The sequence below is a fragment of the Castor canadensis genome, chromosome 16, assembly GCF_047511655.1.
Source record: "Castor canadensis chromosome 16, mCasCan1.hap1v2, whole genome shotgun sequence".
Classification (NCBI taxonomy): Eukaryota; Metazoa; Chordata; class Mammalia; order Rodentia; family Castoridae; genus Castor; species Castor canadensis.
This window is the reverse complement of record NC_133401.1, coordinates 29,799,612-29,859,799: the sequence shown is the minus strand read 5'-3', so window position 1 is coordinate 29,859,799 and position 60,188 is coordinate 29,799,612. Positions and strand designations below refer to the sequence as shown.

General features: G+C 46.2%; 2 protein-coding genes across 6 annotated transcripts; one reads left to right on the top strand and one right to left on the bottom strand.

Moving 5' to 3' along the window:
- Positions 1-34,123: 34,123 nt before the first annotated feature.
- On the top strand, positions 34,124-40,646 carry Znf835 (zinc finger protein 835). 4 transcript variants are annotated; one of them, XM_020187417.2, is made up of 3 exons: positions 34,124-34,304; positions 36,044-36,083; positions 37,440-40,646. In XM_020187417.2, exon 3 carries the CDS (start codon positions 37,486-37,488, stop codon positions 38,833-38,835), a length of 1,350 nt encoding a protein of 449 aa, XP_020043006.2. In that variant the 5' UTR covers positions 34,124-34,304; positions 36,044-36,083; positions 37,440-37,485; the 3' UTR covers positions 38,836-40,646. The 4 variants fall into 4 exon arrangements, with proteins under 4 accessions (XP_020043006.2, XP_020043005.2, XP_073914594.1 ...); XM_020187416.2 differs by having other exon boundaries at positions 36,044-36,128; XM_074058493.1 differs by lacking the exon at positions 34,124-34,304 and adding an exon at positions 34,311-34,512.
- Positions 40,647-42,909: 2,263 nt separating this feature from the next.
- Positions 42,910-59,871, bottom strand: Smim17 (small integral membrane protein 17). 2 transcript variants are annotated; one of them, XM_074058500.1, is made up of 4 exons: positions 59,757-59,871; positions 52,639-52,908; positions 49,643-49,719; positions 42,910-45,857 (listed from the first exon to the last, which is right to left on the bottom strand). In XM_074058500.1, the coding sequence occupies exons 2-4, from the start codon at positions 52,808-52,810 to the stop codon at positions 45,747-45,749; spliced, it is 360 nt and encodes a 119-aa protein (XP_073914601.1). In that variant the 5' UTR covers positions 52,811-52,908; positions 59,757-59,871; the 3' UTR covers positions 42,910-45,746. The 2 variants fall into 2 exon arrangements, with proteins under 2 accessions (XP_073914601.1, XP_020043022.1); XM_020187433.2 differs by having other exon boundaries at positions 52,639-52,901; positions 59,757-59,806.
- Positions 59,872-60,188: the final 317 nt, after the last annotated feature.

Sequence of the window (60,188 nt, the reverse complement as noted above, 5' to 3'; positions counted from 1 at the left end):
GGACTGCAAGATCACGTAGGAAGAGAGACTGTCAAGATACCAGCTGCAGCAGTTTCTTTGGAAATTATGGCACAAATTTAAAAGAACTAAGTTTGAAAAGCTCACATCCTTTCAATACAAGATACATGTTCTTGTTCAGCATAGACTAAGCAAATCATTTCATTCGAAGTCAATACCATTGAGGCACTGGATAAAAAGGTGGCTGCTGTTTCACTCACAACAATCCTGGAATCCCAGCTATTCAGGAGGCACAGTTCAGGAGGATCTCGGTTCGAGACCAGCATAAGCAAAAAGTTAGCAAGACCCCACCTCAACAAACAAGCTGGTTGTGGTGGTGCATACCCAGGGTCCCAGCTGCCTCAGAAGCCACAGGTAGGAGGATTGTAGTCCAAAGTCAGTCCAGGCATAAACTCTAGACCCTATCTGAAAAATAACTGAAGCAAAAAGGGTTGGAGGCATGACTCAAGTGTAAGGCCCTGAGTTCAAACCCCAGTGCCGGGGGGAGAAATGAACCAAGCCTTGTATGCACATATGAATAATAAAAGAAAAATGAAAAAAAAAAAGAAAGAAAAGAAATTGTTTTGTTTTCAATTCCTATCTACAGTAGGTCTAAGGGTATAACCGAATGGTGGAGCACATGGGTGGAGAGGCCCTAGGTTTGGCTCCCAGATCAAAAAGATATCTCTAAACTGCCCCCCACAAGTCATTTTAAGAAGGGGGACAGGAAAGAAGGAGAATGAGGAAGAAGAAAGAGAAGGAGGAGGAGGAGAAGGAAAAGGAGGAGGAGATGGAGGAGGAGGAGGAGGAGGAGGAGGAGGAGGAGGAAGAGAAGGAGAGATACAGAGAAGCAGGGAGATCATACCAGTAAGGAATGATGCCATATCAGTTTGTCATTGCAAACCTTTCTAAAATGCCAAAGACATTCATTCCTTTTCAAAAAATTGCTTTTATTAGCATGTATTAATTGTATGAAGGTGTTTCTTTGTCATTTTTCCATACACATATATAATGTAATTGATCAAATTCACCCCCTCTATTACTCCTTCTTGTTCCCCCTCACCTTTTAACCAATTTTTAACAGGTTTCATTGCTCTATTTTCATACACACACATGAACTAGACAGCCATATTTTAAACACATGTAAAACCACTGGCTGATTAATAGCAAATCAGTGATTTAGTCTAGTTTGAACAAAGCCTTAGCGTATTATTTCCAAGACATTGAATATGTAGAAAATAATTATTAATATGTAATGAATATTAGTGATATTTTAACTTTTTTGTTAAAACATTGCTCAAAATAGACTAAATCATTGTTTTGATATCAATCCACCCTTTCCTTAAAACAGTGGAAACCCGAGTTCCACTCTAGGTTTCTGGGGGTAATTTAGACATACACCGAGGCTCCACAGTGAACCCCAGTTCGTGGGCCCCAGAGTTAGGCCTCGCAAGTTGTGAAAACCCTTTATTATTTTCTTTTTAAAAGTGTTTTATTAATATATGATGGTTACAAAGGGAATTTCATTCTCACATTTCCTTAAATACAAATATTGTACCCTGGTTTTGATGGCTCCTCTCTTCCTTCCACCTCCTCCACCTCCTCCATCTCCTCCATCTCTGCCTCCTCCTCCTCCTCCATCTCCCACTCCTCCTCTTTCCTTTCTCATTTATTGCCTTAAAAAAGAACACCCTACCTTTACTGAGATATAATTAACAGACTAATAAATTCACCCTTCTAAACAGTTCAATTCACTGACTTTTGGTATGCAAGGATAAAGAAAAATGTCCAACCAAAGTGGACATTTTTTTTCTATCCTCAGCTCAGCACAACACAGATACCCTGCCACCCTGGTCATCCGATTGTGGTGGGGTTTATCGCCACCAGCCAGGCCTGCAGAGGACTTTAGCTGGGCCTCTGATTCAGTTCAGTTGTGACACTGCCCACCTGAGGTAGCAGTAGATCCCCAGAAGCTGATCCCCAGCACTGTCCCCCTTAGGGCCCATTGCACACCCAAGCCTTGGAAACTTCCAACCACACAGCTGCACACTAGGGTCCCCACCATCCCCACCCGGGGTCCATTACTTTGCTCAGTGCTCACAGTACTCAGGGAGACACTCACTACCATTAACTGGTGTATTGTGAGTGCAATAAAGAGACGGACAGGACACGATATGGGGTGCAGCCCCTCCCCACCCCTCTGTGCTCCAACCTTGTGTGGACACTGCCAGTCTCTGGTTTCCAAATGCCTTCTCAGAAACATGTTCTCACCCATTGCTTCGTGGGCTTACTTTTGGTGATATGGGGATTTGAACTCCCTAAGTAGTTTGCTAGGCAGGCACTCCACCACTTGAATCCTGCCCCCAGCTGTTTTGTCACTTTAATTAAATTATCTTAATTAAATATCATCAAATAATTAAAGCTGGCCTTGAACTCAAGATCCTCCTGCCTCAGCCTCCAGAGTACTGGGATTACAGGTGTGCACTACCACACCCAATTGTCAGTTTATTTTAAATAAAAGTTTTAAAGACACACAGTGTATGCATACATATATATGGCAAGGGAGCTGGAGGCATGACTCAAGAGGCCCTGAGTTCAAACCCCAGTACCGCCAAAAAGTTAAAAATGCAAAAATGCATGGGATCAAAACTGGCTGAAGTTTACAGATCTGTATTCAAGACTCTTGAACACTTTGAGCCTATGACGAATAATAGATGCAATATAGCTTTAAAGTAGGTGTGTTTAATCAATGAATTTCCTTTTGGCTGGGGTCTCACTAGGAATTCTAATTTAATCACCACGAACTAGTAGAATGAATCTGTGTCCTTAACTCAATCTCTGGGTGGAGAAGGCGACCGTAAGTGGGCGTGGCCTCTTCAGCATAAATACAGCTGTTTCAGCCCTGGGCCAGTTGTGAGCAGAGCCCACCGGAGGTGCGGGAAGGAGGCAAGGAAGGTAAGCAGCAATGCGTCCCACCTCTCGTCTTCCTCTTTGCATCTTTAAATTAGTGTCTCGGAATTTCAGGAAGGGATTGCATTGTAATATTTGATAATATCCACCCCCTGTTTTTCTTACCCCAAAGGCTGTTTTCTGGCAGTACTGGAGTTTGAACTCAGGGCCTTGTGCTTGCTAGGCAGGCTCTCTACCACTTGGGCCACTCCACCATTCCTTTTTTATGTTGGGTATTATTTGCCTGGCATGACTTCAAACCGCGATCCTCCCGATCTCTGCCTCCGGAGTAGCTAGGATTGCAGGCGTGAGCACATGCCCAAGTTTTTGTTCTTTGCAATCCTGGCCTGGTGCATCATAGACAAGGCCCCACAGAGGCCACCCCGGCCCTGTCCCACTGATGTCGGAGGGTTTGGGGAAGAGGGTGGGTGAGGTTGGCTTCAGAAAGATTTTGTGTTTCGCGGGGTGCGGAGGTGCACGACTGTAATCCCGGCACGCCTATAATCCCGGCACAGTATTCGGGAGGCTGAGGCAGGAGGATCACGAGTTTGAGACCAGCCTGGGTTACAGAGTGAACCCAAATCAAAATAAGGAAATAAAGAAGCAGCCGGATCTCTCGGAAGTGTTGTCCTATCTCTGCAATTTTATTTTCAATTAGCACGTTTAATTCGGAGGTGTGGGGTGTCAGTGAGGCTCACGCACACTAGACGTCGTGTGATGGGATTAACCCAGGACCCCGCTTGCTGGTGCATTAAAAGAGCTTTGGCTTTAAACCTATTTTCTAGCTGGGAGCGGTGGTTCACACCCTAAATCCTTAGCTACGCGAAAAGTGGAGTCTGGGAGGATCAGGTTTGGAGGCCAGCTTGGGCAAAAAGTTGTAGAGACCCCATCTCAACCAATGGCTGTGCAGTTGTGCACCAGCTACGGGGGTCACAAATAGTAGGGCTGTGGTCCAGGGGTCCTTGGCTTAGAGCGAGACCCTATCTCTAAAATAACCTAAATCAAAGGACTCGAGCTCCAGGTCATTAGCGCCCCGCCCTACCCAAAATCCATTTTCCGGAATGAGATTATGTTTTGTCCTTTGCTTTTTTTTTTTTTCCTTTTTTACTTTGTGCGTTCTTTTAAAGCAGTTAACTTTATTTTCATTTTATTTCTCTCCTGCTTTTTTTGGGTGCATGGTTCTGGGGCGGCACAGGGCCTTGCACATCAATACGAGCTCTACCACCTGAGCCACCCCTTCAGCCTTTTCTGTGATGGGATGTTTTGGGATCGGAGCTCGTGACCAAGTTGCCTGGGGCTGGCTTCGAACCATGATCCTCCTGATCTCTGCCTCCCGAGTAACTAGGCGCACCCTGTTCTAAGGCTCTTGATCCTCCTGCCCCCATCTTCTGAGGGCTGGGATTGCAGGAGGGAACCACCACACCCGGCTTTAAAAACACTTTGTGAGGCTGACCTTACTGTGTAACCCCGGCTGGCCTCAAGCTTTCGGTCCTCCTGCCTCAACATCCCTAACAGGTAGGATTACCAGCGGCGTCCCCACGCCCGGCTCTGGGTTGAGGTTAGTACAGGGAAATCCCTAGGCACAGAAGGCCGCTGATTGGCTGCCGGGCCGGGGGCGGGGCTGGGGCGGGGCCACGGAGCTCCTGCTGCGCAAGCGCAGTTTCCTTTTGGGAGGTCAAGCTCTGGACCGCGGTGACGTGTAAGTGAATGGACCGTGAGTGGGGTTCGTTCTTTCTGCGCTGGGAGTTGAACCCGGGGACTCACCCGTGCAGGTGTGCGCTACACTGAGCTGCGCCCATGCACGCAGAGGTTCTTACTCACAGAACGGGTTACTTTTAAAAGAGGTAAAGTGATGACTCTGAGTTTAGTACAACGAAGCACAATCGCACAATTCTCTTACAATTCTGTGCCGTCTGTTTCTGGAGCAAATAAACATTGGGTCAACAGAGATGTGTGGGGGACATTTTAGGTGACTGTCCAACGATGCTCACCACAAAGGGATTTCCAGGTTGTAAATATTTTCTTCCATCCTTCTGCATAATTGTCACTGACAGTGTTTTTATCATTCCTATCGATTTTTTGTTTTGTTTTGCTGAGATTACAGATGTGCTCCCACCAAACCCATCTTAGGTCTCTTCTAATTTTTTTTTTTATTTTTGGAGACAAGGTCTTAGTATGTAGCTCAGGCTGACTTCATACTTCCCATTGTCTTTCTTCAGCCTCCTGAGTTCTGGGATTATAGATATGGTTCACCATGCACAGCTTTTGTGTGTTGCTGAGGATTGAACCCATGTCCTCGTGCATGCTAGGCAATGCTCTACCACCGAGCTACAAGGCCAGCCCTGGGTCTCATCCTGATGGAAAGATAATAAGAACTGACATAATTATAGCAAAAGATTTTAGGAGCTTCATATAATTATCCTATTTGACTTACAGTCAAGAAAAGCACTGCCCCTATTTACAGATGGGAAAACTGATCCCACATTTGCATATTGAGGTCAATTCAGGGGCCATTCACACATTCAAATCAGTCTTTACAGTGACAGGGATGTTGGAAGAATGATGGAATGAATTAATGTCTGCTGCACTAAACACACTCAGTGTGTGAGTGTGGGGTGTCTGTTATCAGAAGTGAGGGAAGTTAGAAAGGAGTAAGAAATTAAACTTTTCTGCCTCATTCTTTCCCCCAGGCTTCGGAATAAAGAGCAAATATCCAAGACATTACTGCCTTGTTATGGTTTTGTTTTTCTGCAATACCAAGGGTTGAACCCAGGCCGTGTGCACACCAGACCCATACCCCCAGCCAAAGAGTGAATCTGTCACTGAGGAGGACAGGAGTCACTGTTTAGACAGGTGTCACTTAGTCACCGGCTTCTAGAAGGGATGGACCGTTCTCCACTGCCTATGGCTACAGATATGAGTTTTCCAACAGATGGACGACGGCCCCAGCATCGCCTCAGATTGGAGCAGCCACCATGGTCAACCTCTCAAGAAAGCCACTCAGGAATACAAGACTGTGACTGTGAATTTTGGCATGTGAACTTCAGGGGGTTCACTCCCTCAGAGGGGTCAGACCCCATCCAGAATCTGAGGACACTGTCATATTTGGGCCATATGTGGCTGAGGCCCGACAAGCACACGAAAGAAGAGATCATGGACCTGCTGGTGTTGGAGCAGTTCATGGTCTCCATGCCCGAGGACCTCCAGGCCTTGGTGAAGGAGAGTGGGGTGAGGAGTTGCCAGGCCCTGGAGGACATGCTGCGAAGGAACAGGAGGCCCCAGAAATGGGTGAGTGGGACTTGGCCCTGGGCGTAGGGAGGGAGTCCAGCGCGGGCTACCAGGTGCGATTGCACCGAAATGGAGAAAGGGGCTTGTCCTCTGCCACTGGCTCTTACCTGGAGGAGAGTTTGCCTTCAAGGCACACCTGGCAATGTTGAGGACAGTTTTTGGTCTTCACAATGGGGAAGAGGGAGGCCACCTGCATTTGATGGATGGAGACCAGAGGTACTCCAGACATCCTAAAATGCATGGGACAGCCCACAACAGAGCTGTCCAATCCCATGGAGCCAGTGTGTAAGGTTAAGAAACTCTAGTCTATGTCCATATATCAGGCAAAGTTGTCATGAGTCATGGTCTCCAACCATAATCCAACATTTCAGCCATCCCACCATGCTGGCTCCTAACCTCCACCAGATACCCAGCACCCTTGAGAAAATGTCCCTCCTGTGGACACAAGACACACATGTCCAGGCTTCCCTCTTTTCCTTGGTTCAAACAAGAGGTGGCTCTTAGGCTCACCTTTCTATGAGAGGGGGCCTTGCACCCTGTGACCCCAGTTTCTGTAGCGTTTGCCAGGGATAGGTGCGCTGGGGAGGGATCTCAAAGCACAAGTTGAAGGCAAATGTGTCTGGATATGTATGTGGTTATTATGCCTTGAGAGGGACATGAAGAGTGAGTTTAAATTAGAAATGGCGCTAGGCATCCTATAATGCACAGGGATCCCCCAACACCCCGCACCCAGAATTGTCTGGTCTAGAATATCAATTGTGCTGAGATGGAGAATCCCTGGTTTAGGGGCGGAGAGTCCAGAGGAACACAGAGACCCTTGAAGTGTGTACAGGCAGCATGGTGAGCGTGAGGCCTGGTGGGAGGTGGGGAGTGAACTGTAGGATGAATGGAAGGAGGCTCCAAGAGTCCCCACACAGGAGTTCAAACGGTTGGCACCTTAAATGCAATGGGCGCCTCCAAATTCTCACAGCCCAAGAGTGAGGCCAGCTGCCACTGACAAATTGTTAGGGATTTGCAAAAACATTTCTACCTTTTTCTTCTTGACATTGGGGAGCAACTCATCCAAATGATAACATGTTTCTGTAGCTGGTAAAATATTCCTGACCTTAAGTAGGCTCTGGAGATTATAGAGGGAAACAATTGAGATAGGATTGCTGTATGGCCAGAGCGAATTAGGATTGCTGCATGGTCAGCTAATTCTGTATCCAGGAAGACAGATTTTTGGCAAATAGCTACAGTAATGTTTGAGTATGGCACCAGGACGCAGAGTGGGGGGTGGGAGAGCCACAGTGAGGCTCTTCTGGGGTGTCTGATCATGTTCTCCACCCCCACAGTCTGTAATTGTCTCACAAGGGCAGACATTTCTTGTGCGCGATTCAGCTAGTCAGATGACCAGCGCCAAGGCCAGGGAGATGGATGATGTGATAGACTTGACCAACTCTGACAGCAAGAAACACCTCAAGAGAGGCCCGATCAGCCCACAGCTCCAGAACCTGCCAGGGAATGGGGAGACATCCAGCTACCAGGTGAGTGCCCACCGGGGCAGAGGTGAGAGAAGGTAGGACAGGAAACTGGAGCCCTTGAGGGATTTGACCTAGGATGGGATCAGAGCCATTGGCCATGGGTTCCATATTGCTAGACATGGTAGAGAAGAAAGACATCCCCAGCTTTATCCCTCTTCCCACTAATGCTCTTAGCATTGAGGGTGTGGAGAATGAAGCAGACTTAATGAAATAGAGTTGGGCGAATTTGCCACAGATGGATGAACCAGAAAGTATATTTCCCCATAGCCAGTTTCATCAAAGTCAATGTCATGATATCATTTGCCACAGGACCAATGTTCTGAAATTTGTGACTCCTTATTTGAAGGAATGGTTCTTACCTGGAGTGGTTTTACCTTCGTGGGGTCATTTGGCACTGTCTGGATGTTTTTGACTTTTCATTTTAGCAGGTGGTATTCATGGCCTGAGTGTTAATAGCATCCAGTAGGTGGAGGCCAGGGACATTGCCTCACATCCCAATGTGTAGCAGAGCAGAGCCCCAAATGTCACCCGGCCCAAAATGTCAGCAGTGCTACCATTGAGTCATTTTGCTTTTAGAGTCAGTGGAGAATTGTGCTTAGAGAATTAAAGAAGTAACAACTCACGTGGGGTGTGGGACTTGGTGTAGAGCTGGGCTGGCTACAGGTTAATGACAGGCTTGGACACTAGGTGAGGAGCTTATTTGGATGACAGAGTGGCCCATAGGAAGTCTGGACATCTCCACAAGACTTGGAAAAGTCCATACATCCTATCGGGAAGAGACCGATTTCCATAACCACCCAATGTAGACGTGTTCCTAATCCTGCTCGGTTGCTTTCTGTCAGGAAGAGGATGTCCTCCATGTGACTATTCCCGAAAAAGGAGACCTGGATTGTCTGAGACCCAAACAGAGCTCAGAGAAGAATCAGATGGAAGATGGGGAGGAGGAAAGAGCATTTCCATTTCCCGAGCCTCAGCGTCCTGAGCATCCTGGTAAGTCCCAGGCTGGGGACCCCAGGGGACGGTGTGACTCTTGTCCAGGGTCACTGGCTCTGTGGGGCGTTGGCTCCCATGGCCCAGAGTCTCCATCACCAGCTTCCCAGAGTGTCCTCCACGCCCGCCTCTCAGGCCTGTGGGGATGACGGGAGGTTCTCAGACCACAACAATGTGTAGATCACGAGTTTGACTCACTGAAATTCTCTTTGTTAAATGCTGTGTGTGGAATCCCTTCTTCCAGCAGGTTCTGTGGGAGAAGAGGAGGGGGAGATGTGCACTGGCATAACTTCCTCCCACGTCCTGGAGAAAGAAGATTCACCTGGGACCTGCAGATATCCTCAGAGATCCAAAAGAAGATCAGACAGCACCAACATGTCCCAGGAAGGGTCTCAAGGAGGGGCCAGGTATGTGGAGGTTGGAGAATTCTCACAAGTCAAGGTAGAGTCAGGAGACCCACCACGTACTGTGCAGCCAGTCGAGCGTCCTGGTGGCCAGGGAGCTGCAGGAGTGGCGTCATTTGGATGTGGCGTGTGCAACAAGCACTTTCAATACAAGTCTCAGTTCCTGGTGCACCAGAGGACACACACAGGAGAAAGACCCTTCAGATGCACCTCCTGTCAGAAGGGCTTCATGCAGCCCTCGGATCTCCGTGTCCACCAGCGCATCCACACTGGTGAGAAACCATACAAGTGCAGAGTCTGCCACAAAGCGTTCACCCACGAGTCCACCCTACTCGCCCACCGGAGGGTCCACACGCAGGAGAAGCCATATGAATGTGAAGACTGCAAGAAACGCTTCAGCCACAAGGGGAACCTGAATGTCCACCGTCGCATCCACACCAACTCGAGACCCTACGAGTGCCCCGAGTGTGGCCATGCCTTCCGTCAGCTGGGGACTTTCAAAAGGCACCTGAAGGTGCACTCAGGGAAGACGTCTGGGTGATCACTCGTCAGGCCCAAGGAAGAAATTGATGGTGCACAGTGCAATGACACAGCTGGAAAAGGACTCGTGGGGTTTCCAGAAGACACGGGAGTTCATTGCCAGAGTCTGTGGATAATGGCTTATCTTCTCAGACTTGTTTTCTCTGTCAGGGTCTCATGATTTGCAACAGGTTTTCTTACTTTTCATTTTTCTTTCCTTCCTTCCTTTTCCTCCCTTTCTCCCTCCCTCCCTTCTTCCCTCCCTGCCTTCCTTCCTTCCTTTTTGTGATGCCACTGCCAGGCTCACCTTGAGCTGGATGTGTGGCAAATTTAAACTGCATGTATGGCCCAGGCTGGCCTTGAACTCGGGATCCTCCTTCCTAACTCACTGGAGTACTGGGACTAAGGCACGTGCCCACATGCCTGGCTTCCCTTATTTCTTGGTTTGCATGGCTGTCCTCCCAGTTAACCTGAGCCTCAGGTTTTCAGTATTTCATAATGAAATGGAGACTGCTCGCAGGCCCGATTCCCCGTCTTGTCCTTACATGGGGACGGACATGAACAGAGCTGTAGCAATAGGCTGCGTGTCTCCCCTTAAGCCTAATGTCTCAATGAGCGTTGAGTATCAGGTAGAGTATGAATGATCCAGAGCATACTTCGTGCTAGACGTAATTGGAGCTGTTTGTAGTGGTAGACACCTGTAATCCCACTAGGTGGCAGGCAGAGGCAGGAGGACCTTGAGTTCAAAGTTAGACTGGGCTACACAGTAAGACCAGTCTTAAAAAAACCCCAAGAAAAAGAAATTGAAAAAAAAAAGTCCTCTACTCTCTCCAAAAACAACAAAACAAGAATAACCCAAAAAAGGTGAACTTGTTCACCTGGAATGTCAGTTACCCCCGGGAACACTGAAATCTTGGGAAGAGAACAGGATGAGGCCCCCAGGAAGAGTTACCTGGGGTCACAGACATTAACGAAAGCATTTTTCCCCTAGGACGACAGGAAAGGGAGCTGAGTTGAGAGAAATGGAGCTGAGAACTCGGGTTTTATTTGTAACAAATTCTAGGGTAAACTGTTAAGCCATTTTATTATTGCTCCCAATGACAGTATTTTAAGGCTCAGAAAGAGAAACTAAAAAAAATAGAGATGAAAATGGAAGAATTATCTGAATGATTAAATTGTTCAAAAAACAGGTAGAATATCAAAGAAGAAGAGACTCTGATGTTTCAGCAGATGTTAGCATGGATACGACATAGAGGGACAGGAATGTGTTCTATCAGTCCTCCATCCTCACGGCAGTCATGGCCAGGGAATGCCCAGAACAGCTGTGACAGGACAACAAGAAATTCAAATGAACATATTTTAAATCAAAGCAAGTATCTGGCCACATTTAAAACAACTCTCAATTGTCAAAACTGGGGTAAGAAATTTTAACTGTCTAACCACAGCCCACATAGGACATTTTGAGAGATTTTATTATTCACAAAGTATTATGTCAGAAAAGATTCTAGATGTTAGGTAATTTCCCTGAAACATTCACTATTTTGCCTACTGCAAATGACATCAATGTTCAATGTTTAATAATATCACCTTAGATGGTCGAAATTGAAAGATACCTTGGGGGAAAAATTGGATGATTCGGAAGAGACTATGAAAATGAGAGGAAAGATTTCTGTGCTATTGTGGTGTAATAGATTTTATTTTTGTCTAATCCATTCTGATTTTCAAAAGTGTTTAATAACATGAAAAAAAAACAGGTCAATGTTACAGGATTAACCACGGAAATTCTCTTCACTTGGCAAGAACGACAGCGACCAGTGTGGAATAAAATTTTCTTAGAATGTAAATTTTAGTGCCAGGTGGAAATTACTTGAGCTGAACCACAAACTTGTGTAGTTAAACTTGTAGTGTCTGCAGTGGAAGGAAACATATAGGACAAGGTGAGCTCTCCAGTAGCCAGGGCCACCTAAGAGCAGGTTTTGATAGTTTCTATGTTCTGGTTGACTTGTAGGAGCTCTTTACATGTTGTGAATATTAACACTTACCACAGGGCAAATATTTCCCCATCCCACAGGTTGCATTTCACTATTGATTAGATTCTTTGAAGCACCGATTCTTCTTAGTTTTATTTATGTTGAATTGAGCTGCAGTAAGTAATGTGTTTTGACACTGTGTAGATCTGAGAAGCCAATGTCATAATCAAAATAATAATTCCCACCCTTCTCAATGTCTCTGCTGTTCCCTCCTCAGCCAACCACTCACCTGCTCTCTGTCACTGCACTTTCCTTCACAGAGTTTTGACTTTGAGGTCTCACCACCTTCCCCTTTGCCAACACTATGTTATCTGATTGTACAGAGGTGACATGCTATCTCTATTTGCCAGTGGGCATTTGAGCTGTAAGGTGACTTTTTACAAAGCTGATGTAGCACTGCACCTTTGCTCAAATAAAATGTTTCAATCTCTGCAGTTTAAAGTGTTTTTATCCTGAGTCCTGTTTTTCTTTTTTTGTGGGCACTGTTTTCCCCCAAGGAACTTCAGAAACTACTTAACAATTTCCATTTGAATATCTCATTAAAACCCACTGAGAGATGTCTTTTATTACTTTTTTTGTGTGTGGTACTGTGGTTTGAATTAAGGGCCTTGCACTTGCTGGTGAGGTGCTCTACCACTTGAACCATGCCCTCAACCCTTCTTTTATTACAGTAAATTGTAAAAAGGGCTTCACTGGGCTATTTCCATGCATATAATGTATTTCCACTTGCAATAAATTTAAGCTTTGCTTGCTTCGTCTGTGTGGCTTCCCCAGTTTAGAGGCACCCAGACCCCCACCACACACACACACACACACACACACACACACACACACACACACACGGTACAGTAGGAGGCACATGTGGACTGGGCTTTGTGGCACCCTAAGACTGATGGTGTCCCCAGGGTGACAGCCAGAATCTCACCATCAGATGAGGCTATGAAAGAGAAGGGAACCGTGATGACCAGCATGCAGCCACCAACATGTGAGCCTCAAAACCTGGTGTTGGCACCCAACAGGCTCAGCAGAGGAGCTCAAGGTGCAAGGGTAAGTGAAGTCTCAGTGTGTCTACATACACACCCCTTTTCCTGTGTCTACACCCATTTCTATAACCACATTAAAATTAATGGCTGTATTATCTTTTTTTTTTGTGGTACTGGGATTTGAACTCAGGGCCTCCTGCTTGCCAAGCAGACACTCTACCAATTGAGCCACTTCACCAGCCCAGTATTATTATCTGTATCTATTTAGACATATATAGAAAGGGAGCCAGACAAGCGAGCTAAGGAGGATAGGAGAGAGAGGGAGGAAGGGGGCATTGGATGGAGGGGCAGGAAGAGATGAAGTTAACGGAGAGAGGAGAGGAAGAGAGAGAAAAGCATAGTGTCTGTGGCGTTAACTCATCCTTACTGGCTTTATTACCTAGCTTACTTTTGCCTTAATTTTGTGTGTGTGAAACGCAGGCTCCAGTCTACCACCTCATAATTTTGTCTTGTAGTTTGGGCTACAGTTCCTAAAGTCCTTATAGAGATGCTTAGCACAAAAAACTATGTGACACAGTGACAACAAAAACCAACGTCTCACATTGGGTTGGGGTCAAAACACCTTCAAATTCCATGGCAGACCCTCTTATTTATTTAATCCTCACAGTGATCATATTGGTTCCATATTTTGCCATATATCAGAGTTTGGCAAACCAAAGCGTGCTATCTAAAAAATAATTTTTACATTTTCACATCGTTTTTTAAAAATCAGAAGAAGAAGAATATTTTGTGACATAAGGACATCATGTAAAATTCAACATCAGTGTCCCTGGAGCATGGCCACCCCACTCCCTTCTTGTTTAACCTGTGGCTACTCTCTCGCAACAGTGGCAGAAGTAGAGGCTGAGCAGGAAATGGTCACCACCTGGTCCTTCAGAAAAAGTGCCGGCAGGGGGGGAGGAAAGGGAAGGGAGAGGGAGAGAAGGAAGAGGGGAGAGAGAGAAGGGAAGGGGGAAAGGGAGGAAGGGAGCAAGGGAGGAAGGAAGGAAGTGCGTGGCGGGGAGCGAGTTGGAGGCGCAGGGCGCGGGTACCTGGCGTTCACGGTGCCATAGAAGAGCCCTACGACGGCCAGGTGGGAGCCACAGGTGGACAGGGCCTTGAGAAGGCAGTTTGCGCACGGCCACCAGGATCCAGACGCAGGAGAGAGGATGAGGGCCATGTCGGGCGCAGGTGCCCACATACAGCTGTGCCGTCGCCCAGCACGGTGTCCAGGGAGGCCAGTAGGGGACGCGGCGCCCACAGCCCCAGCAGCACGAAGTCCCCGGTGTCCTACTCTTTGCGGCAGGCGGGCCCATCCTGGGGACAGGAGGGGACGGGGTCACTGCAGCCAGGAGCAGCTGACCCTTTCTCTCCATGCTTTTTTTGTTTTGCGTGGGGTTTTTTTGTTTTTGTTTTTGTTTTTGTTTTTTGTGGTGGCGGTTCTGGGGTTTGAACCCAGGGCCTTGCATTTGCTAGGAAGGCACTCTATTTTTTCAGATAGGGTCTTTCGTTTCTTGCAGAGGCTGGCCTTGGACTGCAATTTTCCTACCTCTGCCTCCTGCTGAGCTGGGTTAACAGGCATGAGCCACCTCCACCTCATCTGTCTTTTTTTTTTTTTTTTTTTTTTTTTGAGCCCGGGTCCCTTTTGCTATGTAGCCCAGGCTGGCCTGGAACTCATGATCCTCCTGCCTCCATCTCCTGGGTGCTGGGATTACCAGAAGACACCACCACATCTGGCTCCTCTCTGCTAGTTAATCACCTCTTCCCCTCCCTCCTTTTTTCTTTTTTTGTGGTACTAAGCTCGAATCAGAACTTACCTTAAGCGGCTCCACCAGCCCTTTTTCATGATGGTTTTTTCAATATAGGGGCTCACAAACTATTTGCCTGAGCTGATTTCTAACCAAGATTTTCCCAGTCTGTGCCTCCTGAGTAGCTGGGATTACAGATGTGAGCCACCAATGCCTGGGCTTGCTTTTATTTATTTATTTATTTATTTATTTATTTATTTATTTATTTATTTATTTTTGTGGGACTTAGGTTTGAACTCAGGGCTTCCTGCTTGCAAAGCAGGCCCTCTACTGCTTGAGGCACATCCCCAGTCCTTACTTTTACTTTTTTGAGACAGGATCTGCTATGTGGCCCAGGCTGGCCTCCAACTCATGATTCCCCTGCCTCAGCCTCCCGAGTGATGGAATTACAGGTGTGTTCTACTTCACCTGGCACTACTTTATTTCCTTTCTACTCCCTTAACCATCTCCCCTCCATGTCTGTCTGCTTTTTGTTCTTTCCTCGTGTCACTACTTTCCCTCCTTATTCCTGTCTTTCTCTGTCCTCCCCTACCTCTCCCTGTCTAAGTCATCCTGAGACACTGGGGCTGTAACTCCTCACCACTTGACATTCAGTCCTTTGGCTCAAAGTATCAGACCTTCCTTGGTGGAGGTGCCATATGGCAGGGGGGAGTGTGGACGTGGCGGGGTCACAAGAGAACAATCCGACTGCAGATCAGTGACCACAATCTGGAGTGTCGATGCACCAGAACAGCTTGGCAGTCTGCCACCTTCTCCTGCCCCTTCTTACTCCAGTCTCCTCTCTTCCTCCCTGCTTTTGAAATCACCATTTACCATTCTCTCTTCTTCTACTCTCTGGAAACACCCTTAACCTGAGGTCCAGGGTTGTTCTTGGAGTCTGTGAGCCCCAGGATGAGATCATGAGGAGCCCTTGTCCATTTTTCTAGAAGGAGGTGTTTTTCTCCAAGAGCTCCAGGGCCTGCACAGGAGTCAGAGTCTGCACTCAGCCCTCTCCTGTCCTCTCAGACTCCCCCTCCCTTTTCATCTCTGGAGTTGCCTTCTCCCATCATCTTTGCTCTCTCAAAGATGATTCATAGTCTCTCTCTTTTTCTCTAGAGTAAGCCTGCCTTATTCACAGATTTATTACACACAGTTTTGACCAAGCACTTTAAAAAAAATAGTAAATTGGCCAGGTGCCAGTGGTTCATGCCTGTAATCCTAGCTACTCAGGAGGCAGAGATCAGGAGGATTTTGGTTCAAAGCCAGCCCAGGCAAATAGTTCTGGAGACCCTAGCAAGCATGAAGTGCTTAGTTCAAGCCCCAGTGCCACCAAAAAAAGAAAAGAAAACTAGCAAGATGAAAGTGAATGCACTTAATTTAGTGATTGAGTGAAAATTTTGAGATCTGTTGAAAGATGGCATGTCTTTTGCAGAAGTTGGACAGTGTTATGGGGAAAAGGAATGAAGTATCTGCAGTACAGCCCTGACTCCATGCCTCCTGAGCATGATGGGTTTTCCTCGACTGTTGGTCTCTTTACTGGGAACCAACACCTACCGACACCAAGCATCTACTGACTTCTTTCTCTGCCCCTTCTTCCTGCCATTTGGGTTTTTCACTTTCTCTCCCTTGCTCCCTCTTCCCTCCTTCCTTCCCTCCCTCCCTCCCTTCTTCCTTCCTTCCTTCCTTCCTTCCTTTCTTCCTCCTTCCTTCCTCTCTCCCTCATGTTTCTTAGTTTCTCTGCTGCTCTCCCTTATCTTGCTTCTTTTACCATTCTGTCTCTGTGTTTCTCCTTCTTTCTTCTTATCTCTCTATGTAACTCTTTTGTCTTCTGTCTGTCTTCTTTATCTGTTCTTCCTTCCCTCCTTACAGGTCTCAATTTTTCACTGTTCCTACAGATGTCTCTGTCTCTGATGGTCTCTTTCTCTGTCTCTCCTCATTCTCTCTCTCTGTCTCACCGCTCCTTCCCCTCCTCTCCCTCATCATCTTCTCTCCCCTTCATCCCTCATCATCTATTCTCTCTCTCTCTCTCTCTCTCTCTCTCTCTCTCTCTCTCTCTCTCTCTCTCCCCCTCTCTCTCTGCTCCCTCTTTCTCACTTTCATTCTTCCTTCTTCTCTTCCTCCTCAGAAACAATAGCTGCAGTCAGTCCATCATGGGGGACAGCTGGTCTCAGGACCCCTGGGTTCAGCTCCTCCCCTCTCAGCAGCACGGTCTGGAATGAATGAGCACAAAGCAGACAATACATGATGGAATGACCTCACCAAGAAGATCATAGAAGGTGTTCACCCTCCAAAAACCATTCACAGCTGCATCCCAGGCTGGCCTCAGAGCCTGGCATTGGAGAAGTGCCCAGCAGACATTTGTTAAAAGAAATCGTGGCTGAAGAGGGGGTCTCTGAAGTTGGTCAGCTCCATAAAAATCCTGCCTGTCATAAAAGAAAAGAAAGTAACTTAGACTTTCTGTGCCTTTGATTATTCATCTGTAAGATGAACCTCTGTGCCTAATCTACAGACTTATTTGAGAATATAAGACTTCACACATGTGGAGCCCTTAGAAAAATGATTGAATTTGTAGCTATTGTTATCAGTGTTGTGATTATCAACACTTACTCCATGACTGTTACTGTTTCTCTGTTCATCAAGCTGATGACAATATGGGCCACTGTCTTTCATCCCTTTTGTATTGTGTCTTCCTTTTCAGAGTCTGCCCAAAGACAAAAACCTGTCCCCAGAAAATATCCTGTGCCTTAGAGTTTTGCATATGAACTCGGGGGTGATTAATGTTTGAACCAATCCTAGGAACCTCTGAGGAAAACAGAATGGACAGGATGAGATAGAACAAGCGTAGAAGGCATTAAACATAGTTCCATCGGTAGGAAGGTCCAAGGAAGCCGTTCATTAAAATACTCAGTGGGCTGGACACAGTGGATCATGCCTTTAATCCCAGCTACTAGGAAGGCAGAAATCTGAAGGATCACAGTCCAAGGCCAGTGATGGGGGGGGGCATAAATAGCAGTCCAGGCTAGCCCAGACAAAGATATTAGAGCCTATTTAAAAAATAACTGAAGAGGAAAGAGCCAGGGGTATAATTCAAGTGGTAGAGCACCTGTCAAGCAAGCATGAGGCCCTGAGTTCAAACCCCAGCATCACCAAAAAAATAAAATAAATACTCAATGTGTATTGTTTTATTACCAAAGAGTGGCAGAAATTCCCCTTTGATCTCAAGGTATGACTCTCATTAATGACCGCATTGATTTCAATTTGCAGGGAAGAATTATTTTGCGTGGGAGCCCTGTCCTCTCATGTGTCCTTGTGTGCCTTCCCTCACTGTGGTGTCACCTCTGGGTTGTTCTGCTAGCATGACCACTTCTCTGACCCTCTGTCTCCAAGCACAACACCACAAGTCTGCTGGTCTCCTGGTTGCCATTTTCCTCTCTCTTGGCTTACTTTCTCTTCATCTCTGAGTGGGTCAGTCTCAGCATCTCTCTGAGTTTCTCTTACTCACTTGATAACTTGGAATGTCTTTCTAACATCCCCAGCACTCCCTGCTCACACTCCAGCTTCTACAGACTGTGGTACTGAGCTGTTCACCCACTCACTGTACATTTATTAAGCACCACTTGCTTAGTAGAAGTGTGCTGGACATCACTGGAGAAACTGGCAAATCTCATCCCTCCAGTCAAGGAATAAAAATAAGTAATCCCAGGTTTTCAGAGAGTGACTTCTGTGAAGGATATATGTGGTGGAAGGTGATAAGCAGGTGGATTATTTCACAGCAGGGCCAGAGAATATGACAGTTGAGCAGATCCCTGCAGGTGAGGAGCCCACCCTGTGAAGACATGGAGAGAGGACGTGGCAGGCAGAGACTAACAAGGTCAAGGGCACTGTGGTAGAAGTGAGCATGGCTGATGTGAGGAGCCCAGTGGCAGGAGTGTGGTGAGGAAGAGGATGGCATGGATGAGGATGACGGCCATAGCCAGGGCCAGGCATGGGGGAGGAGAAAGCCATGGTAAATGCCATCGATGGTGACACATCTGAGAAGAGTTGTGGGTTCTAGTCTACTTGTGAATGTGAGTCCTGGCCCTAGGCATGCACCATGTGCACAGTTGTGTAAACAATGTGGGGAATTCCAGGAACCTGAGGTGAAGAACCCTGTCCACAAATACATGCTCACCTTGTGGAAGGAAACTTGGTTCCTAGGACTTAATCTTTTTTTTTTTTTTTTGCCTTGTTTGTTTGTTGAGACAGGGTCTTGCTGTGTGACCCAAGATAACCTTGAATTCATGATACTCCTGCCTCAGTCTTCTTAGTGCTGGGACTACAGCTGTGCACCACCATGCCTGGCTAAACTCACTCCATTCCTTGTGGGGTTCACACAATAATATTTCTAACAGGCAGTTGGATACCTGAGTACCAAGCTGAGAAAGGAGGCTAAGACTGGACCTGAGAAGTGAGGATACCTGAGGCCATCAACAATGGAGTCACAGGTGCATGGAGGTCAAGCAGGAGCAGCCTGCAGAAGTAACCCATACATATTGGGTGATGAATACCTTTGAGGAGGTGAATGCAATCTCCAACAAACGTTCCTCCCGCACACCCTGCGTCACTCTGCACGGCGGGATCTATCCCTCTGAACATCCTTCTGCCTCCCTGTAGATCTCCCAGAGAGACTATCACATGGACAGACTCACTCACCAGCTCACAGCAATGCCGCCCTCCTCCTTCACTTCACATCTGCATCCAGAGGGTGGTCAGATGCTTCTCAAGACCGAGGGTGGGCAGTGTGTCTGGGAGCCCTGGTGCCCTGCTCAGAAGCTGAAGTGATGACAGGATGTCCAGACAGGCCACACAGGATGAATTAAAGCCCTCTACCTGGATCTGTGGAGAGCCCGGCCACCTGGGGAGTGTGGAGGAACAATTACCAGACTCGCAGCTCTGACTGCTCCCCAGCACAAGGGCACCACCCTTAGCTCCTACAAGGACACATAATTGGCCATCGCTAATGAGGCATTGGTGGGGAGATCTTGGCCCCAGAGCACAGACTGTCTGGAGCTCCTGGGGGCCTCTGCCTATGGTTTCCAGATGTGACAATGGAAGGCACATTCACATCACTCCAGATGTGAGAATGGAAGGCTCTGGAAACTTCTGTCTCTGTCATTTCCTCCTCTCTCCTTTTCTTCCTCTCTCCTTGTTCTTCTTGGGTCTCTCTAAATATCTCTTAATTGATTTCTCAGAATGTCTCTTCTTTCCCTGCAATTCTCACATCTCTGCACTCTTGTCTCTGCCACTCTCACCCAGTCCTTCTCTGTGTAGTCTTCGCACAAGTCTGCTGGTCTCCCTGCCACCATGTTCATCCCCCTCTTTTGGCTTCCTTTCCCTTGGTCTGTGAACATTTGGTCAGTGCTGCATCTGTCTGGGTTCCTTTCACTCCCTGTTTGTCTGACTTTCTCTGTTTGCCTTTTCTTTTTCCCTAAAATGTCCTTCTGTCTGATTATGCTTTTCTCCATCTCTCTGACCGGGGAAAGGCATTTGACACATTTTTTTGTGGTACTGGGATTTGAACTCCAGCCTCACGCTTGCTAGGCAGGTGCTCTACCACTTGAGCCACTCTGCCAGCCTTGTTTTTTGTTGGGTATTTTTGAGATAGGGTCTCAAGAACTGTTTGCCTGGGGCTGGCTTTGAACCACTATCCTCCTGGTCTCTGCCTCCAGAGTATCTGGGATTACAGGCGTGAGCCACCAGCGCCCAGCACATCTGACACATTTGAACAGGTTGAAACACCATTTCTTAATTGAAAAAAACATTCAACAAACCAAGAATAGAAGAAACCACATCAACATAATAAAACCTGAGGGAAAAAACTCACAATGAAAAAAACTCACAGTGGTGAAAAACTGAAAACTTTTCCCTTAAAATCAGACATAAAATAAGCACACCATTTTCATCACTTCCATTCAACACAGCACGGGAAGTTCTAGCCAGAGCAATTAAGCAAGATAAAGGAATAAAGAATATGCAAACTTGAAAAGAAGAAGTAGAATTGTCTCTGTTTTTAAATGAAATATCTTATATAGAAAAACCTCATGATTACACATACACACACTGCTAGGACTAATTATGACCTCAGCAAAACTGCAGGATACAAAGTCAACACAAAATCAGTTGCATTTTCATATACTAACAATGAACACTCTCAGACAAGCCTGAACAATCTCAGACAAGCCTAGTGGAGTGATTCAAGAAGTAGAGAACCTGCCGAGCCCAAGCAAGCACAAAACCTTGAGTTCAAACCCCAGGGCTGCCAAAAAAAAAAAAAGAGTAACAATTTCCAAAGGAAATTATAAAAACAGGTTACATTCATAATAACAGCAAAAAAGGATAAAATACTTATGCACTAACTTAATAAGGTGAAATATTTATACCACAAAATCTACAAAGCATTACTGAAAGAAATTAAAGATGACACATACAAATGCAAACACATCCCATGTCCATGGATTGGAAGACAATTCTACACAAGAGAGTACAGCTTCAATGCAATTTCTCTCAAAATCTCAAAATATGTTTTTGCAGCTAAAAAAGAACTCATCCTAAAATCCATATGGACTCTCAAAGGACCCCATATTACAACAATCTTGAGCTAGTAGAGTGGCTATAGTGGTAGAGCACCTGCCTAGCAGGTGTGGAACCCTGAATTCACCAAAAATAAATACATACCTACATAAAAACAATTTTGAAAAATAGGGACAAAGTCAGATGGTTCAACTTCCTGATTTCAAAACTTACTACAATTCTATAAAAGTCAAAGCAGTGTGGAAGTGGGATAAAGGCAGACATGTATGGCATAGAATAAGGGCCCCTAAATAAATCACACACACATGCACAGAGTTTGTTATTTTGAGGGGGTGGAAGTACTTCAGCAAATGTTTCTGATGCAAGTTGGTGTCAGCTAGCCAAGGAAAGAAGTTGCCCCCTCACCTAACATGAGATAAAAATTAACCCAAAATGGATCAAAGTCTAAACATAAAATCTAGAACTACAGCACTCTTAGGAGACCACACAGGGCACAATATTTCTCCAAAGAATACATACAAGTGGCCGATAGGTGCATGAAAAGATATCCAGCATTATTAACCACTAGGAAAATGCACACAGGTATCAAAACACCACATGGCAACGATCAAATTGCACATAAATATGTATAATTTCATGAGTCAACTTAAAAGTAAAAGTGGAAAAAAACACTACAATCAGATGCCACCTCACACCCACTAGGACAGCTACTACCAAGAAAAACAAAACCAAAACAGAACAGATTTACAAAGGGTAGTTAAGGTTGTGATGAAGTTGAAACCCTGTGCATGGCTGACAGTGTTGTGAACTGGACATCCCCTATGGAAAACAGTATGACAGTTTCTCAAAATACAAAACATAAAATCCCCACGCGGTCCAGCAGGTCCATATCTGGGTATGTTCCCAAAAGCGTGCGCGCAGGGTCTTGAAAAGGGAATTTGCGTAGCCATGTTCACAGCCACTTTATTGACGGTAGCTAAAATACCGCAGAAGCTAATATGCCCACAGACTGAAGAACGGATAAGCAGAGTGTGCCGTGTGCAAACAAGAGTAGAGCACTCAGCCTTAAGAGGGAAGCGAACTCTGACCCCTACTACAATATGGTGGACCCCAAGACATTGTGCTGAGTGACACAACTGCTCACCAAAGGACACATACACCTCTTCAACTTACGTACGTAAGCTAGGGGTTCAAATTCACAGCAATTAAAGGACTCAGGCTTATAGTGACAGGAAGTAGACGGTGGTTGCTGGGGGCTGGGGAAGGGAAGTAGGGAATCGTTGCTTAATGAATATGGGGTTTCTCTTTAGGATGATGAAAAGATTCTGGAGCTGGATGGTAGTGATGTTTGTAGAACAATATGAATGTACTTAATGTACACTAACAATGCATAAAGTGGTACATTTTATATTTTTCATGGTTGCTACAATTGTAAAAAAATTAAATAATTTTATATATTAAATTTCATAGGCTCATAGATGAGCATATGAATGGTTAGTGAGAATCATTATTTTTTATTTTTTTATTGGGATATATTTGTTGTACAGGGGAGGAATTCATTGTGACAATTCCAAATAGGCTTATAATACTTTAAAGTGACAGAGGCCAATAGGAGAAAGGGACCAGGAACTAGGTTCGAGAAGAATTAATTTAGAATGTAACACACATGCACAGGAAAGCAATGCAAGTAAACTCCCTGTACAGCTATCCTTATCTCAACTACCAAAAGCCCTTGGTCCTTCCAATTATTGCTTATACTCTCTCTACAACAAAATTAGAGATAAGGGCAAAATAGTTTCTGCCTGGTAACCAGGGGGTAGGGGGAGAGGGAGGGGCAGGGGAAAAGGAGGGGCAGGGGGAAGGGGGTAGAAATGCACATATGAATAAGAGAAATTTTTTTAAAAAGACATATAATGTACATTGGTTAGATCATCCCCACAGTCTCTCCCCCCACAATGCCCTCCTCACCCCACTTAAAACAATTGCAAGAGGTTTCTTTTTTCTGTTTCATATATGAAGTCCATCAACCATGTACCCTCACTTTAAACTCCTTCGTTGACCCTTCCCCTCCCACAAGTACCTCCCCACACACACACCCTGTACTATTTCACAGTCTTGTCTAAGTTGATGCTCAAAGGGGTGTCTCAATGCGTCCCACTGTGGGTGTGCCTTACTTCGGTCCCTGCAACCCCTTCTGTTGCCCTCCCTCACCCCTTTACCTCCACCCCCCATTTTTCAACAGCTCTCAGTACACATCTTTATATCCTCTATCTTCACAGATCCTAAGTTCTACAAAATTGATGATGCTCTATCAGGAATAATTCTTTATATTGTAAGTTCTATGTTGCCGTGTTTTCAATAGCTTTAAGCAATTAAATTTTAACTTTTTAAGAAATGCCTGTGTAGTTTTCCATGCTTGAAGAGTGCCACCTAGAGGTGGCAAAAGCAGTTACTAAACTCATACACCATCAAATCAAAACGAAAGGAAAAGAATGAATATACTTCCAGATTTCTTTGATAATGTTTTTTTTTTAAATCCTCCTATATCATGTGAATTGCACACATGGAATAGGAAGGTGGTGCGATCCTCTGGGGAGACTTCTCTGGCATGGATAAACTTCAGCAGGATTTCTCATCCCACTGAGCATCTTTCTTGGACTGGTGCCTGAAAGCACAGTGGAACAGGCACAGCTGTCCCCAGCAGCCTGGACGTGAGCCAGATCCTGGGAGAGTCTGCAACTTGCAGAGAAGAACACTGGTCCCTGAGAGGGCAGGACTCCAGGCTGTCTGTCCCTGAGCCCACACCGCCATCCAGCTCCCAAGGAGAGGTGTTCTGGGCACCTTCAGAGGAGGAACTCCAGGCCCCAAAGCATTCCACACCCTCTGGCTAGGGCACGTTGATATGTACAGGATCCTAATGCTGTCAGTAATGCTCAGTGAAAGTGTCCTGTTGTGGCTGTGGCTGTTGCTGATGCTGGAAACAGGGTCTCACCATGTACTCCAGGCTGGCCTCAAACTCAAGATCCTCCTGCCTCAGCCTCCTGAGTGCTGGGATCACAGGAGTGTGCCATCCTGGGTGACTTAGGGAAAGTGCAATGAAGCTCCACTTTGGTTGTCCACAGAGTAAACCCTCAAACTCCCATACACATACAGATAATCATAATTCTGGTGTTTGGGGGCTTGCACAAAATGGAGTTCATCATTGCATAAGTTGTTTCCATTAATCACAAAGTCTCACAAACAACCAAAAGCAAACAGATCAGGAAATGACAAGCATTGATAAAATAGCTTAAGTGCAGTGTGGGGGTGGTCACAGTTACTTAAGCACAGTGCATGCACAGGCAAAATACTGAGGCAAAAATCCCATTGATGGCAAACAGACACCTAAACAACAAGGGACAAGAATGAAAAACAGGTCATGCTAAGGGGAGGGTATAACTGGAGGGAGAGGTTCAATGAAGGAAATTAAGGTTGATGTACTTCTTATACAAGAATGAATATAGAATTTTTAAACCTGTCAAAATCACCATAAGAAAGAGACTAAGGTAAAATAGAGAAAAATAAAAGAGATGAACAAATTCGGGTTATAATACATATATACATGGAAATATCACAATGAAATTCCCTGTATAGCTACCTTAAACAAACAAAAATGTCTTTTCTTTTTCAAAAACCGGGACTAGAAAGGCAAAACAGGTTCTGTTTGGGGGTTGGTACCAGTGGGAGGGGGGAGGATATAAGGAAAGGGTGTATAAGAGTGAATATGGTGGAAATATAATTTACACATGTATGAAATGGAAAATGAGACCTGTTGAAACTACTTTAAGAATGGGGAAGGAGGGATAAAGGAGAATGATGGAAGGGGTGAATTTAACTAAGATATTTTGTAAGCACTTTTGTAAATGTCACAATGTACCCCCTGTATAACAATAATATGATAATAAAAATAATTTCAAAAAAAGAAAAGAGAAATAGTTTACCACACACAGATGAGGAGGAGGATGAGCATGGGAAAGGACTAGAAGAGGCAGGAAAATCAGGCTTAGGATCCATTACTTTGAAGGAAGCCCTTGGCTTTGAGTTGTCTGGAACCTGCCCCAGGGTGATGAAGTTGGTGCGTGACCCAACTGGGGTTTCCTTTTTTGTCTGTAAAACAATGACTCTTGCCCTCACTTTGTTATACTTTAATGTCACAGATGGAACTGGAGATCACCCTGTTAAGCAAACTAAGCCAGGATCAGAAGAACTAAGGTCACATGCATTACCTCCTATGTGGGAACATACATAAATTCAAACATGATCTTATTATACATATATAAAGAACATGTTTTTGATAGTGGGAGTGTTTGCGGGGACTAGAGTGAGGCAGGAGAGGAAAAGAATGACCGAGTGAATAATATCAGGATTACCACATCTGTGTAAGGAGATGGTAAAACAAAACACAGAGATAGCTGTTCAACAATAGGGAGCAGGGAGGGTAGAGAAAGACAGAGAAATAGAGAGAGTTAATCTGGTTAAAGTACAATATGTGTATGTGTTAGATACCACAGCAAAACCCCTTTGAACAATTAATAAACACTAAAAAAATGAAGAACGGGAAGGTAAAACAGGTCCTGTTAGGGGGAGGGTAGCATTTGGCAGGGGAATAAAGTTGATGTACTTTATATATTTTTTTGAAAATATAACAATGAAACCTGTCGAAATTAAGAAGGGAGGAGAGAGGATAAAGGAGAGTGATGAAGCAGATGAATGTGAACAAGGTACATTATACCCTGGAAATGTCACAATGAAACCCCAATGCAGCTAATATATGCTAATAAATATGTTTTAGAAAAACATTATATCTTGGGCTCACTTTATATATAAATTTATTTTGAGGTCACAGTCAACTACCACTTTTACCTGCCTTCGAGTCCATGGGCGCCACATGCCCTTCAGCACCACGGACAGGTCTTCAGGATCAGGGACAGGACTTATCACAGGCTCTGCTGATTTTTGGTGGTGCTGGAGTTTGAACTCAGAGCCTCATGCTTGCTAGGCAGGAGTTCTGCCACTTGAGCCACTCCACCAGCCCTGTTTTGTGTTGAGTATTTTCAAGATAGGGTCTCACAAACTGTTTGCCTGGGCTGGCTCAAACCGCAACCCTCCTACTCTCTGCCTCCTAAGTTGCTAGGATTTCAGATGTGAGCCACCAGTGCCCAGCTTTATTTCGATTTTGAGATAGGGTCTCTTGCTAACTTTACCCAAGCTGGCCTTCAACTCTCAATCCTGTGGCCTCCACCTCATGCGTACCTGGGATTATAGGCCACAGTCTGGTTCCATGTCTGGTTCCTGAGTTCATTCCTCAGTACCTTACACATCTGTGTCTTATTTCAAACACAACACGACATCACGCAGCGAAACTGGAAGCAAAAGGACAAAATTTTAATATTTTTAAGTAAAAAATTGGGAACTTGTGCACTCATGAGGAATCTTTATGGAATGACTAGCTATATTCAAACAATAGGCACGAAATGACACATGGAGACCGTGTGTGGATACACAAATGCAGAACGGACCCTCCCCCACTCCATTCTCATTGATCCCTGGACTACTCATCTCCAAGGATACAGCGTTACTTGGCAACCAGGCCAGCTCCTCCATCCTCTCCCCTCAGCTGCATCTCTGCTGCCCTCTGGTGTCTGTTCACGCAGCTGTCGCTGTCCGCAGAGGGACCTGATGCTTTAAAATTGAAAGGACAGCTGGGCACTGATGGCGGACAGCTGGGCACTGATGGCTCACGCCTGTAGTCCTAGCTACTCAGGAGGCAGCGATCAGGGGGATCTCGGTTCAAGGCCAGCCCAAACAAATAGTTTGTGAGTCCCTATCTTGAAAGAACATATCACAAAAAAGGGCTGGCGGAGTGGCTCAAGATGTAGGCTCTGAGGTCAAGTCCCAGTACTGAAAAAAAAAGTGCATTTCATATTTATTGTTGAAATGAAAACAATACCCACCTGCTATTTATTAGCATCATATTGGGTTCCTCCCCATCACCAACCCCATGGAGAGGTGGAAGAACAGAAACTCAGACTGGGCCTTGGTCTTACTCCCTATCACCCCAAGTGAAAAAGGCTGGGATGCTGGGATTTATAAGAGCAAGGGTCTGCATTAAATCTTCTTTTCTCACAAGTCCCAAGCAGGACTGACAGGGTGGCTCAAGTGGTAGAGTGCCTGCCTAGCAAGCACAAGTCCCTGAATTCAAACCCCAGTACCTCAAAAAAAAAAAAAAGGAAAAGAAAAGAAAGAAACAATTCCAAAATAATCAGTATTAGGGAAAATAATCTGAAACACCAGGAAGCTGGTGTTTAGCACACTTCTCACAAAAAGTCCTTTAATGTGGTTATCATGGTAGGCAGCTGAAAAAATTAATAAAAGTCACACAGACCTGGATTACATTTCTATGAGAGTTTAGAGCCACAAAACAGCTGCATAGCATCATGGTGATTTGATATCACTTCATTTACTAGAAACGTTAAATGTGTATATCCTTCAGCATAGGAAAACTACACTTGAAAATTACACCTAGGACAGTAATTCTCAAACACATTAATACCTTTCAAAATTATTGAGAATCCCCAAAGAATTATTCTTTGGATGATTTCTATCTGTGCATATGTACTATTTTATAAATCAAAGCTGAGAATTTTTCAGTTAAAATTTATTTTTAAATAACAAATTTGACCGGGGGTAGTAGCTTGAACCTGTAATCGCAGCTATTTGGGAGGTGAAGATTGGGAGGATTACAGTTTGAGACCAACCCCAGCAAAAAGTTATCCAGATCCCATCCCAATTAATAACTGCGCTGATGGGACATGCCTGTCATCCCAGCTGCTGTGAAGCATGAATAGAAGGATGGAGGCCCAGGCTGGCAAAAAATTAAAAAATAACTTAAGCTCAAAAGGCTGGAGGCAGGGAGTGACCCAAGTAATACAGCTCCTACCTAGCAAGCATGAGGCCCTGAGTTCAAACACCGGTACCACCAAGAAAAAAAGATAAATGGACTGGAGGGATAACTGAAGTGGTAGAGCAAGTACGAGGCCCTGAGTTCAACCCCCAGTACTACCAAAAAATAAAAATAAGTCAGGCACCTGTGGTTTATGACTGTAATCCTAGCTACTTGGGAGGCAGAGATCAGGAGGACTGTGTTTCAAAACCAGCCTAGGCAAATAGTTCGGAAGACCCTATCTCAAAAAAAGAAAATCACAAAACAAGGGTTTGCTTGGCTCAAGTAATAGAGTTCCTGCCTGTCAAGAGTGAAGCCCTGAGTTCAAATCCCAGTACTGCCTAGATAGATAGATAGATGATAGATGATAGATAGATAGATAGATAGATAGATAATAGATAAATGGAAGCTATGTGGATAAACAATTGAGGAGTTACTGATTGACAGGCGGGCGGTGCGCACTGCTGTCCGCCTACACAGCAATCTGTACTGGGCTGGGCAGAACGGCCCTTCTCCCACTCTGTTCTCATTGATTTCCTGGAGACTCATCTCCAAGGATACAGCGTTGCTTGGCAACTAGGCCAGCTCCTCCGTCCTCTCCCCTCGGGTGGATCTCTGCTGCCCTCTGGTGTCCATTTTCCCAGCTACAGCTGTCCGCAAAGGGACCTGACGCTTTAAAATGGAAAGGCCAGCGATGCTCCACCTGACCCTGCCAGGGCCAGCGGTTTGCTTTCCTCATTCGCCTGGTTGTATTTCCGCTACTTTTCTTCTATATTTTGTTACATTTCCGCTACTTTTCTGCTACATTTTTGTTACATCTTTGCTACATTTCTTTTGCTGCCATCACCTCCGTGATGCTAGGGTGCTGGTGGCCGCCGTGAAGACAAGCAATCCCTTCGGAGAAGTGTAAGTGCAGGAGGTTTGAGAGGTGGTGCAGCGCCCAGCAGATGCACACGCCACCCCCGGTTACACGGCTGTCATTCGTGAAAGATGAAAAATCATTTTCCTGTTCAACAGAAAAAAGGAACTGCCAAGCAACCCCACGAAAAGCACACACCCATAGCCTATCCAAAAACCAGAGAATAACAATGCCAGCAGGATTGGGATGAATTGGAGCCCTTGTGCAAGGTTGGTAGGAATATAGCATGATGTATTCACTATGGAAAGCAGTATGAATGTCCTCAAAAACTGAAAAAATACTATTACCATGAGATCAAGCAATGCCCACTGAGGGTATATACGTGAAATAATTGAAAGAATTGCCAGGCTCAGTGGCTTACGCCTGTAATCCTAAGTACTTGGGAAGTGGATGGAAGTTTGAGGCCAGCCTGGACAAAAAGTTCAGGAGACCTCATCTCAACCAATAAAAAAGGTAGATGTTATGAGTATGCCTGCTGTCCCAGATAAACAGTAAGGGTAGGAAGGAGAATCACAGTCCAGGCCAGCCCAGACATAAACTCAAGACCCTATTCAAAAAATACCTAAAAAGCAAAAGGGCTTGGAGCATGGCTCAAGTGGTAGAGCACCTACCTAGGAAGTTCAGGTCCTGAGTTCAAGCTCCAGGATGGCAAAAAAAATCGAGGCCAGGTGCTGGAGGCTCATGCCTGCAAACCTAGCTGCTTGGGAGGCAGAGATCAGAAGAATTGTGGTTTGAAGCCAGCCCTGGCAGTTTGCGAGATCTTATCTCAAAAGAACCCATTACAAAAAAGGGCTGGTGGGGCACTGGGATTTATAAGAGCAAAAATCTTCACTCAATTTTCTTTTCTCACAATTCCAAAGTAGGACTGGCAGAGTGGCTCAAGTGGTAGTGTCTGCCTAGTAATCATGAAGCCCTGAGTTCAAATCCCAGTAAACCCCAGTACCACAAAAAGTATATAAATATGTATATACTTATATAGATAGATAGATAGAGATAGATAGATAGATAGATAGATAGATAGACAGATAGATAGATGTAATTGAATGTTTGGACTGTCTTCATCCTTTTAGGAAAAGGTCCTGTGGTGCCCAATCTTGACTGTCAACTTGATTGGCTTGAGAGACGCCTAGGAGATTAGTAAGGCACAATCTCCTGAGTATGTCTGAGGGTGTTTCAAGACAGGATTACATCATAAGGATTATGATCTAATCAATAGCTTAATTCATTGATTAAATCATTAAAATTTAACTCTCAATTTGAATAGACTTGGGGAGGGGGTCGCAGAAGGAGGAGGAAGTGGTCCCTGGGGCCTTCAAAGGGCAATCTCATCCCTGCCCTTTCCCTTCCTCCTCTTTTGCTTCCTGGCCGCTGTGAGGTGAGACACTTTGCCTCCTTCATGCCCTTCCACCATAATGTTTCTGTCTTGCCATAGGCAGAAAAGAAAAAGAACCAGCTGACCATGGACTGAACCCATGAGCCAGAATAACTTTTCTTCCTTTTAAATTGCTTCTTTCAGGTGGGTATTTGTCATAGAGACAAAAAGTTCACTAACACCTGACCCTTTTCATGATTTCAGCAAGGTGGCAATGTCTACACAAATGTTTGAGCATGAAGATAATATATCACAGTACAGGACAACCAGCACAATTTCCACAAAAGGTCATGAAAGAAAACAGCGTTAATATTTCCCTTGGTACATATTTGGACCACATCTGCTTTTCTTTAGTAAAATAGTGTGTGTTGCTGTTTTCTATGAACAATAAGACCAATTTTTATCTATTTAATTTTTGGTGGGACCTGGGTCCACTCAGGAGTATGCACTTGCAAAGCAGGTGCTCTACTGCCAGAGTCACACCTCCAGTCCATTTGGCTCTGATTATTTTGTAGATGTGGGTCTACAGAATTATTTGCCCAGGCTGGTCTCAAACCTCTATCCTCTCAATCTCAGCCCCTCAAGTAGCTAGGATTACAGGTGTGAGCACCAGTGCCTGGCTAATAAGGTCAATTTTAGTTAAGAATGTGCTATGGACTTGTGCTTCTGGCCATGATGAAGTAGTTGAAAGCACTTTTTCTCCCTTATGAAACACCTGTAAAGGAGACAATCCATAATATGCAGCTAACTGTAAGACAATAGACATCTGGTGATGACATCAGTGGTTGCTGAAATCTGGGGAATGAATGAGGTGCATCCCACAATTGCCCAGTTTGCAGCCCAGGAGAGTTTCAGGTCACAGTGCTGCAGAAGCCTGCAGACTCCCTGAGCTAAAGAGAACAAACTGAAGCCAGGTTCAGTGACACAAACCTGTAATCTAGCACTCAAGAGACTGAGGCAGGGGAATCTCGAATTCCAGGCCAGCCTGGGCTACACAGTAAGACCCAGTCTCAAACAAACAAAGAAGAGAGGCCAAACTGAGAGTCAGGGAGACCAAGGTGACCAGAGGTTATGGGGGGGGGAGAAGTCTGGAGAATCTCTGAGAATCCCTCTCAAACATTTAGCAGAGCAATGACCACCACGCTTAGAAATGCTCTTAACACATCCCACAGGAGCTGGCAGGCAGTGGCTGACATTTCAGCCCAGTGTCCTGGCCCTCCCTCTGTTTCTGTCAGCTCTGGCCATGACACTGCTATAGAAGCAACAGCTCTGCACTCCATGGTGTGCACCTGCTGAAGCCCTGAACCACCATATAAGAAGTTCTGCTACTCTGAGTCCAGCGTGTTGTGAGGGAGCCCCAACCCTGGGTTCAGACCCAACAGGCACCATGTGACTTCCCATCAGGAAACCAGGACCTAGACATAAGTCCAATGGAGCTATCCCAGTTCCAGCTCCAGCTGTGCCAGCTGTGCAATGGCGCCCCCTGGTGGGGATGAGAGGAAGCTCAGAATGAATAGAGTAAAACACTTTTCCTTGGGACACGTGCATGAGATGCGGCTGCAGGCCATGGAGTTGTCATTATCCTTGCATTAGGTGACATCCACTACTAGAAACAAAAAGCCAAGTGTGGGTTTTATTTTAAGAGTCACAGATACTCCTTGCAAAAAAAAAAAGTCATTCTCTCTTACAGCGTACTGCTTACTCATAATTCCTTGTATTTTTCCAGTACTGGGAACTAAACCAGGGCCCCACTATGGGGGGCCATTTACCTATTGAGCCCACCCCCAGTCCTTTTGTTTTTGTATTTCACTTCTGAGACAGGGTCTCCCTAAATTTACCTGGGCTGACCTCATACCAGCAATCCTCCTGCCTCTGCCTCCTGAGTAGCTGGGATTACCAGTTCGAAATCCCTCTTCTTTATTTGCTTGGTGCTGGGGTTTGAACTCAGGGCCTTGTGCTTGCTAGGCAGGTGCTTTACCCCTTGAGCCATGTGTCCAGCCCTTTCCGTTTTAGGTTATTTTTCACATAGGGTCTTGCATTTTTGCCTAGGGTAACCTCAGATTGCAATCATCCCCGGGATTACAGATGTGAGCCACCACCACCTGGGTTAGTGTGTTAAGGTGAGTCTTGCTAATTTTTGCTGGAATGGTCTGGAACCGTGATCCTCTCAATCTTTGCTTCCCAAGTAGCTGTGATTACAAGTGTGAACCATCATACCAGGTTCATCATGCTGCTTACAATATAGCATATGCATGTCCATTTATAGTTAAATCTGGAAAGGACTAAACATTTAGAAAATGCCTTTTTATTCTTTGATCAAACATGTATATAGTTAAGGTATACAATATTTTGATATACATATGCTGAAGTGATTATTATAGTCAAGCCAATGATTATATCCACCTGTTCACATAGTTACCGTGTGTGTGTGTGTGTGTGTGTGTGTGTGTGTGTGTACCCGAAATCCACTCTCCACATCCCCTGTATACAGCACCGTATTTCTAGGTATTATTAGCCTTGGCTATTATGAATTAGATCTCCTGACTTGCTTGTCCTATGTAACCACAACTTGTACCCTTTGATAGGAAATAACTTTGATGAGGAGATAAAGAAATGTAATGGAATTTTATTCAGACTTTCAAAAAAGAGGGAGATCTGGCCATTTCAAACATGGATGAACCCAGAGGCTATTATGCCAAATGAAATAAGCCAGGGACAGAAAGACAAATACCACACGATCTCACATACACGTGAGTTCTAAAAGGTCAGATTTAGAGAAGAGAGGCCCTGTGTGACCCACAGGGCCCGGGAAGGTGGAGGAAAAGAAGACACTAGTAAAAGGGTGTTTTCCTGTGTTTGAATATTTCCATTTTTGTGGTAAAAAATGCTTTTGTATTACGGCAAGAATATGTCGGAGATATTTTAAGGGGTTAAAATGTAAAATAAAACTAGAAACAACAACAAATAAGCCGTGGGTCTTTTATTTTCATGCTGCTGGATCTGAGCATCTGCTGGGAGGTTCTGGTCCATGCTGACCAGGTTGGGGGGGTACTGGCCATATTCTTGTACCAGGCAAGACCAGAAGCTTCCAGAAGGATGGGGGAAAGACAAAATGCCTCTTAAGATCTGCATATAAAATTAAAATTTGAGGCAAGGCTCAGTGGCTCAAGACTGTAATACTCAGGAGGCAGAGATCGGCCTCAAGATCAGCCTTGTGTTCAAGGCCATCCAGGGCAGAAAGTTCAGGAGACTCCATTTCAACCGATAGCTAGCTGTGGTTCACTCCTGCCATCCCAGCTATGCAGGAAGCATAAATAGGAGGATCACTGTCCAGGTTAGCTGGGCATAAACACAAGACCCAATCCCAAAAAAACAAAGCAAAAAAGAGCTAGGGGCCTGCCTCAAGTGGGACGGAGCAAAAAACAAAACAAAAGCGTGTGCCATGGCTCAAGGCAGTCTTGGGGCTGTGTATGGCAAGGCCTTATACTCTGATTTGGCCTCTCTGATCCTCACATTCCTTCGTTCTAAGCCTGTGGTCTCAGCTGATCCCTTGAGGAAGAAAAGTCCTATCCTTGGTTACCAGCCACGCCCAGCAACCAGGAAGTATGCTTGGTGGGCGGGGCCGAGGTCAGACACCCCCCCCCCACGCCCCTGCTCACAACGAGTACCCAAGGAGGCCGGAAGGGAGTGTCTACCCGTGCGGTCGCAAGGTTTTCTGGGAGTTGTAGTTCTGCTGAGTCGCGCGCGGCCGTGCGTTTCTTTGTGCGCAGGCGTAGTCCACGGCGAGTTGGTGTTTGGACCCCTCTGCTGCTTTGGCCTCCGTGCGGCTTAGGGAGAAGGGGTTCCCGGGGGTATTCATAGGCCGATGAGGGCCGGAGTCCGAGGGGAAGCCGACTGGACCCCACTGGCCTTGGGGGGAGCCGCCCAGCGCTTTCAGAGATGGTCCTGGCAGGTGAGGGCGCCGGTGAGAATGTGCGCATGCGCGAGTGCATTTGCGCTTGTGGCCAGTGTGCACCTTCGTGACGTGTGTCCCTGCAGGTGTGACCGTGCCGGCGAGTGACTGCAAGTGGGCCTAACCCCACAAGTCACTGAGTGTGTGCACCTGGTTACTCGGCGGGGCCTGCTTGTGCAGGTGTGTGTGACTGCGTCCAAGTCTCCAGGTGAGTCCCCAGTGATGTGTGGTGTCCCTGCAGGTGAAGCAGTGTATGCAACTGATCACGTGATCCGCGAGTATCTGGGGATGTCTGCATATTGAACCAGAGTCGCATAGGTGTATGATACTTATTCCCCTGAGTGTGGGGTGCATGGCACCACCTGTGGGTGTCTGGGTGTGAGACTGTGTAGGGTGACTAGACACGTGAGCCTGGTAGCACGAAGCTAGGAAGCCTGGGAATACCTGTGTGTATGCATATGCACGTGAGGAGACCGTGCACACTTGACTTTGGCCATGTTGGAGTTCTGCACACTGCTATACTGTGTTTGTGTTTATGTGTGTCTACATGGGTAGCACCCCAGCACATGGCCTGCCTATGGTGGAGAGGTGTCCTTCTATATGTACCTGTTTACTCAGGGACACTACACGTTGGGGGTAGGGGGTTGTAGCTATGTGTGCAGCCCCACATAGTGCCTATTGAGTGTGGCCAGGTACAATGCCTTCCTAGCTCCTTGCGTGCGTAGATATGTGTGGTGTGTATCATTGTGTGTCCATGTTTATCTGTGCATGTGATGTAACTGACCTCTGGGTATGATTACATGTGACTCTGTAGGTCACACTGTGACATGACACTTTTGTCCTATCAATGATGTGCTAATATACATAAGAAATATGTATTTGTCCCCATTTCCTGGCTCAGAGCTTCTAACATTCTTGGAATTTCCTTAGTAGTGGGAGAAGACAATATTTTCTCTTACTCACAGTAATAGAAGCCTTTTCAACCACATCTGCATTTCTTATGCTAATGAGATGGCTTCTGGTAGGTCCCTGGCAACTTCAGAATGGATGGGGGAGGGCTGGTTGCCAATAGAACCAACCCTGATTATTAGAAAGTTGGAACTTTGAGGTTCAGCCCCCCTCTTTTCGCCCCTGCCTTCAGAGAAAGGAAAGGAACTAGAGAAGGGTGAGTTCATACGTAATCAATCATGTATACATAACAGATGTCCATAAAACCTCTAAAAGACAGGGTTTGGGGAGTTTCCAGATTGGTGAACACAGGGTAGACCACCAGGAGGAAACACAGAAATTTTGTGTCTTCCCCCATACAGTGCCCTGTGCATCTTCTTTTGGGCTGAGTCCTGTCCTGTATCACACATAGTAATAGTAGACTGTTTCCCTGAGTCCTGTGAGCTACTCTAGCAAATTATCACACCCCAATAGAGGATTATGGGGAACACCACCACCTCCTCCCACCACAACCTTTTATGGTGAGCCAGTGTGCATGTCTGCCAGCCAGAGAGGATTGAAGAATTGGTTTTTGTGGGGGCAGGGGGAAGAAATCCGTATGTCAGAAGTGTTGGCAGTAGAGAAGTTTTCTTTTACTGTCCCCAGCGTCTCTGTGTCCCCTTCGTCTCCTGTGTGCCTGTAGCTCCCCTAGGTATACCTCCTCCTGAGAACTCATTGTCCTCTCACCTCAGTCCCCCACCTCTCTCTTCCCCAAAATCTTCCTTCACAGTCCCTATTTCTTTTTCCCACAGATGCCAGCTGGACCTACTGACACACAGCAGCAGCCACAGTGTGAGTGACGGGGCTCCACCTGATTCTCCCAGGACCTTGTAATAGGTACCAGTGCCCACTGTACAGTGGCCATATGCCCCAACTTGGGCATAAGGGTTGCCTGCCAAGCTGGCTCCTGAGCTGAGACTGGCCAGCAGAGCCCAACCAGCAGAAGACTCACTCTCCACACACAGGGTCTTGTCAAACCCTGGCCCCTACCAGACTTCATCTCCCCAGTTCTGTGCCCCTGTCACTCTGGCAACACCTTTCCTTCTCTCCCCCATCACAGTCCTGCCTCAAGAACTCTGTACTTGCTGTGCTCAGCCCAGAAGATTCACTCTATCACTCAGAGGCTCAGAAGTTGTCCTCCTAGTGAGGCCCACACTGAGGGAAGAGTGTTTCAGGCACAGGGAGCAGCCCTTGGAAGGTCCAGTCTTCTTTTGTGTAGACTGCTACAACAAAACCCATAGACACTTCTGGGGGCGAAGTCTGAGGTCAGGTCAGGGTACCTATGGGACAGCCACCTTCTTACCATGTCCTCATGGCAGAAAGGACAAAGCTCTGGTGTCTCTTCCTTTTCTTATGAGGACACTAAGCCATCACAGAGGCCCCATGTGCACGTCCTCACCTACCTAGTCACCTCTCAAATTCCACACCTCCAAATACCATCTCCTTGAGGGGGGAGACCTGATGCAGCCCACAGCACCAGGTTACAAGGCCGTATTTAAGAGCTGACAGGTTCCTTCATTAAAAAAATAATTATAATAATTGTAGGAATCTTTTTAAACCTGTTTTCAATTCAATTAAGTCAGTGATTCCCAACCATGTTGATTCCATTCCCAGGGGACACTTTGCAGTATCTGGAGCTTTTATCTTTTTTTGGTGGTGCTGGGGTTTGAACTCAGGACTTCACATTTGTTGAGCAGATGCTCTACCACTTCAGCCATATCCTCAAATCTTTTTGTTTTAGTTATTTTCAGATGGGGTCTCAAGTTTTTGCCCGGGCCAGCCTGGACAGTGATCATCCTACTCCTACAAATAGCACCACACTCGCTTGTTAGTAGAGATGGGGTTTCACTGACTTTTTGCCCAGGCTGGCTTCAAACCTCAGTCCTCCCCATTTCTGCTTCCCAAGTAGCTGGTAGATTACAGGTGTGAGCCAGCCTGGAGACATATTTGATTGTCACAATTGCAGGGAGACCAAGGGTGCTGCTCACAAAACATCCTGGTACACAAAACAGGCCCTATGAAAAAGAATTGTGTGACCCAAAATCTGTCAGTAGTAGAGGACTAAGGACTCAGGGTTATGTCCTTCCTGGCCCAGGGCAAATGACAAACCTGACTGATTTTTTTTTTTTTTTACTTTCCTTCTTTCAGATCCAGATAGCAGCCATGAAATCCAGGTAGATGCCCAGGGTCAGGAATGGATGGGCCTTTGAGCATAGCCCTCCAGGGCTCCGAGTTGGGAGGATCCTGGAAGCAAGAGGATGAGTTCCAGGATCAGCAGGAAAACCAGGAGAACCATCCAACCATGGAGGCTGGGATGCACAAGGGAGATCCTACAATGAATAGTATCCACCAAACCCCAAAAGCCACATCGAGCCCTCTGGTAACCCAAGCAGGCAACCCCAGCAAAACCAGGACCCCTAAGTGCAGTGTGCCCAGGAAGAAGAGCACGAATCAGAAGAGTGTGGGCGCCAGGCCCAAGAAGCCGTGGTTGTGCGGAGACTGCGGGAAGGCCTTCAGCTTCTGCTCGGCGCTCACCTCGCACCAAAGGATTCACACTGGGGAGAAGCCGTTCTCCTGCCCCGAGTGCGGCAAGGCCTTCAGCCAGGCCTCCTACCTGGCGCAGCACCTGCGCGCACACTCCGAAGAGCGGCCCTTCGTGTGCAGGCAGTGCACCCAGGCTTTCCGCTTCTCCTCAGCGCTCATCCGGCACCGGCGAGTCCACTCGGAGGAGCGGCCGTTCCGCTGCGGCCAGTGCGCCCAGGCCTTCCGCTTCTCCTCGGCTCTCGCCCGCCACCAGCGCATCCACACCGAGGAGAAACCTTTCCGCTGTGGCCAGTGCGCCAAGACCTTCACGCAGATGGCGCATCTTACGCAGCACCAGCGTGTGCACACAGGCGAGAGGCCCTACGCCTGTCCCGACTGTGACAAGCGCTTTGGCCACAGCGCCTCGCTAGCCGAGCACCGGCGCGTCCACACTGGCGAGAGGCCCTTCGCCTGCGGCCAGTGTGCCAAGACCTTCACGCAGGTGTCGCACCTGGCGCAGCACCGGCGTGCACACACCGGGGAGCGGCCCCACGAGTGCCAGGACTGTGGCAAGCGCTTTGCCAGCCGCGCACACCTCACCCAGCACCGCGTGGTGCACACAGGGGAGCGGCCTTACCCATGCCCACAGTGCGGGGCCACCTTCAGCCACGCGTCCACCCTCGGGGAGCACCAGAAGACCCACAGCGACGAGCGGCCCTACAAGTGTGGGCAGTGCGGGAAGGCCTTCCGCACCCGCGCCTCCCTCATCCAGCACCACCTCGTGCACACCGGCACGCGACCCTACGAATGCAGCTGCGGGAAGACCTTCAGCTGCTGCTCCGCACTCCTGCGGCACCGGAAAATGCACGACAAGAAGCGCCACTCATGTGGCCAGTGCGGGGACACCTTTTCCCAGCTCCGACACCTGACTCAACACCTGAGCTCTCATGGGGAGGAGAAGCCAGTTAGCAGTGGTGATTTAGCAGACACCTGTATGAATGCTCAAAACGATAAGAGCTGAGGCAGGGAGGGAGGAAGTGGCTTTTCTTCCATCATTGGGTTTTGAACTCAGGACTCACCTTACAAGCACTCTACCACTTGAGCCACATCCTTTTTGCTTTATTTTTCAGATAGGATCTTGCCTTTTTTGCTGGTGGCCCCTGACCAGGATTCTATTTCTGCCTCCCAAATAACTGGTATTACAGGCATACACCACCACCCAGGGCCCAAGTCGGGAGCATTTTTACACCTGGTTTCCACCAAAAAGCACACAGGGCAGGAAATGGACCCCACACCTGCCACATACCCAACCCACCATCTCCCTGATGCAAAATGATAAAAGTGGTGCAGGTGGAAATGCCTGTGAGCATCAGGCTGGCCTTTTCATTGTGTTAATTGATTGTATGATTGATTTGGCACTTGTCCCATAAATTGACTACATGAGTATAGTTTGGCTACTTTGATGAAGTTCTGTTTACTAAAGGAGCAGAGTCTGAAAAAGAAGTCTGGACCTGCTGATCTAGATATGTGTTTAGAGAAAACAAACAAGTGCAAACAGGCAGCTGGTCTAGAGGGGAGTGCCTCTCCCCTGTGGGGGGCTTCTAGAGCAGACCCCACCTTTTTCACTCCCAGCTGTTTTCCCTCCCAACTGAAAGACTTGACTTTACTGCTTGTATCAGTTAGCTCTTGCTGTGTAACAAGTCATCCAGAACTCAGTTGTTTCTTAATATTTCCTGAATCTGCAGGTAAGCTGGGTGGTTCTGTTGGTCTGGACCAGGCCTGGTTGATCCTGGCTTGCTTTTGCCTTGAGGTTAGCTATGGGTCACCCAGAGGGCTGGCTGTCCAGGAAGGCTAGGCTGGCCAAACTCAGCTGACCTTGTTACATGCCACCCACTTATGTTTTCTGGGTGGTAGCAGCGGTTGAAAGTGGATACACACTCAGTTGAAGCCTCTGGTGCTGTCTATCAGGTTTGCCCAAGCAATTCTCACAGCCAAGCCCAGGAGCAGTGAAGAAGAGCCTGTCCACGGTGACTCCAGGGAAAAGTGAAGCAGGGACCACTTGTGCCATCCACCCACCACAGTGGTGAAATGAAAGTAACTATCACCTACTAAGAAACTGCCCTGAATTCCTCCTGCAAGAGAAAGAGGGAAGCATGCAGGAGCTTACACTCTGCTACCACCTAGAAAACCCAGGTGGTGGTATGTTAAGTCTATAGCCTGGAGTCTATAACTGGAGAAGGAGCTGAATTACCAAAAATATTTCTGAACTTTTGAAATTTGGTGATCATCAAATTTGATGATGCCTGTAATCCCAGCTACTCAGGAAGCAGAGACAGGTGAATCTCCATTTCAAGGCCAGCTTGGGCAGTTAGTGAGAAGAGCCTGTCTCAGAGCAATATAAATGGGCCGGGTATGGTGGCAAATGCCTGTATCCCAGCTACTCAGGAGGTGGAGATCTGGAGGATCACTATTCAGGAGGCCAGGCCAAAAGTTAGTGAGTTCCTACCTCAACCAGCAAGCCAGGCATGGTGGCACCTGATTATAATCCTAGGTATGTAGGCAGAGGTAGGAAGATCTCAGTATGAGGCCAGCCCTGGGCAAAAGTACAAGGACATATCTGGAAAATAGATAAAGCAAGAAAGGGTTGGGGACACGGCTCAAGTGGTAGAGCACCCGCCTAGCAGGTGTGAGGCCCTGAGTTCAAAGCCCTGTGTCACCAGATAAAAATGCCTGGGGGCAAGGATCAAGTAGTAGAACACTTGCCTAGCAAGCACAAGGCTCTGGGTTCAATTCCCAGTACTGCCAGAAAAAGAAAAAAAAAAAATTGAGGATTAGCAGATAAAGTGAAGAGTGAAAGGAATTAGCCCGGGCTGCTGAAGCCCGCCCCCTGGTGGCCGCGTACAGCAGTCGCACCCGCCGCACAATCAGAATTGCCCATACTTGGAGCAGGCAGTTTCATGGGGAGAATTACAAGTCCAGGCTCCCACTCATCTTTACGTACCTGCCCCGCCACCATGCTTCCCAGAAACTATATCCACGTGCCGTTGGAGGAGGAGCCAGAGCAGCCTCACAAGCATGGGGTTGGGGTGGGAAAGGTAAGGTCCACATGGCAAGGATGTGCAGGGCTCCCCTGATCACAGCCGGTCCTGCAATTCCACCTCAGAGGTCTCAGTATCTCAGGAAGACCCACCAAAGGCGCAGGAACGACCGTTGAGGATGCTGACAGGAGCGACACTGACCCATAACTTGTCAGGAGGGTGCAAGCTAGGACAGTAGTGTGGGCTGCAGAAGGGGTGCCACTGGAAGGGGCTGGGGAGGTGTACCTGAGATCCGAAGGAGGTAAGGGACCCAGGTGAGGCTGAGGGGAGAGCATCCTACCGAAGGTCCTGAGGCAAGCCATGGTGGTTTTTTTTTTTTTTTTTAGAAATGGTGAGGACACCAGTTGGTTGGTGGAGGGAGCCAAAGGACTGATAGGGGGAGACATTAAGGCTGGATGGCCGCTCTGGGGGCGTGGGCTTTTGCACAGTGCATGTTCTAAACCATGATTTCATGGGGTCCGGCTGGATGTTGGGTGGAGGAGCATTGGGTGCGGGGGGCTTGAGTGGATACTTGTGTTACCAGTGCATAAGGTCCTGGCGTGCAATAGAGCCCAGAGGCACCAGCACTCCTAATGTAACCCCTGGGGCTTTTGTGATTATTTTTGCCCTCCTGCAGACTTGACTGAGCCATTGTCACTGTCTGAGCCCATCACAGCTGGCCCTCGGCTGAGGTCTAAGGCAGCTTCCAAGCTCAAGCGCCAGCCCACACCCTGCCCTGTTGCAGCCCATTCTGCTCCTGTCCTTTGGATGTTCTGTCTGTGCCTCAGGGCCTTTGTAGCAGCTTCACTGTCTGCCTTTTGTTTCAGGAGAGCAGGGCTGGGAGTTGCCACCTGGAAGAGGTGAACACAGGGCAGGTGGTGGCCATCCCTCAGCCTGTGGGAGGGAGAGAAGGAGGCGGACTCAGAAGTGGGCGTAAGTATGAGGTCAAGAGAGGAGAGGCCACACTGTTGTGGGCCCAGGGAGCCAGTTATACATGAAGGCAGTTCTATCTCAAACTCTTGTGTGACATGAACAGTAATCTTTCCGTTTAATTTCATTTAAAGTAAGTGAGCTTCCCTTGCAACTATAAAATCCCAACAAATACAATAGTCTAGGTGCGTGTTCTTTTCACTTAGGCTAGTCACTTGTTGAATGCAATCATTCTCTTTTAAGAGAATGTGAAGAGAGAAATAAGCCGTGTGTGTGTGTGTGTGTGTGTGTGTGTGTGTGTGTGTGTGTGTGGTGCTGGGGTTTGACCTTGAGTGTCACACCTGCTGGGCAGGTGCTGTACCACCTGAGCCACTCCGCCAGCCATGTTTGCTTTATTTTTTAGGTCTCACGTTTTTGCCTGGGATCAGCCTTGGGCTGTGATCCTCCTGCCTTTGTCTTCCACCTAGCTGGGAATACAGATGTGCACCACTATGTCTGGGTTATTTATCGAGGTGGAGGGGGTCTCACTAACTTTTTGCCTGGGCTGGTCACAAACCACAATCTTCCTGCTCTCCGTCTCGGGGGTAGCTGGGATTACAGAGGTGAGTCCACACACCTGGCAATCTCATATTTTTCCTTTTTTATTTCTCTGGAGGCTTTTGAAAGTTCTAAGCAAAATTACACAAGGAGTGTATAAATATTCTACACACAGACATATCCACAGGGGTTTAAAGAAAGAGAAGAACGATAGTATCAACATGAGACAAGGGAAATTTCAAGGCAAAGGATTAAATTGTGTGGGTATGGTGGTGCACATCTGTAATCCCAGCACTTGGGATGCTGAGGCAGGAGGATCTCAAGTTTTTCTAAATAATTTTATTAGCCTTTAATAATTGTACAGGGTGATACATTGTGATATTTACATATGTGCTTACCATGTATCTTAATTTTACCCTCCTCCCCCACTTCTTAGAACAATTTCAGCAGGTTTCATTCTTCTGTTTTCAAATATGGATACAAAATATATCTACCATATTCACTCTCATTCCCCCTTTACTTGTGCCCACCCCCTCCCACTGGTACTCACCCCCATAAAAGACCTATTTTTCCCTACTGTCCATTTTTTTAAAGTGTATATTGATAGTCCAAGAGGGTTTCACCTTGGCACTTCAGGCCTGTAATACATTGTGCTTTAATCAAATTAACCCCCATTACTTATTCATTCTCTATCACCATATCACCATGCTCCCCACTATTCAACAAGTTACAGTACAGTGCATTATATTCATATATAGATGGATTGTTTCAATATTTTTCCTTTACATCTCACACCTCCTGTCATCCCCTCAGATAAGCTAATATAATTTTGTTCTTTCTCTCTATATATGTATATGTGTCTATATGTACATTTAACTTGTTAGTCTGGCTTCCTCATATGAGGGGAAAATGTGACCTTTGCCTTTTTGAGCCTGGCTCCTTTGCTTAACATGTTCTCCAGGTCCATCCATTTACCTTCAGACAAGATCATTTTATTCTTCTTTATGACTGAATAAAACTCCATGTGTATATTTACCACATTTTCTTAATCCATTCATCAGTTGTGGGGCCTCTAAGCTGTTTCCAAAGCTTGGGTTTTGTAAATAGTGCTGCAGTAAACATGGATGTGCACGTGGCTCTATCATATCCTGAAGCACATTCCTTTGGCTATGTGCCTAGGAGTGATATCACTGGATTGTCTGGTAATGCTATTTTTAGTTTTTGAAGGATCTCCATGTTGCTTTCCATAGTGGTTGCACTAATTTCCATTCCCACCAACAGTGTAGAAGTGTTCCTTTTCCCCCACATCCTCACCAGCACTTGCTGCTGTTTGTGTTATTGATGATACCCACTTTGGGGTGAGGTGTAGTCGCATTGTAGTTTTGATTTTCATTTCCTTTATGGTCAAGGATGCTGAGCATTTCTTCATATGTTTATTGGGCATTTGTAGTTCTTTTGAGAGTTGTGTGTTCAGTTCATGGCATTTATTCAGTGAGTTGTTGATTCTTTAAGAGGTAGGTTTTTTTTGAGCTCCTTATATGTTCTGGTTATTAATCCGTTGTCAGATGTATGGCTGGCAAAGATTTACTCCCATTTGGTAGGGTGTTTCTTTAGTCTGGTGATTGCTTCCTTTGCAGTGCAGAAGCTTTTTACTTTCATGCAGTCCCATTTGTCAATACTTTCTCTATTGGGGTAGGAGGATCTCAAGTTTGAGCCAACCTGGGCTACCTAGTGAGACCCTTTCTCAAGAAATTTTTAAAAGAATTAAGTTAGTTAAACATGATTATTTTATATTTGACAAATGATCGAAAATCAGGTTGTAACATTTATTGAATGCCTACTAGATGAATGGAACTGTGTTTGGTGTTTTACATATATTATTTAATTGGGAAAGATATAACAATGCTGAACTTATTTGCATTGAATTACATAGCTATTTAATACAGAAAACAGATATTATAAAAAATATATTGCTAAACCAGTCATACTAACAGATTTTCACATAATCTTACTGGTTTCTGACAGATGCTACAGGCCAGAGTTAAATCACATATGAGTCTAACAGTATAATGGTGAGACTTAGTTAGCAGATACATAGTTTTAAATTCTACAAAGAATATGTTTATCTTAAGTGTCCATGAAACAGTTGCAAAAGTTGGACAAGTACTAGACCACAATAAAACTTGTTAAAATGTTTTGAAAGCAGATATAGGTCATATTCTCTGTTCACAGTGCAGTAAAACAAGAAAACAAAACCATTATTAAAAAATAAGCCAGACCATTGAGCATCAAAGCGTTCTCTAGCAACACTACAGAGTGCGTTAACAGCAAGGACACGAGTTATCAAACTTTAAAGTGTGCAAGGCTATATCCAGAAGTTCATTTATATTATTAATATGCTATTATTGCAGATATAAAGGGAATATAAATTAGTCAACTTAATCAAAACAAGAATAAAAATAAATACAGTGCATACTAAAGAACATCAAATGGCAAGGGAAATAATGGGAATAAATCCTAACACTAGCTGTTTGGAAAAATGATAATAAAGCAGACAGACAAAATGATGAGTAAACCACAAACAGAAGATGGAGATAGGGCTCTAATGTAATGAAGAGAAGGGTTTTACTTAATTCTATAACAGTATGCATAATTAAGCTAATATCTGGAAAGCTCTGTGAAGTGAAAATTCACTGGAGGATAAAAGATAACTAAGTCACCAAAATGAATTCAAGAGGTAAAAATATTAAACTGTTAACATGAGGAACACTGAGAACGCCACCCAAAGAATTAGCTGAAGCTTCTCCTCCATGGCTGTAGGACCTGACTGCGGGTGGATTCGGTTAAACTGTCAAGGGCTTGTCAGTTCCGAAGCTATGCAAGCTATTCAGAAGCATGGACAAGAGTAAAAATTAGGCTTAGCCATGATACCAGAACTTCACAAGGATAGCACCAATCTCACATATGACAATACAATCCTACATAAAATTTTAAGAAAAAGAATTCAGTATATGAAAAGACTGGTGCACTGCAATCCTAAGAAGCAAAGATGGACTGAGGTTAGGAAATCCACAAGATTTCATTGATGCTAACTTGCACATTTTTTTCACCTTTGAAGTTAGGAGGTGTCATCAGCTAGTGGCAGCTAAAAATGAGCGTTTTTCTTAATGGCATTGCACATGATGTATGTTATACAATCAGTGATGTTTTAATTTCAATGAAATACAGTAATGAAAACCTCATACTAAAAAGTTCTTTTTTTAAAAAAATCATCTCAATGGATGTTTGAAAGGCATTTGATAATACACAGTACCCATTCCTGATTTTTAACCCGGACACTTCCTTAACATACAGTGTGTGCATTTCAAAGCAACAGCCATGATCATGGTTAGACGTGGAACATCATAGGCATCCCCGTTAAAACCAGGAACAAAAACAACACACACACCACCAAGACGATGGTGGTTTGTTGTGGAGCTTTTGACCACTCCACGAAGCCCTGAAACAGAAAAAAAGGAAGTGTAAATACTGGAAAGGAAGGGGCTGCCATTGTTACCAGCAGGAAGATGGGTTCTGTGATTCAGAATGACATGACATGTCAACAGAGAAACCAAACATAAAACTGTACAATATTTAGCCTAGACCTAAATAAGTTCACAAAACCAATGCTTTACCAGAAGGAATTTCAGAATATCACTGATTTATAAAATCTTGCAGTTTTAAAATACCATTTATATATATAATATATATGTATATACATATATATATTTATACATAGGCAGTACTGGGGTTTGAACTCAGGGCCTCACACTTGCTAGGCAGGTGCTCTACCACTTAAGCCACTCCACCAGCCCTTTTTTTGTGATGGGTTTGTTCAAGATAGGGTCTTACAAATTATTTGCCCTGTGCTGGCTTCAAACCTCAATCCTCTTGATCTCCTGGGTAGCTAGGATTTACAGGCATGAGCCACCAGTGTGCTGCTTGCACGAGTCTGTTTAGACAAAGTCTGACCTATGTGGATGGGAATCGAGAGCCCAGCTGTGTCTGGGCTGAAGGAGTGAGACAGATGGAAAGGAAGAAGAGGGCATTTTCTGGGGTAATGATGGCACTGCATGGGGTGCGTGTCTTCATTGGGGTGTGGTTACTTTTATTTAGAGGTACCCATGTGTCAACACTGTCTGATCTCTCCACTTCACTGGAAATAATTACACTATCATATTACACACACTATACATAGTAAACCCATAGGCACCTTAACTCATTCCCCTTTGTTCCTGATTAACTGGTATGTAAATCCCATTGTCCCCCACCCCACATCTGCCCCCAGCTGCTGGGACTGCTGTCTACTGACTTCATGGCTTTAGTTTACAGCTCTCTCCTTCTCCTGAGAAGTGCTCTATTCTGATGGGAATTCCCTAGGAATTACATACACTCACCCTCCAGGGCTGTCCACACCAATGAAACCGCTGTGGGGTACAAAAGACTCAGAAGGGGACAGTCCCTGGTGCTGGCCACACTCTAGGGCTCTCCTTGAGATCAGACTGATGCTGGACTTCGGTTGAACCTATGTGTTTGCATATTCTCATGACTTTTATTAAAGTGTATTCTTATACTTTTTAATTATCTGTTATTATTAATCGCTTACTGTGCCAATTTATAAGCTAAAATTTATCATAGGTGTGTAGGTATAGGAAAAGTATTGTGTATGTGGGGTTCAGTACTATCTGTGGTTTCAGGCTTCTGCTGGAATTTTAAAACCACTTGGTCAAGGGGAAGGGAGCCTAAAAGGAAGGGAAAGAAAGGAAGGGGGGAGGGACGTGAAGGAGGGTGAAGAGGGAAGTGGAGGAAAGAAGGGGGGGATTCCTCATATGGTGATGCTGTATGTAACTAGCACGAGAACAAGAAGCAGACATTACTGTACCCCAAATTTCCCGTTCCCTCTTCCCTTGTACCCCACCTCAGAGATCCCGTCTCCTGACTTCTCATACTATAGGTGAGTTTTGTCTGTTATAGCAACTCTCACCAGGGTTGTTTCTGAACTTTTTCTTTAAAATTTATATAGTTAGATATGATCTGCAAGTGTTGCATGTGCTTACATTTTATAGTGTGGGAATGATGGGGACATTTTCTCCTCCCTGGTTTCTTCTGGGTCCACAGAGTGGGAACTTCTCTCTTGAAAAATAACTCCTTTTCTTCTCTCCTCCCCACAAGTGTTGTAGTGACGTATGAGCAACAGAACAGGAAGTGGCCCTTGGTCATGTCCACAGCCCACTCTTGGGGAGAGGATCAAGTCTCAAACAGGCAGGGAACCTAGTGGTTAAGAGACACACTGCGTTTTAACCTATGCTGGCTGAGCTAGGGAAGGTAACTTAACCTTTCTGTGCCTTCATTTTCCCATCGTCAAATGAGGTCATACCTCAAGGACTGATAAGAGGACTAAATTAATTAAGGTAGACAAAGTCATTCCATGCCTGGCTCTTGGCAAGGGCTGTGGAGCCTGGCTATATTATCAAAGGTTTTGGGCCTATACTGCCTGCTCCTATTGCTTTCTTAGAAGGAGGTTGCCTGCAGGAAGGAGGTTCTATCCATGCATAAAGCTCACCTGTGTCAGAACCCAGGGCCTGTCCATGAACCATGAAGATGTAAGTGAAGGAACAAATTAAGGATGACACAGAGGCCTCTTCCAAACAGCAGATTAAAAATTGACCTTGTTAGGCCAGGAATGCTGGCTCACACCTGCAATCCCACCTACTGGGAGGCAGAGATTGGGAGGATCATGGTTTGAGACCAGCCAAGGCAAAAAGTGAGACCTCCATCTCATCAAATAAGCCAAGTGTGGTGGTTCATGCCTGTCATCCAAGCTATGCAGGAGACTGTAGGTAGGAGGATCTCGGTCTGAGGCTGGCCCTGGGCAAAAACAGGCTGTGGGAGTGGCTCAAGTGTAGAGTACCTACCTAGCAAGCACAAGGCCCTGAGTTCAATCCACAGTGCCACCAAATATATATCGTCTTATTCCTTCCAAGGCTCCCCCTTGAGTTCTGCTACGGTTGGAATGTAGCCCCCAAAGTTCCCAAGTTCAGCTTTTGGGTGGGGGCTCCATGACAGCATCCATGGCTTTATAAGAAGAGGAAGAGAGACCAGAGCTGACATGCTTTTTCCGCCCTCTGCCATGTTATGACACAGCAAGGAGGCCCTTAGGAAGACTGTGGGTGTCTCACAGGCTTGTGTTTTATCAGATGGCAGTGATGGGGCTGATTTCCCCTCCCTGCTTCTACAGATGATGGTACCTTGATAGCAGACTTCCCAACCTCCAGAACCATGAACTAAGTAACCCTCCCTTCTCTACATGAGACTCTGTCTGTAGTATTCAGTTGTAGCAACACAAACCAAAAAGATAATGTCCCAGCACCTCCCCCTGCCCTGTCCTCAAGTCAGAGTCCAGGACCCCTCATGTGGCACTGGGAGTGGTTATGTATTTTTTATCATGTATGAGATAAATTAATAAGTAAAAGAAACATGTCAGGTCTTTGAGAAGAATGTGCTTGGTAATTCTGTTTGGTTTTACTTACAGCATTTCGATTAAAGCTAGTAGGTAATTAGTAATGGATGGATATATGAACTGAATGGTGAGTGAGTAGATGGGTGGATCAGTGGACAGGTTGACAAATAGACTGATTATGGGTGGATGGATAGATGGTAGCCAAATCTTTACTATGGCCAACAGATAGGAGGTGGGTGATTAGGTAAGTGAATAGATGAGTGGACAGATGAATGTATGTGGGTGGGTAGGTGGGTTGAATAGATGGATTAATGGCATGTGGGTAAAAATGTATATGGATAACTGAATATACAACTGCAGGGATATGTGGATGGGTATACATGTGAATAGGGCATTAAGGGTTGATAGATGAATGAGTGGGTGGGTGAATGGTTGGTGGATATGCAATGGGGAAGTGGATGAATGGATGGGTGGGTAGATTGATTGGTGAACAAATAGTGGAAGGGTAAGTGAACGGGAGTATTAATGGATAGACAGATGAAGTGGGTGGATGGGTGGATAGATGGATGGACAGACTTATGAGTGAAGGGAATGAAGTTACAAATATGCAACACAGAGATCCTCCACTCTATGTCTGACCACCATAGGAATATGTCCTATGTCCCACAGGAGATCTCTTGGACTTCTGTTGGGCAGGGAAATGGCAGGCAAAGGAAGGAAATATGACAACCCACTGAAGTCTTCATGATGAGACATCTGGAAAAGGAGAGGATCTCCCACCATACCTGGGAATCCTCTGACTCGTCATCTTCCTCCACAGAACTCCACTCCTGGGGAACCCCAGTTTCTTGAGAAGACAAATCTAGGTGGGGCAGGAGTGGAGGGAAAAGGAACCATGAATGAGTGCCAGACCACCTGGGTTGGGCTCCTCTTGCATTTCCCACTGGTGTCCTATTCCTTCTCTGATGATTCTCTCTTTCTTTCTCTTTCTCTCTGTCTCTCTCTCTCTCTCTCTCTCTCTCTCTCTCTCTCAAACACACACACACACACACACACACACACACACACACACACCTACACACACACATATTCTGGCCCATGTGGTGCAGATAGAGCTGAGAAAATGAGAGATCCTAAAACTACCTGGGAGACTTAAACCAGAGCAGCTAATGTGCTTTTCCACCCAAGCCTCTGTTAGTTCACCTGCTGAACAGGAGAGAGTTCCTTTTCTATGGACTTCCAGCAAAAGCTGAGTGAGGGGACGGAAGAAAAAGCCACAGAGTTATATCAGGATGAGAGGGGCTTCCCTAGCTGAAATAAGAACTGCTTCCAGTTGATAAACTTCCCCAGTCAGAACCTCCACACCTTCTCATCCCCAAACTGAATAAACAGGTCAAACATTGACGTTTTCTATCTTTCAGGACCCTGTCCTCCACGGGGGCTCAAACCTCCTCCTCGTTACCAGGGCTAACCTATATTGTCCATGCCTCTGTCCTAGGCTGCTTGTTTGCTGAGAGGGAAGGCAGCCCAGCCTTCTTCTCCTGACTCCCTCTTAGCAAATGGCACCACCCTTTGTCCAGTAGTTTGGGCCAAAACCCTAAGAGCCATCCTTGGCCTGTCTCTGCCCTGACTTTCCCCACATCTACCAGCAAGAACCTCTCCTCCCTCCCAAATGCCCCCAGTTTCTCCACTTATCTCACCTCTGTCCTTAGACAGTTTCAGGGTCCTCCTAGCAGCCTCTTGCTTTTCCCTGTTGGCCTTCTACCCCTGTGATTTATATTTGTGCTGTCATTCTTGGTGACCAGGGTCTGCAGCCTAAGGTTAGCAGCACAGTGTCCACCTCTACCACTAGATGGCAGCAGCGTCATCGTTTCCCCCACCCACCCCCACCCCCCAGTTGAATAACCAAACTCTCCAGGCTTTGTCAAGTCAAGTGGACAGTTGGAAACCACTGAGTTGAAAAGTGTTTGAAATACAAGTGAGATCATGTCACTCTCTTCTTCTAAGCTTCCACTGGTCTCCAAGATGGGAAACCTTGGTGTCCGCAGGTCTATGGTTCCAAAGAGACCACCACCGAGGAAAAACCAGGAATGCTCAGGATTCATGGAGTTCAGAACTCTAATCAAATTTGCCTATACCTATGGACACTAGGTCTTCCATAACTTGAAATCACACAGAGTCGGACACATTACTGTCACAAAATCACCGCAGTACACCTTTGATGCCACCCATCAAAACAAAATCTTATTTCATTCCTTTCTTCATTTTTCCCCCATATAGCCAACCTTTCAACAAATCTCAAATTTTCACTTCATCACTTTAATAAGGACACTGCATACCCTCTTTGGGTTTACCGTTTACCTGTGGACACTATTTGCTTTCTGAGAGGTAGGTATTCACAAAATGAAGGGCAGGGAGACACTCAGCAGATCACACAATAGTTTAAACCCAACTGTGACAATAATGTGGAACTGACTGAGAGCTTCCCCATGTCAACTGAGTAATGCATGAGTTTGTTTTATTTACTTATTTTTGATGGTAGGCAGGTACTCTACAGCTTGAGCCATGTCCCCAGCTCTATGTGCACTTAAGTTTTAAAATTTTTCAATTTTGAAATTTCTTCTGATTTTTAATTTTTACTTATTTTTGCTGTAACTTGGTCAAAACTGTGTGTAATAAATCTATAAGTAAGTTAGGCTTACTGTACTCCAATAATATACAAACTCCTTGCTGTGACCTCCCCTCACTGGTCCCACTGCGTGTTCTCCCTAGTCGCTCTCTGTGTAGGGTTCATTCATCATGGTCTCCTTGTCCAATCTGCATTGCATATGTAGCTCTGGCTGCCCACAGAGCTGTTCTCCCAACTCGTTATTTTGGGTTTTGTTTTGGTGTTGCTGGGTTTTGAACTCAGGGCCTTGTGTTTGCTAGGCAGGCACTGTACCATTTGAGCCTCTCCAGCCCACTCTCCCAATTCTTGCAACCAACTTCTCATGCCTCTCTCCTTCCCTGACCACCCTCAAGTCAAACCTCATCCATTGTCCTATTTCACCATCTTGGTGGCCCTCATCTCCATTAGACACCATCTTCCTTCTTATTTCTTAACTTCTTTGTTGTCTGTTTTTTCCACTAACAGCTGAGGCATCTTGCTACGTCCCTGGCACAGTACCTGACACACTAGGTGCTCATGGTAGATTCTTGCACCAAATAACCGCCAGCTTCCTCATTTCTGCCTGTGTCCACACTCTTGGGAAGCCCCCTCCCTTGCTGATTCTGGCCTTGACTGTGCATCTGATTCTAACCAACCACACAGGAGCAACTGGCCTGCCAGCAAAAGCTTAAAGATGCTTCTAAGCTGCAGCCTTCTCTCTCTTGCTGTTCCTACCACCGCTGCTAACACCTCCATGAGAGTAAGCCTGGGACACCCTGATAGAGACATGTGGCCTGTCATCAGCACCATCCAGTCAGCCAACTGGCCAGACATGACAGCAAGGTCACCAAGACCAGCCAGCTGCCCTGCCAGCTCCCTGTGGCTGTACAGGCCATGGCAACAGGAGAAACACCTTAAGTCAGGTCAAATTGCTGACGCTCAGAATCGTGAGCCCATGAATGATGGTTGCTTTCAGCTACCAAGTTTTGGGGTGATTTGTTACATAGACAAAGCTGACTGACTGTGTGCTCCACAAGTATCAGTTGAATCAATGAGTAACAAAATGAATGTTCAGTCTTTCCCTAGGCTCTGCCATGACCTCCCCTTTTGCTCTCCTCCCACAGGACCCCTTACCTTTTTCATCACTTTCACAGTTTGAGGTCCCAACCTCCACAGCCTCCCAGTCCTTGGTGAAGGTGGGCTGGGATGGCTCCTCCCAGGCCTTGGTCTCCCAAGGCAGCAGCAGTGTCGTCATCTGCTCTGGCTCCAGCAGACCCCGTGTCTGCTCAGGCCTGAGGCTCTGCATCTTCCCCTGGAGGATGTGGGGTTTCTAAGTCGGGCTTCTCCTTCTCCTGATCCAGGATCCTGTCTGGTTTCTCAGGCACAGGATTCAGAACCTGAAAACTGATGGGCATTTAGTCATTCAATGAACAGTCACAAAGTGCCAGGTAGTATTCTAAAAAAATATTCAAAGTGCAAGGCAGTATTCTATAAATATGGCAGATACAACCCTATAAACAAATGAAGACTGCTGTGTTTATAGGGTTTAGTCTAGTGGGGAGAAAGAATAAAAGATGGCACAAAAATAAAGTATATAAGCTGGGTGCCAGTGGCTCACGCCTGTAATTCTAGCTCCTCAGAAGGCAGAGATGAGGAGGATTGTGGTTCAAAGCCAGCCTGGAAACCCTATCTTGAAAAAACCCATGACCAAAAAATAGGGGGGTGGGGCTGGTGAAGTGGCTCAAACGGTAAGAGCACCTGTCTAACAACCATGAGGCCCTGAGTTCAAACCCCAGTGCTGCAAAAAAAAAAAAAATAGGAAGTTATCATGGGACCCTGCTTAATTCTCTTGAGAGAACTGTTATAAATTAAGCCTGGGTGGTACAGTGCTTGCCTAACAAACCAACAAGGCCCTGAGTTCAAACCTCAATACCACAAATGTAAGTAAATAAATAAGTCATCTCTTTCTCTGTCTCTCTCTCTGACTTCCTGTCCACTGTGTGAGCTCATCCTGTCACAGGCTTCCACTATGATGTCATCTGCTATGTGACACAAACAAGGACATCCTCTCACCAGAGACTGAACCAAACTTGGACTTTCAGTTTCCCAGCACTGTGATCTGAGTAAGCCTCTTTTCTTTATAAAGTCCCCAGCCATGACTATTCTGTTATAGTAATGGAAAACAGACCAATGCCATCCTGCAGCTACCAGAGAACCCAATCTTTCCACCAGCTCCTGCACTCCCATCTTTCTCCTTTACTGTCATAAAAAAGATGAATTTGCCACATAGGGAGTTAAAAGATGTTATAAATAAAATATTTTTGAGTGTAGAGTATAGAGATGACATATGGAAACATAAGAAACCATCCATCTTAGGGCTGGCTGAGTGGCTCAAGATGCTCACCTCCTAGCAAGTGAGGTTCAAACTCCAGTACTGCTAAAAAAAAAAAAAAACCAAGAAGCCATCTAATTTTTTTAGAGGTGATCTTGTACTACATAGAGGTGATTGATGTGGTGACTGAGATTTGCTTTAAAATACTTCTGTAAAGACAGACACCACTTGGTCTCATTAATGCATGGAAGCCAAAAAGCTGATCTCATGGAAGTAGAGAAGAGGGTAGAGGGTACCAGAGCCTGGGAGGTCGTGGGGAGGCATGGGGTGAGGATGGCTGACAGGTACAAAGGTGCAGTGGGACAAGAGCGATAACTTCTAATGTAACTGTGGTTGACAACAGTTAGTGGGATATTTCAAAACAGCTCATAGGGAGGATTTTGGATGCAGTTGAGGTGTTTGAAGTGTTTGATTCACTTTCACTGTGTTTATTTCCATGGTTACCCTCAATAACTGTGAGAGCATACAGATTTTTAAAAAGTGATACTGGCTTTCCCTTCATAACTGTGAAACAAATTTCCCTTGGAAATTCCTGGAGGTTGACTTTAAAGGCGAGCTGGCTCATGGAGCTGTGGGGTGTCTGTCAGCTCACACACTTTACACACCACAGAGCAGCATCTGCTGAGGCTGAGCATAGTTCCCGATCAGCAGCTCCACTCCTGGCCCTCGCCATGACAAATGAGAACCTGTGTCCACATGAACACGCGTGCATGGGTGTTCATACAAACAAAGCCCTTGGTGCCCATAGCCAAAGCTGCTCATATGCATAATATGATGAATGCAAAAAGGGGACTGTTTGGGGGCAGCCAGGGAAGGCCAAAAGGAGAGGGTGATAGGGGCAAATAGGATTGAAGCATATTTTACATATGTATGAAAACAGAACAAGGATACCCATTAAATTTTTAAAAGGGAATGAGAGGGACAAGAAAGAGTAAAAGAGGGTGTAAATTCTATCAAAATAAACTATATGTGCTGGGTGCCAGTGGTTCACATGCCTGTAATCCCAGCTACTCAGAAGACAGAGATCAGGAGGACCATGGTTGGAAGCCAGCCCAGGCAAATAGTTTGGGAGACCCTATCTCAAAAATCCCATCACAAAAAAGGGCTGGTGGAGTGGCTCAAGAGGTAGAGCACCTGCTTTACAAGTTTTAGGCACTGAGTTCAAACCCCAGTGCCACCAAAAACCAACGTTACATGCATGAATGGGAGTATCACAATAAATCACATAGTATAATTTTTTAAATTGCAGTGCAAAAAGGTGATAACAATCAGATGCCTACCAACAAAAGGATGGGTAAACACACTGCAGTTCATTCATACAATATAGTGTTGCTTGGCAGGAAGTAGAGATAGCAAAAGGAGATAGTCACAGATGAATCCGAAATATATAAGTAAATATATACACATATAGTTGGTGGTACCAAGATTTGAACTCAGGGCCTTGCATTTGCTAGGCTGGCACTCTACCACTTGAGCCACATCCCCAGCTTTCACTATATTCATGTAACTATATACATATAAACTATATAAACAGAGTCATTCTTCAGTATCCCCCAGGGACTGGGTCCCAGCCCCCCTGCCTGTACCCAAATCCATGAGCTCAGTTGCTTATATAAAATGGCATAGAGTCTGTGTGTAACCTGCACAGGTCCTCCCACACACTTTAAATTACCTCTGTGTGATACAATGTAAAATGCTAGGGAAATAGTTGTTACATGCATGGTTCAGGAAATAGTGCCAAGAAGAAGTCTGTAAGTGTTCAGTACAGATGCAATGTTTTTCTGAATATTTTCCAATATAGTTGGTTGAATTTGGAGATGCAGACTGGATAGTGTGAAGGGTCAACTCTGTGTGTGTGCATATGTCTCTCTATATATTTATATTTATATATATCATATATATGATATATGAATGAGTAAAAAAAGACACAAAGGGGTCAGGCATGGTGGTTCATGCCTATAATCCTAGCTAGGGGCAGGCATAGGGAAGAGGATAAGATTCTGAAGCTGGATCCAGGCAAAACGGTGAGACCCTACCTGAAAAACAAACTAAACCTAAAAGGACTGAAGGGCATGGCTCAAGTTGTAGAGCACCTGCCTAGCAAGTGCAATGCCCTAAGTTCAAAACCCAGTGCCACCAAAGAAAAAAAAATAAAAGCCACCAAGGAGTACATACATGTGATTCTACTGATGAAAAATCTGGAACAGGTTAATGAGTGACTGGTGGAAGTAGTGGCTACACTGGGCTGGAGACATGAGAAGGGTCGTGAGGAAGCTCACCTGGACCTGTGCAGTGGCCACATGAGGGGACACCTTCATGCAAATTCACTGAACTGTGCATTGAACCTCATAAGTATTATGCCTTTTTCAGACATCATTTAAAAAAAAAACAAATTGTTTAAATGTCATGTGACTTCATTTGTGGTTTGCTGCAATCTGTTGCAATATACATGTAAGTGCTGGCTTAGGAACTGGGTTTTGGAAGTAGTCTGTTGCTTTGTTTAAACCTGGCTCAGCTGCAGCATCAACACCATTGTAGGACCTGGGCATGGTGGTGCATCTCTGTAATCCCAGCTACTAGAGAAGCCGAGGCAGGAGGACTGCAGTTTGAGACAAGCCTGAGCAAAGTCTGAGAGACCCTCTTTCAAAACAAAAGGGCTGGGGTTATAGCTCAAGTAGTAAAGCACTTGCCTCCCCCCTCACACACACACCCCATTGTGGGATCTCTTACAGAGTCCTGACCCAAAGGGCCCTTTAGGCATTATGTGCACCTCCTACCATTTCTCTAACAATTCTTCTTTACAAGAAATTTGGTAGCTTTCAATAACATGTTTATTATCTTTCAGCTCTACCTGTTGCAAGTCTGCAGTGACCTCATCGTAGAACAGGTGAGAGGAGAACTGGTTCCTGCTGGAGGCGCAGGGGAGAATCGTCCAGGTGACTTTTGTAGCCACCAGAGGCTGCTAAATCCTCTGACCTGACCCATGGGCCCCTTTCTCCACACTGGACACTCATAGGCACCCTGTGGCCCTAGCCCTCCTGTCCCCATCCTTAAACACCCTTGTGGTTACACTGGGCCCATCGAGGCAATACAGTGTGGTCTCCCACCTCCAGGTGAGCTAAAGGGCAGACTGAGCCTCACCTGCTACCTCACTTCCCCCTAGCCAGGCGATGGAATGTGCTCTCAGATCCTGGGAGCATCCTCAGGGAACCTTTATTCTGTCTAGGACAGGTATTAAAATTGTTGGAAGAGAGAAAAAAGAGAAGTGATTTAGAGGAAAAGCAGCAGGTGTGTGCTAGCACCGGTGTTGGTAGAATGAGAAAATAGTCAGGAAGTAACTGCTGCCCCTGGTAGGTGAAGCAAGCATGGAGGTAACCACAGGGCCATGGCTGTGAGACATGGCAGGAGTCACCAAAACCTCTAAGCTCCAGCTTGCTCATGTGTGAAACAGGGTAGTGACAACAATGGCATCTTCCTCACAGAGTCGTTGTGAGCTTTCTACAGAGGCAGAATGTGATTTAATACACTGCAAATACCTGATGAACATAGGACTGATGAGGTCACTCCTGCCTCAGCTGCTGGAAACCCTGCCCTCCCTTCAAGGCTGACCTGAAGCATCACTTCTATGACACTCATAGATATTTGCCACCCATTGGAGTTCGGTTGGATACGATGTTTTCCCACAATTTCTCAGAGCTTTGTGCCAGTCTCCAGCTGAGTACTGGGCACTTGAAGATGAATTTGACACTCTCAACAGCTCACATTGTCCTGGAGGAGAGCAGACAGGGCCAAACAGAGCAGCAGACAGAAACCCCAGCAAAAAGGATCAGAACTCGAATGCCTCCAGACATCAGCAGGTAACACAAATTGGACACCATTAAAAAAATAAGGGGCGAGACACAGCAACTCCCGCCTGTAATCCCAGCTACTCAGGAAGCAGAGATCAGAAGGATCATGGTTTGAGCCCAGCCCAGGCAACAAGTTAGCAAGCCCCCCTGACCCAAGTCTCAACCAATAAAAGTTGGACACAGAGGTGCTGGTCTCTCATCCCAGCTTGGCAGAAAGTCTAAATAGGAGAATTGTACATCAGGCCAATCAAACATAAACACAAGACCCTATTTTAAAAATAGTAAAGCAAAAATGGCTTGAGGGTGTGGTTGGGGGGTAAAGCACGTGCCTAGGAAGCACAAAGCCCTGAGTTCAAATCCCAGCACTGCCAATAAATTAAGTAAACAAATAAATAGTAAACCAAGAGATTCCCTCTAACTTTCACACTTCTGAAAGTGAAAATGAAATATGGGTCCAGAAAAATACTTCTCTATTGTGAGGAAAATATGAACAAATGGCAGTTGGTTGATTGGTATGGGGAGAGACACTCAGGAGTAGTGGGGACTGTGGCAAAAGACAGCTGGGTGCTGTGATGGAAAATGCAGCCCCATTCACCCCAGCAAAAAACAGTGAACCTGTGTCTGCCACCTTCCTTCTTAAGAGAACACTGGGAATCTATTTTGCAGATATATGTTCTGCATTTTAAAATATCAGTAATTATATCAAATGTTTAAAAGGGAGACACACTGTGAGCTACAGAGCTCAATTTGGGTCTGGGTTACACCCTGGGGCTACCAGTTTGCAACTTCAGGTGTGGGAGGTGTGTTGAGGGTAAAGAGAAGAGACCGCCAGCATCAACATTTTTCAAGAAAAAAATTACATACATTATATTATATATAATTATTGTTAAATATATACTAAATATATTACCAAAATAGATATTATCCAACATATCCTATCAAATATGTATTATCAAACATATATTATCAAGCCAACCAGCAAATAGTTCACAAGACCCTATCTCAAAAAAGCCCATCACAAAAAGGGCTGGTGGAGTTCAAGCCCCAGTACTAAAAGAACAAAAAAGATCATATATTCTCAAATACAAATGCATGTGTGTACACATCTCTCTCTTTCTCTCTCTCTCTCTCTCTCTCTCTCTCTCTCTCTCTTTCTGCCTTGATGGGATGGGAAAGAATGTGTGTGAGGGACTACTATTGTTTACTACTTTGTTTTTATAGGAGACACGGTGGGGTTTGAGCTGAGGGGCAGGAGCTAGGTAGGGCAGAGGAGACAAGGTGACATGGAGACAGGAGCTGTGAAGGTCGGAAGAAAGCATGGGCAGTGGATGGAGAGCGGGGTTCGCCTCTCACAGCCTGGGCCTCTTGGTGCCACACACAGGTCACCTTGAGGGGGAAGGAGGGGGACGCAGTGACAGTAACAGCGACACCGGCAACAATGTTTCCCTGGGCGCTCAGGTGCGCAGGCCGTGCAGAGCGGCCAGAGCCTCCTAATTCTCACTGGCGCGGTCCCACGGCTCAGCCCTGGGTCAACACCATACAGCTCAGCAGAGTTGGGACACCCGCACCTGTGTGACACTGGCCCGCGAAGGACGCCACACACGTGTGGGGACCGACATGCGCGGCCCGGCACCGACTCGGGGACCCCCGGAGACGCGCGCACGCCCACGAAGGGACGCGGACGCAGGAGTGCCAGCTCCAGGCAGAGTCCCCTCCCGCGCGGAGGCTGAAACTCACGTGCAACCCACACCAGATGGACAGACAGAGAAACGGATGCAACCTGGACGGACCCCCAGCCCTCTCCCGCCCACCAGGCGAGCTTGGAGACCCTGTGCGCCCCCTTCCCACACTCTATCCCCAGGGACTCTCGGCCTCACTCCCCTCCCCCCACACACACATGCACACACCCTCCCCCACGGTCACACTCGCGCGCCTTCGTGGATCACTACCCATGCCCCCAGCCTCTTCTCCCTCCCCCTTCCCGCCCACGGGGGGTCCCTCTAAGGACTCACCCTCCCCAACCAGACCCTGCCCGGCACTGCAGGGCTGGCGCTGCATGGACTGCGGCTGCGCAAACGCGGAGGCTGCGGGTGGAAGGTGGGAGGCCGGAGATTGGAGGAAGGGGGGGGAGGTGGCCTTCCTCCGGCTCCATCTCCCCAGGGAGCCTGCACCTGGAGGGAACTGGAGCAGGGGAGGAAGGACGACAAAAACCTGGTGCCCGCGATGTGGTTGTGGGAGTGGGGGTCCTGTGCACGCCCCGCGGATCCAGTCAAAGTGGGGTGAGCCATCCATTCCCAGCTGATGAGCACGTAGAGTATGTCGCGTCCCCACTACAGGGGCTGGCTAAGCCCCCATCTTTGCAACACACCACTTCATGGTTCTCTGCTCGACAAACCAGGGGTCCAGGGTGGGTAGGAACAGGAAGGAGCTGGGACAAGGGCGCG

Bases quoted from the DNA above. Each gene is read 5' to 3' on its own strand.
- Znf835 (XM_020187417.2), top strand. From the start codon at position 37,486: ATGGATGGGCCTTTGAGCATAGCCCTCCAGGGCTCCGAGTTGGGAGGA.
- Smim17 (XM_074058500.1), bottom strand. From the start codon at position 52,810: ATGCAGAGCCTCAGGCCTGAGCAGACACGGGGTCTGCTGGAGCCAGAG. The intron at 49,720-52,638 runs GTAAGGGGTCCT...TGCCCCACCTAG, and splicing joins CTGTGAAAGTGATGAAAAAG to ATTTGTCTTCTCAAGAAACT. The intron at 45,858-49,642 runs GTATGGTGGGAG...TTTCTGTTTCAG, and splicing joins ACGAGTCAGAGGATTCCCAG to GGCTTCGTGGAGTGGTCAAA.